This window comes from Adiantum capillus-veneris, chromosome 6 (assembly GCF_014529385.1).
Source record: "Adiantum capillus-veneris isolate H3 chromosome 6, ASM1452938v2, whole genome shotgun sequence".
Classification (NCBI taxonomy): Eukaryota; Viridiplantae; Streptophyta; class Polypodiopsida; order Polypodiales; family Pteridaceae; genus Adiantum; species Adiantum capillus-veneris.
Genome location: NC_140936.1, coordinates 72,866,168 through 72,938,256, shown reverse-complemented (window position 1 = coordinate 72,938,256; position 72,089 = coordinate 72,866,168). Strand labels below are relative to the sequence as shown.

The 72,089-nt window shown below is 41.2% G+C and overlaps 1 non-coding gene and 1 pseudogene across 1 annotated transcript; one reads left to right on the top strand and one right to left on the bottom strand.

The window, feature by feature from the left end:
* The first annotated feature begins 51,848 nt into the window (after positions 1 to 51,848).
* LOC147455687 (U5 spliceosomal RNA) lies at positions 51,849 to 51,964 on the top strand (annotated as a pseudogene).
* A 1,675-nt stretch (positions 51,965 to 53,639) lies between these two features.
* On the bottom strand, positions 53,640 to 53,801 carry LOC147455686 (U1 spliceosomal RNA). Its single transcript, XR_015188524.1, has one exon. It is a non-coding gene; the product is annotated as a U1 spliceosomal RNA (small nuclear RNA).
* Positions 53,802 to 72,089: the final 18,288 nt, after the last annotated feature.

The window sequence follows — 72,089 nt, the reverse complement described above, 5'->3', positions numbered from 1 at the left end:
ACGCTTCAAAGGGGTCCAATGATAAATTACATGAATTATCTAATTGTTTTAGCATTTATCAAGTCCTCTCTCTCAAAGGGGAAAGGGGGACACTTGTCCCAAGGCTACCCATGTTGCTTGTAATGGCTCTTGCTTGTGATTGGCTAGGCCTGGAGGGGTCCAATGAGCTTCAGGCATGAGCTACAAGGGGGGGTCGACCCAAGCAAGCTAGGGGGGTGCCTAGGGGGTATTCTCACCCACACACACTCACAAGCACTCTCATTGTGTGATATGCAAAGTGCAAGAGCTCCCTCTCCAAGCAAGTAGAGGTTGAGAGCCTACACCAACACTCTTGGCTATGGAGTGCAAATCCAACCAAGAGCCATGCTTCAATGCTTAAGCTTGCCATATCCTTCTTCTTCATTACTATGCTATTATGTATGCTAGCAACAAGAGTATGATAAGTGAGGAACTAATTCTTTCTCCTACGAAATGTTTCTTCTTCCTCTTCCCTACCCTCATTCCCTGCTAGCTCTCTCCACCTTCGAAGGTGTTTGAGGTCTTGGGACTGAGGCTTGGGATAGTTAAAGCTTTCTTCAAGTTTATGTTATGTTTGTGGTGCATGAAGCCTTCCATCTTCATGGCATCACCAAGGTCACAAGGAACACAAAGACTGTATTGTAACAAGTCTCTCTTTATGGGAGAAATCATAATACAAATGCCTATTAGAGGGGGGACCGGCTCCACATAAATCCGGTCCTCAATTGTTGTCATGTTCTCTAAACTCTCTCTCTTGCAAAAGTATTGTCTATGCCAAGTTAACTAATTGCTATGATTATGTTGCTATCTTCAATTATGTCTACCCGCTTTGCTCACAAAATCATTTCTTGAAAGTACTCTCATTAAATTCCGCTATTCTCAAATTGAATAGGCAAATTCCATTACAACTCTCATTGGAACCCTTTGCCTCGTGGCCAATAGGAATCAGGCAAGCCATTGGGCTGTTGAATGCTCATTGGACCCCTTGGGAGACTGTCGAATAGTCTTTTAGAGGACTTAATTCTCATTGGTTCTTTTATTAAGTGTTTTTAAAATTAATTAAACTAGATTTACTCTAGCCTAATTCTCATTGGTCCACCTCCAAGGCCATCCAATAGGAATTGGGTACACCTTGTGGGCATCTGGCCTAGGGAGCTGACATGTGTCCCTTATTCCCTTTGTGTAAAGGGAGCTTGTGTGTGTGTGTGTGTGTGTGGCTTTCTCTCTCATCCCCTACATGCAAGGCTCGCCCCCTCCTAAGTAGGGATTGCAAAAGACTTTTTTGTACACACACGAAGCATCCAATTCCCAAAGGGTTGACCTTTGGACACAACCTTTGAATTTTGGAACCTTAGCGTTTTGGAAGTCTTAATGGGCTGAACCTTAGGGTCTTTTTAGCCCATTGTTGCACATGGATCTTTTGCAGATGGCCCCCCCTTTGGATCCCTATTTTCCCTCCTTTGGATCCCTACTGTGGCCGGTCTGCTAGCTTAACCAATATTCTAGCTTTTTCTCCCCTGGCACTTCCCCATATTAAATGATCAGTTTAACATGAGAAAATCATTTAGGAGAACTAGATATTGATTATTATGACATTACCTCTCTCTTGAAATCATAGTCGTCCTCGACTATGGTGTAGAGAAGATAAAGCAGATTCATGCGTCCTTTTCTTAGCGGGTAGAGGATCCCTATGTTACCCTACGACATCATTCCACAATGGATGACTAGTCCATTTGGCGCTTGAGAGCCTGAGGCTGCCGCAAGCATGTCTGCACATTAGTCCTATTAGTCTTCCATAGTAGAGTGACATGCTCTACTTGATCTAAGCATGCATACTACTTCATTTTTGTGCACAACAAAGAAAAAGAGAGTCTTATAAGACAAAAACTTTGTTCATTTTTTACATTTTGTACATTTGCTTACTCTTGGGAAGCATTGTAAGCATTGACAAGGTTTAGGTTATCCTTTAATTGTATGCCTTGCATCCATCTAGCATCTTCAAAAGGATAATTCTTAAACTTAATAAGATATCATCGGATAGTCTTACCACCTCTTAGTACCTTGTCTTCATGTCGGAGAATGGACTCGGGCTGCAACACCTCCTCTTGGTCTTCGATCTCCGGTGGGTCTTCAATATTTGGTTCTTGAGGTGGCTCTCCTTTGTAAGGCTTTAATAGGCTCACATGGAAAGCATTGTGTATGAGCCAATGATTGGGCAACTTGAGTTGATAGGCCATCTCATTGATTGGCCTAAGAATCTGGAAGGGACCATAGTACCTTGTTGCTAGTTTAGCATAGTACTTTTGGTGGCCCGTAGGATTCTTGCCCGTCATGTGCCTTAATCGAGCCTTGGGAAACTTTAATAAGACCCAATCGTTTTCTTTAAAGGTTTAGGCTCTTCTGTGCTTGTCAGCAGCAACCTTTTGCCTTTGCTGTGAGATAGAGATAGCATCCTTCATCTTTTGAAAAGATTCTTGTAGGTCTCGGCTATACTCATCTGCAGCGAAGATCTTCCCATGTACCTTAAGTAGCAAGGTTCACTTTCATGGTAGGCCAATAGAAATATGTTTCAATTCCCTTTAAGGTAGATTGAATCCCTCTATGCCCCGCATAAGGTGGAACATGAGATTCATACATTACTATCTCACGTAGTGAGTTAGTAACACATAGTCTATTGCCATAGAGAAGATAACCATCTTGTAAAGTAAATGGTTCTTCTTTCTTCCCTAATGCAAGGGCTAAAATCACATCTCTAAAATCGGGATCAATAGCGTACCCATCTATCATTGAAGATAGATCATTGTGAGTGGCTATGGAAACCACATTCACTCTCGGTCGTCTTGAGAGTGCATCAGCTACTTGATTATGCTTGCCAGCAATGTGAGCAATATGAAAATGAAATTGCGAAAGAAAATTTGCCCACCTCATTTGTTTGTCAGAGAGCTTGGTCTGCGTCATGAAGTACTTAAGACTTTGGTGATCCGTTCGCAGAATGAAAGGAGTCCCCAATAAATAGTGCTTCCATGAGTCTAAGGCATGTAGAACTGCAAGGAGTTCCTTTTCATATATGCCTAAAGCTTGCTCAACAGGGTCGAGCCTTCGACTCTCATAGCCTATGCCGTGCCCTTCTTGGAGCAAAACAGCTCCAAGGCAATCACCACAAGCATCACATTGGACCTCAAATGGTTTTGAGAGATCCGGTAGTGTAAGCACAGGTTGAGAGATAAGCTTTTCTTTAAGCTTTTCGAAAGCATTGTTCTCCTTAGCAGACCATGTATACCTAACGCTTTTCTTTGTTAGGTCATGTAATGGTCCCGCAATTTGTGAGAACTTTTCTATGAAGCGTCTATAGTATGCACACATACCTATAAAGCTTCTTAGTTCATGAGGATTCCTTGGTTTAGGCCATCCTTTTATTACCTCCAACTTTGATGGATCCATTTGGATGCCATCTTGAGAGATAATGTGACCTAAATACTGAATCTCTTGCAAGAAAAATTCACTTTTCTTTCGATTAACATAAAGTTTATTCTCTCTTAAAACTTGAAATATTACCTGGAGGTGTTGCTTGTGTTCGTCTAATGAATTAGAGTAGATGATAATATCATCAAAGAACACTCTGGTGAAGGTTCGATGAGGCATGAACAGCTTCTCCATCAAGCGGTTGAATGTGGTTGGTGCATTGGTCAAGCCAAAAGGCATGACAATGTATTCGTAAAGACCAAATGTGGTGCGAAATGCGGTCTTTACAATGTCTTGATCAACTATCCTTATTCGATGATAGCCACTCTTTAGGTCAATCCTACTGAAGTAGGTCGATCCTTGTAGCTTATCAAATAGGTCTTCTACCCGTGGAATTGGAAACCTATTCTTGATAGTGATCTTGTTTAGTGCTCTTTGTCCACATAGCCTTGGACATGAAGCCTCAATTTCCCGATTAAGGGAGTGACTGAAGCTTCTTGCCCCTTGAAGGCACTGTCTGCGGGTAGGACATCTCCCATCTCGTAAGATTGTATGACTAGCTTGGTGGCCAACTCTATAGATATAAAATTGTGAGTAGAACCAGTGTCAAAGAGAATAAAAGCATCATGTTCTCTTACCTTTCCCCAAGCATGGCATAGAGGAGATCCTTTGTGGGGGTGAGTTTGGTGAGTCTCCTCCTCTTGGATTTCAACCAAGGAAGCTCTAGGAGGATCTTGGCGGTTGTTCTTTTGGGGACAAGCGCGGTATGCATGCCCTTGTTCGCCGCACTTGAAACACCGGTTATCCTTGCGATAACGCTCAAGCTCTTCAGGAAAGAGTTTGTTTTTACCTTTGTAAAATCCCTTCTCTTTAGCTTTGTTGGAGTTTCCCTTAGGAGACTTTTGGACATTGTCCTTCCCCTTAGGCTCGTTGAAACCCTTGTTTTCCGTGGGCTTATTATTTCTTTTAGCCCCCGTTTGGAAATTGATTCGAGAGGCCACCATAGTATAGTGTATTACCGTCGATATGGTACGTGGCTTTTGGGAGTGGACATACTCCGCCATTTCTTCGGTTAAGCCCACACAAAATTGTTGCTTTTGCTCTCCAAAATCCAGCTTTTTGAAGACAGTGTCTTTGAGTTGTAGGTCCCAAAACTTGTCTACATATTTGTGGATGGATTCATAGGGAGAGAGCTTTAAGCTTCGCCATTCGGTGAGTACTTTGTCTTTGGCATCGGTGGCCAAAAACTGCTTCATAATGGAAGCTCTTAAAGCTTTCCATGTTCGTGGAGCTTCACCGTTGGCTCGTAGGCTAGACCACCATTGCCTGGAGGACTTTTGAAAGTGCATAGCTACATGGCGTAGCTTAGAGGACTCCGTGAAGCCCTCATCTCCAAACGCCGCATCAAACTGTTGGATAAAGGCCAAGACTTTGTCCGTGGCACCAAAGGTGCCATCATAGGTAAGGAAAGAGATGCTCTTCCCTCCCTCTTTGAACTTCTTCAGCTTGGATGACCTCTTCCATGCGGCATAGGATTTCCTATGGCCTCTTCTTTTTGATGGTTCAAAGGTTGCACCATCACTTTCTTCAGAAGGTGAAGAATTTGAAGAAGGTGGAGAAGAGGGTGACCTCTTTCTCGCCTTTCTTGTCTTGATCTTCGTCGTCTTCCCCATCACTTTCATAAGAGGAAGAGGATGAAGAAGATGGAGAAGAGAGTGTCCTCTTTCTTGCCTTTTTCTTCTCTTGCTTTTTATCATCCCTCTTTGAATTATGGTGTGGAGAAGAGTGTGATGGTCTTCTCCGCTTTGGTGGTGATGGAGAGCGTTTAGCCCGCCGTCTTCGTGGAGCCATCTCCGCCGAGGTGGCGGGAGACTCACTTCTTTCTCGTTCCTTCGGTGGAGGCTCTTGAGTTCTCCTTTGGGAAGGAGATGCATCATCAAGAAGTAAATTCTTGAGCCCTTCGTATGGATTCTCTTCTTCTTCCCGAATCGGAGAGAGACCTCTTTTGGGAGTCTCACAAGGAGGCTTCCTAGGTGTTCGCTCTCATGGTGATGAGCTTGGAGAATCCTGTGAGCACGGAGCTGCCATTGCACTTCACTTTGGAGATATGGATTGCCCATGGCTTGTTGAAGCCTAGAAACAAGATAGTTAACAAGCATCGGAGCATCATTAGTAGCTTGATCATTAGCAAAATCAAAGTTATCAACAAACATAATTTCACTCTCTTTACTATTGTCAGCCATTCTAACAACTTTTAGGTGTACTTTGGCACTTCAAGCCCTAGTTGCTACTCCTCTTTACCCCTTTAGAAAAAGCACTCAAGCTACTATACTCGTGGCTCGAATACCATTAATTGCAAGGAATAGAAGAGAGGGTCTTTCAACACCAAAACAACACCGACTCCTGTCAAGCTTCTAATAGCTCAATAGTGGTTAAGCCGTAGGCAAGCCCCGTAGGATTCCACTATTAAGACCATAGCTCTCGATGGTGATGCTCCGTTAACTGCACGAAGGCAGGCGCACTGCAAGGCTGAAAAATCCTTATTCTACTTACTCACACATGCAATTAATAATATTAACCATTTATAGCTAGCTTGAGGACCTCCCTTCTTGAGCAAGAAAAGAGAAACCTTGTGCTCTGATACCAATGTAACATTTAATGGCCTAAAAACTTGTGTGTAGTGGAAATTAGCATGAACATAGTGGGCATTTCATTAGAATAGATTCCTAATCAGAATTACAAGAGTGCTTGGGTGGAGAGAGCAACAAAAAAACATAACACCTAGTTAGATAGCATGAACAATACTTTCAAAAGAGAGAGAAATTAAGCTATTGACAACAATTGAGGACCGGATTTGCATAAAGCCGGTCCCCCCTCCAAAAGGCTTTGTATTATGGTTTCTCCCATCAAGAGAGACATTGTATAATACAATTCTTTGTGTTCCTTCAAGACTAGCTAGTGCAATGAAGATGAAAGCTTCATGCATTAAGCAAAACACTTAACAAACACAACATTAATTATCCGCGTTCTTAGACCCAAGACCTCACACACCTTCAAAGATGGTGAGAGCTAGCAGGGTATGAGAGTAGATTGAGAGGAATAAGGAGTATCTTACGAGAAAGATGTACATCTCCTCACATAATCACTCATATTAGCATAGCTTAGCTTAGTAATTAGCATGGTATAGGAGATTAGCATGCATTGAAGCTTGGCTCTTGGTTGGATTTGCATCCACATGCCAAGAGTGTGTCGATGTAGGCTTCTATCTCACAAGCTTGGAGTAGGTGATGAGCTCTCCATTAAAGCTTGGGAAGAGATAGTCTTCTTTACTTCACACATGAGATTGTGTGAGTGTGTGTGTGATAATGCCTTGCAAAAATCAGCCCCCTCTCTCTCTTGGGCGAGCCCCCTTGCTATTTGCTCTTGCTGACCTCCCATTGGACCTCCCTACAGCTAGCCAATGACAATTAAGTAGCATAAGTGATAGCCTTCAGACATGTGTCCCCCTTTCCCCTTTTGTGAGAGCTTAAGGTAATTTAATAATTCAACTAAACTCTCATTGGACCCCTTTGCCTCCTGGCCAATAGGAAGGCAAGCCATTGGGCTGTTGAATGCTCATTGGACCCCTTGGGAGACTGTCCAATAGTCTTTTAGAGGACTTAATTCTCATTGGTTCTTTTATTAAGTGTTTTTAAAATTAATTAAACTAGATTTACTCTAGCCTAATTCTCATTGGTCCACCTCCAAGGCCATCCAATAGGAATTGTGTACACCTTGTGGGCATCTGGCCTAGGGAGCTGACATGTTTCGCTCATTCCCTTTGTGTAAAGGGAGCTTGTGTGTGTGTGTGTGTGTGGCTTTCTCTCTCATCCTCTACATGCAAGGCTCGCCCCCTCCTAAGTAGGGATTGCAAAAGACTTTTTTGTACACACACAAAGCATCCAATTCCCCTAGGGTTTACCTTTGGACACAACCTTTGAATTTTGGAACCTTAGCATTTTGGAAGTCTTAATGGGCTAAACCTTAGGGTCTTTTTAGCCCATTGTTGCACATGGCTCTTTTGCAGATGGCCCCCCCTTTGGATCCCTATTTTCCCTCCTTTGGATCCCTACTGTGGCCGGCGGTCTGCTAGCTTAACCAATATTCTAGCTTTTTCTCCCTTGGCACTTCCCCATATTAAATGATCAGTTTAACATGAGAAAATCATTTAGGAGAATTAGATATTGATTATTATGACAGAACGAGTTAGGAAAGCAAAAGATGGAAGTTTGACACTGAAATTGCCTGCAATTGAAGAAGTGTGGCCAGATAGACCACCCATGGAATTAGATGAAAAATCCTTGTATGGAGATTGCGGATCAAAGCTGTTAGGCTTGAGAAAAGTGGGAACGTTGCGGACACTACCTTCATACCTAGGAGAAATTGGTCTACAAAATGTTGAAACTAAATAAACCCCAACAAACCTTGGATGTGGTGAATTTGCAATCCATTATGTCAACTTCAATCCAATGCTCACGCACATTGGGTGAGCTATTAAAGTTATGACCATACCTATGGGGAGATTTGCACTCCATTCTGGAAAGATGTGCATAAAGGGAGTATCCCGAACAAACTTAAAGGAATTGCAAAACGAGGAGATGCGGGCTAACTTGTCAACTTTGTACCCATGAACAAAGTAGGGGACTAGTGTGAGGGGAATGAATGAGATACGAACCTTCCATTATGATACAATGACGTAACGACCATGGCTGTTTTGGATAGTGGAGCAAGCATAGCCATAGCAATGAAAGCTATCTGGGAAGCCTAGGGGGAAGCAACCATTAGACAAACGTGCATGAAACTGCAATTAGTAGACGGACACGTTGAGAAGCCAATGGGCTTACTAGAAAACGTGATAGTCAGTTGCTATGGAATTGACTACTAGCAACCTTTTGCCATTGTAGACTTTGGAAAGAAACTCAACTATGAAATCATCCTGGGAAGACCATTCATCATTTGGGGCTAATATTTGACAAGTACATCCCTGATAGCATTTGAAACAACTTTGCCAAAAGGCACCATGTCAAAAAATTGAAAAAAGTTGGTCAAAATAGCCAAATAGAGAAACTAGTTAAAAACCGCAGGGCAGACTGAAAAACTCACTTGTGACTAGAGTGGAACATGGATCAGCGATCCATGTACCCTTGAGAAATTTTTGAACAGAAATTTTTCCAACCTATAGCAGAGACCATCGTGAACAAAAGTCCCGAAAGAATTTTTGTCAAAAAAGTTCAAAAAGTCATCAAAAGTGCCAAAAACTGCTCAAGGTGAAAAACCTAAAACAGACTTGTGAACTGACTTTTGCTTGACCTAAAGTGATCCAAATCACATAAAAACCATATAGCAAGGATCAGTGGACCAAGGGCAAGCTATGGGCCAAGTTTCATTATCATCTGACACATAGGTACATGGATTGCGGTCCAGGTTCCGTTGATACCAAACTTGCACCATAGCTAGAGCACATCACAGGGAGTCTAGTGATCTTTTCAAAACTGAATTTGGATACCAGAAACCAGACCAAAATCCCAGAACTATCAAGTACTGTGAGCAAGTGCCAGAATTGACCTAATTTTCAATCCAGAGGTCCATTTTCAAAAAAATTGATACCATCATAGGACCTCCTAATCATGCTGATTTTGATGGTACCAAGAGAAGTCAATTTGGGCTCCAAACACGGATTGTGATCCATGTACCCATAGTAACAACTTGACCTAAAATTTTCCAGATTAGTAGTGCACACATAAGGGAATATATGTCCAAGTCCAATTTTGGAAAAAATTGAGCAAATTTTGGGTCAAAAGGGAGCAAAACAGGTGCCATACTAAAAACCGTTGTGCAGACCTAATGTTGGCTGTTTGACCTATCAAACCAAGTCCAAATCCAAAAATATTTGAGATTTAGCTTGTGGACATAGTCAAGAACAAGCTGCCAAGAGATCAAGTCCAGATGTGGTGGAACATGGATCGCGATCCACGTGCCTCAACCTCAAAATTTGATGAAAATTGGTATATAGCGTGCATATGACCTTGTCTACACACAGTAAAAATCTGGGAAAATTTGGAGAGAAATTTTTTGACAAAGGAACATGGATCGCGATCCATGCACCGAAGCATAGTGGGGGTATTTCACTTGGTGATCTTGTAGACATACTTGAGAACATCCCAAATCTCAAGTTTGAGCTAAAAATATTTTCTAGAGACCAAGTTACAATCCAAAGTTCCTGTGTTCTAGTCCTGAAACTAATTTGAGTGTTGTTTCAAGTGCAGTTCACCAAAATTTTCCTAGCTTTTGATAATAACTCAAATAGAGTCAGGTATAGCTAGGAAGAAAGCTTTGGTTTTAGAGCTGAATTTTCTAGGTTTCTTAAATCCAACTTTTAGGGTACCCCAAGACCAGTTTCCACGACCAAAAAGTCACAAATTCCCAAATTTTGAGAGATCTTACTAGGGGCAAAGGGGGATAAGTTACACTAAGCCAAAGTGGGCTTGTAAGAGACTATATTGAGAGTTTTGAGTGAGCCTCAAACATAACAAATCACCCACTACCAGGATTCTCTACTCCACTCAGAGACATGAAAAACGCAAGAAATGTTGCAATGCTGACAACAATGGGATTGGGAGAATACATAGAGGAGAGGCATCCTCTGATCAACAAACCAAACGTAAGATTCATAAAAGCCAATGAATCCATGAGAGTGCTTACAGATTATGCTCATGAGGGCTTATACAAATTCACAAACGGGGAGCCATACATCTTCTACAAGTGTGTAGAACCCAATGATGGAGAGTTGACATTCCACAAGAATCTCTATGGCTTCACATATACAGATGCCAACGGAGTGCAAGTTTTGATGGTAGATAAGTATGGATGTGAGTAAAACTTTGTTGACCCAATTGACCTAGAGAGATATACGTACAAGGGTACTCCGATCTCTACCTACTTTCAGTCAAAATTGATGTCAGACGATATATCAGAGAGGATTCCCCTGGGATTCTCTCCAAGATGAGAGGAGAGAGCGAGAGACATCTTTCCAAGAGACCACAAATTGGTTAGATTAGTGACTGAACCACAATGATTAACACCATATCAAGTGGCTCAATGTGTCAAGACAAAATACGATGGGTCGAAGGATCCAAACGCTCATGTCTCTCTCTTCAAACAAGTTTTGAGAGCTAAAAAGATTGTAGATTTCAGTATGAGGGATTTGGATTGACATCAGAAGGGACGGCCTTGAGTTGGTTCCAGCCACTTAATAGAGATGAATTTCCAAACACAGTAGAACTCTTACAAGAGTTTTAGAGGAGTTTTTGAAAAGGGGAATCAAGCACAACACGCTGTCACAAATCTACACTTTCAAGCAAAAAGCAAACGAGAGGGTGAAGGAAGCTTTGCTTCACTTCAAACAATACATCAAGAGATGTCCTGTAAGAGAGCTACCGCAAGATGAGAGATTATATGTTCTCTTCATAGAGGGCTTGAGGAATGAAACTCTCAAAAAGGACCTACATTTGAAAGGATGCATGACATTTGAGCAAGTCACTAGAGAAGCTCTATGTCTAGTTGACAATTGCAAGGCCTACGGAGAGGTGAGTGGTGAAGATAGAAACAACACAAATAGTAGTGCCTCATCTCTAAAGAGAAAATCAACAACAAAGATAGATGTTCAAACTCCTTGGGAACCAATCATTGATCAAATGGTTGAGGGGGTAGTTTGAAGAATAAACCAAGGCTACATCCAGAACCTGAATGTACGATAACCACAATTGAGGAGATGTAATACTTGTGGAGGGGACCATCCCACTCCATGGTGTAGCACTCAACCGAAGCCACAACAAATGCTAGGGCAACAAGCACATGTTCTAAACGATGGGAGAGTGGTAGTCAGATCTTCAACTCAGCCAATGCACGTGCCACAACCCATTAAAAACCAGTACTCCATGGATGCGAATACGCTCATGTTCATAGCCAATCAGGAGTATGGTTCAAAGAACATCCTCAAAGGGCAAGAACAACCATTGGTGGCTGGATCACCAGCAGTGAAACAAGAAGGTCCATGCTATGAATGTGGAGGTGATCATTGGGAACAAAGTTGTCCAAACAAGGGTCCACAAATAGAATTATTTGTGTTTTGTGAACGTTGTGGGATAGACCATCTACGCCAACACTGTGCGAAAAATCCAAACTACAAGGGAAAAGCAACAATGAACGTTGTGGGCGTGATGCCTTCTTCAAGCGGATCCAAGGTAGAAACCGCCATTCCTTTAAACGTGACTCAAGCTCAAGCCCAAGAACCTACCAAAAATGCAATGATTGGGGAGAAATCCACATGTCTTGTTCAAACAAAAATAAAAAACTTATCGATGCGAACAACAAGAAAATTATTGGAAGCAAAACGAGACAAAATGCAAGCGAAGAGGTTGAAGGAGAAAACAGCTTTGGAAACTGAACTGCACCAAACCAAAGAACAGCTTAAACATGAGCAAGAAAGCAAGAAAAATGCAAAGGGACCTAAAGAGTCAAAGACTAACTCGGGAGGTTCAGTCTTGGTGGACAAAGTCTTTGAACCTTTGGATGCGATCTTGAAAGCTTATGAGGCTAGGTTAAAGACCAACCAAAACCAGGAGGATAGATGGCTGACGTACCCTCACCCGGGGTATGAAAAAGAGAGGTTGCAAATGTGCAAGGAGCTCATCCAAAAGGCCCAAGCTTTTATGGAACCAATTCCAGATGCTCCGAAACAAAGGTGCTAGTCTGCGAAAAACATCCAGAAAATGAAAAGTCGTGGTATTGTAAACAAAGAGGAAGAGCAAGGAATTGAGATACCTTTAGATATGAGGGAAGTGGCCAATACCATAGATGGGGTGGGCTCAGAAGTAGTGATGCCTATTCCAGGGGTAGAAGAACCGTGGCCACAATCCTTATGGGAATCGATTGGAAACCAAAAAGATGGTAGTGGTACTTTACAGTTAGCACCTATCCCTGAAGTAAACATGGATCACAAATTTTTTCCAGGAGGTATACGATCTCTATACGATGGCGGGTATGTCGCATCTGAAGAGCGTAAACCACGCTCACTGAAGACTTTGCCATCTTTCATAGGAGAACTCGAAACAAAATCGGAGGTTAAAATGGTACCTTCTCAATAAAAAGCCACACCAAAAAAGATGGATACCGAGAGCTTGCATAAATTGATGTCTTCTCCTATACAATGCACACTTTATCTCTCAGAGCTACTAAAGAATAGACCGCATCTATGGGGCCAAATGGTCAAAAACTTGGAAAAGATGGGGTTGAAACTCCCTTCACATGACCAACTTGCGGACAAAAACATGGATGACACCTCGCCGAAGAAGTGACAGACAAAACCAGTACCAGTAAATAAAATGGGTGACTATTGTGAAGCAGAAGAAGGAAACACCACCTTACCACTTGAGTACAAAGGTGTAAAGACGGTTGCTATATTAGGTAGTGGGGCAGGAATTGCCATTGCAACCAAAGACATATGGAAAAAAAATGGGAAAAGCCTGCTCTTACAGAAACTCAAATGAAACTGCAATTAGCAGATGGATACGTGGAGAAATCGATAGGAATATTATAACAAATTATTGTATCCTCGTGTGGCATAGAGTATGAGCACACCTTTGCCATAATGAATTTTGACAAGAGCAGCAACTTTGGCATCATATTGGGCAAACCATTCATGCGTCACCTTAAAATGGTAACACTCAAATATGGTTACCAAAAATTATAGCTCAATCTGGAACAACCAAGAAAAATCATGCGACACAAGCTTCTACCCCAAAGCAAGCAAAGACAACCAACATCCAAAAGAAGCCAATTGCAACCAAGGCTATTGCAACTTCTAGATGGATACCTCGTCATCAACTCCAAAATCAAGGCTTCTACAATGAAAATCATCAAATTTGGATACCAAAGGCTAGTGTCAATCAAGCCAAAGCAGAAAATAAAATGCCAAAGACGGTCGCACAAGGACCAAACACAAGGTGGGTTCAAAAATTGCTCGTGGAGACTCAATCACAGAGAAGCCACACATCTTGACAACTGCTTCTCATGCAAGATAAAGCAAATACTACATCAATCCCTATAAGAGTTGAAGGACTTGTTTCACAAACCAGTATGAACATACGAAGAGCAAGTCAAGAGGAGCCAATATATGCCAACCTACTCAACAAAATGGTGGCATCCAAAGACCAACACAATGAAAAAGGTCTAAATTTCCAGAACTTATGGAATTGGGTTTCTGGCCTTGAATAGGTAAGTCCAAGTCGCCATTAAACATACATGGCATAAAAGTCAGAGTCGGACAGCTAAGCCACTAAATGAGCGAGGCGTTAGTCCCAAAGCTTCATGTAATATTCTCTGCAGTCTAAGCGTCTTAGTTATTCTAGGTACTTCTCAAGATGGAAGAGTTGAGTATAATTATGTTGTGTCGTTCATGCTGGTATAGGTGAGCATAAGAGTCGAAGTCATTGTAGTATAGTGGTAAGTGAAGGAGGAAGTCCAAAAGACACTCACGCACTCAGCACAATCAGATATAAGTGGAAAAGCTTCTACATAAAAAACCCTTCTTAGAAATGTGGAAGCTATTGAGACGTCCTTTGATGTCACATGTGCTACATTTGTTCCTTGAAGCACCCATCATCTCCATCTCTTATGCTGCATGCTTTTGTTCGACAAGTTTTCATATGCATATAGAGTGTCCCATAATTGGCACTTGCATTAGGCACTCTTCCTTTGTTTCTCCCAAGCACTCACCTTGCATGACAGGTACTTCAATCCCAAATGCTCAACTCCAATAAGAGCGTATACCAAAGGCACTTTTTTCCCACCGGGTTTTTCCCTTTGGTCATCCAGGTTTTAAGACCCTAATCTAGAATCACATCGACTTCTTGTATATATTTCTTCTACATCAACAATAAGGAAATGTCTACCCAAATCAATCGACAACCACTTGGAGGAAAAATTGCATGTCTCCATATGCTTATCAAGAAAACCTTTTATCTCCAAGGTCTACAACAATGCTCCATCAAACAATGGCAAGTCAAAGACTGGCCTACAATGACAAGCAATGAAAAATTCAGCAAGCGAGCTATCCACAACAATCAAAAGTAGCTCAAACAGTGCTTTAACATTGGTGACCTATTGCAGAAAACTCAAATTGCAGTGGACATGGAAAACAAACCCAACATAAAGTCCACGCCACTAAGGAATCCGTTCTACAAACTCAAAAACATGAAAATCCCTCTTCACGACGACGAAGACTGGCAACAAAGAGGAGAAGGCGCTACAAGAAGATAAGTTGCCTGAACAATCAAGCTCCAATCACGTATCAACAACACGGCAGATGTGAATCATTCAAGGAAGGGGGGAGCATCATCAACGGAAAATCAACTCCCCAAGCTAAAGTCCAACCTTGAAGACAAAGCTGAAGACAAACCCTATGACAAGACTGCACAAGGTCGTGTCAAGGGACAACACAAATTAGGAAGGGGGCAATGTTTGAGGATAGATCAAACGGGCGTCCACCTAGTCAAACACGTAGCCGGACACCACATTTGTACTCTATTAATTATCTGAGCTGGTGTAGTGATACTCTATGTAAATCCTAATTCTAGAGTAGCAGGTCAATTCCATGAGTTGTAATGTTGTCATGACATTTGTAAAAGTCCATGTGAGCCAGCCACTGGCCATTTAGAATGCCCTAGGTATAAAGGTCAATAACCTTAATGTGAAAAGAGGCTTATCGTTAGAGAAGAAGAAAGAGCTCAGGAAATGTACGCTCAATCTATGAGCTGCTCCAACCTTGTAATCAACTTTTCTAATGATTGGATAATCTGTTTTCAAATCCGAAACTTGCATTGTGTTCCTCTCTCTTTGCTCTTCAATTCAAGCCTAAGCATTGTCAGTTTTGTTGTGGTTTGCGACTATGTGTCTGTGAGCTGTAATTGCAGATTTGAGTGCTTAAATCACTGTTTACAATCGTTTTGACCATAGGAGAGTGTTCCTAGACCATAGGACGATCTTTCTGGACTGATTTGTTGCAGTTTTCAGGACCTTTTTTATGATGGATCTTGATTTTGGTACCTTGTCGGATTGCGACCAAAGTTGATAGGATAGTGCCCCTAGGTGTCCTAGACCTCCTCCTAAAGTTTCATTGCATTTCGAGTGCGTTCCAGTGCCGAAATGGCGTGATGACGTAAGGCTGTGAGAAAGGACATAGGCATTTATTGAGTGATTGTTTTGCTTGCAGAGCTAGTGTGTTTGCTTATTAAGGTTCACTTCATGAGATTGAAGATCTCATAGAGTCTATGTGCCCCATCCGAATCACTTCCCTGAGTATTGACATTATGTTAGTACCAAAAAGCTATGTTGTAGACGTTCGTCGCGGAGACCGGCTAACAAGTTCGTACCTCTTACGTCTTTCTTTCCTGGAATTTTTAGAGGATTTATTGGATTTGTTAAATCCACTTGTGTTGTTTTGCTTGTTCTCCTTGTCTTGGGCTCTAGCCATCACTTGAACATGAACTGCTAGCTCCCCTTCTGATGAATTACTTGACATGATTTGAATTATGTTTTTAGCAGTTCTTCCTTTGTTGGTTGGATTCCTAGGACAATCTTCACAAAAGTGTCCTCCCTTTTGTCCACATGCCCCACAATAAGCCTCTATAGATTGTGCATTCTTTTTTTATTTGGGACAGTCATTCTTCCAATGATCATCCGCTCCAATAAAGTTAAGAGGTGTTGTCTCAGTAGGTGCTTGAAACATCGGCTCTATAGGGACTAGAGCAGGTTGGACATACCACTCTTCTTCTATCCCCATTGTTATGGAGCTTGTTTTAGGGTATGGAGTAACGAGTACTAGAGCTTGCTCATCCATTTGTCCCTTGGGGAGCATATACTTGATCATTACACCATTACTCCATGGGAGTGGAGGTTGTTGGCCTTATACTGGTTGTGGTCTCTCTATATTCATTGGCGATCTTTGCATGGGTACCACATTTGGCAGTAGCGATACATGTGTTGTCCTTGTGCCTCATTGGCACATACTAAACATTCCCATCGTATTTAGACTTGTAGTAACACTGTTTGTCTCGTGATTTCTCCATTTCCCTTCAATGGTGCACCATTATAATTGCCTTTGCGGTTGTCCTTGATTTGGTCCCTACATTGGGCCTCTCAAGGTCATCCTTTGCATGTTGATCATCATATCGTTCATGCTCTTCAGCATGTCCTCTATAGAAGTGGTAGAAGCCGCCAACTTGTGCTGGCATAGTGGTTGTTGTTCGTTCACTTTGTACGTCTTTAGCTTTACTTTTCTCATTATAAATCTCGCAATTATCACACAGATCGATCGCATCTAGGCTACATACTTCCCAAGTCATATGTTTTTTGTTGTACAAGATAGCATGCAGCTCCTTGTTTAATAGTCCTTTCAAAAATAACGAGATGAGTCTTTCCTCGATTGGAATTTCCAACTCCGAACATCTGTCTATATATTGCCTCATTCAACTTACGCTATCCCTTAGAGTCTCTCCCTGTTTCTGCATGAAACTATAGATTTGTTTCATTGTACTGTGCTTTATCCCCATTTTGGAACAAGTAGAAACAAATCTCATTGACAAAGTTGGCAAGTTGGTTATCGATCTATGCGGTATGTTTTGAAACCAAGTCAAAGGTCATCCCGGACCCCTCAAACTGCATATGGTCATATGGATCCCCCAATTCGTTGTATTTTTTTAACCCACTTTTGGAAATCTTCTGGTCCGACTCTACGATTGTGTTCTACACCCACTCTTTTGCTTCTAACCGGTGTCTCTCCCTTTAATCCCTCAAACCAATTGTTTGGTGAGTGTGACTCATGTGGGGCCCTTCTTGTCCTTGTGTCACTCATTCCTCCCCTATCATAGGTGGTTTCAGCATTTCTTTCTCTATTGATACCATTGAGGTGACTATCCCTTGCCGTGCTTCCTTGTTGGTTGACCATGCTGTCATAAGATCTAGCATTTGGATCCACACCTTGATCAATTTCCTATGCAATTCTCATAATTACTTCACGGATTGAGTTTCCTTGGTACTTGGTTTGTTCAATCTCTTTTGGGGTCATCATAACAAAGTTATTGTTATAACAATCTCTGAAGAGATGAGTGGGAAGTTCTACTAACCCTTTTTCCCTGATTTTGAAGATGTTCACAATTTTCAAGGGAGTTAGTTCTCCTAATCTGGCATGGGTAGTCCATACCAAATCCTTAATATTTTTTCCTTCCCAACAATAAACTCCAAGTATTAGGTTATCAATGGGGATGTGTTTTAATGGTTTAGCATTTATTAACTCATACCCTTCTAATTCTAACACTAGAGGTCCCTCTTTTACCATCTTATCTGGTTGAGTATCGGCCTCTGATCCCCATTTATTCATTGAATCAAGATCTTGTATCTTGTGATAATGTATTCCATTTTTATCTACATATAGGTCATGCTATTTATTTGCTCTCACCTCCTCTTCAAAACCGATGGTATGGTTGTCTATCCTCACTGCAAACTCCTCATTTGGGTCCAAGTAAATCTGCGCTTTGTTTTTGTTGGTCTTGAAGAAAGTCAAGATATGCTTGAATTTGAGTGAGGTCCTTGTTCTTGATGAGTCAAAAAGGAAGACATGTCTGTGCTTGAATCAGAGTAAGTGCCTGGTACTTCTTCCGCAATAGTTTCTAATCGTCTCCCTTGGTTTACGCTCTCTTCTATGGACGCTCGGCTCCTATTCTCTCCTAAATCAATTGAGTTTCCCAAAACTCTACCAGATCTTAGGTTCATATATGGACTTATTCAGTCAATTGAATAGATACTTCAAACCTGGAAATGTGGCCTTGATTTCAACGGCAATACTTTTGCTTTTGCTCTTGATTCGTCACCAAGTTGTGAGTCCCTACACACCAGCACTTAAAATTGTATGTGATACCACAATTTAACGTCAATTTGGTCAATAAGGAGTCAAAAAAGATACAAATTTTTTGCCTAAGATAAATTTTGCATATTTTTGTCATTTATTAGGTTGTGGCCCTGGTTCTGTATCTTGCACTTGGTGTTCACCCCAATGAAGTTGCTTGTCTCCTCCTGAGTAGAGCTTGCTTTGGGGTCACTAGCTTGTGGTTGTGGGCCCCTTGAAGGTTTTTAGGAGTCACGCTCAGTGTCTAGAGTTCCCTTCTTGACTTTGAACTCAAATTGATCAATATTTTGCATTGAAGTGCAAAATGTCACTTTGTAGTGGGGATATGGTCATTTTGCTCTAACTTGATGAGATGGACTATGATGCACCTCCAAACCTCTACGTGTCTTTTTTTTTGTGTCAATTTTTCACTTTGGAGCCCACCTTTGTGTTCTCTTACTTGAGATGAGCCTATGGTTCAAGTTTAGTGTGATTTGGATGCCCGATGTGGCCGGTACACACGTTGTTGTTCCCAAAAAATCCCAGATAGCCCTGTGTTGTTGTGCCCCCTATGACCTCAGTGGTGGACAAAGTCATAAACAAAATGCTTCTTGCTAAGTTAGGAACTTACCCCTCATGGTGGCTGAGTGAGTAAGGAGCATTAGATGGTGCATAGAGACTCACAGAAGATCACCAAAAACCACTAGCTGGAGCTCTCTCTCAAAGGACTAGAATGCAAATGAGAGTAGAAATGGCCTAAAGGACTATACATACCTCGACTTGTCTAGTTCCCCCATCTTATACCTACCCATTGAAGCAAGTAACCCTTACATTGGACCCTTAGATAAAAAAGAATTGAAAACTAACATCTGAGGACCTTTCTACCAGAAGTTGTCAGAAGTGGTTAGTGAGTCGGAGTGGCCGTCGAACATTTTGATCGGAGTTGTCCCAAAAAGAAATTGGTTGTTCCATTTAGCTTCAAGATTTGTCATTTGAGTTTGAATTCAAATTTTGACATTCTTGCTTATTTATATATTTATTTAGAACTTTTATTAGTTTTTATTAACAATAATTGAATGAAATTATTCAGACCACTTAGAAAAATTTCATTCCTCGCTCAAAAATACAAAACACTTCAAACTTTAATATTTGGCCATGTTTTCTGTGGACCCTTTTTGGTCATAAAACAGGCAAAAAAGGTTAAAACTGTAATATTATTGTCTTTTTTGACATGTATTTACAATATATACATACACCTAGGGGTCATCATATCACTTCCTCCCCTTTCACTTAGTCTCATTAGGGCATTCTCATCTAATTTTTCCAAAAAAAAATCACACGTTAACACGCAATTACTTCAAACATTGGCCTTTTCTCTATCAAACATATGCTTGGGTCCGCATTCAGAATGCCTCCCCCCTCCTCGCTTGAGTCCTCCGAGATGATAGAGTACATCCCTAGTCGTGTAGTGCATGGGTGATAAAATCGTGCCTATGCATGGCCGAGATTGGGCCTATCATGTTATTGATGTCAATGCATGTAAAACATTATGCAGTGCAAGAAGTGGATCTTGAGTAGCGTAATTAAGGGTTGTTGCTGGCGAACCAGTCTGTGTGTTAAACACTAGGTTGGTAATGGGACACTTTTATGTCCTAACACAATTTTTAGTCCTATTAAGTGACCATTTTTCTTGAATTATTTGAAGAATTTGAGGCAGAATTTATAGGTTCTATATATCCACAAAGTTGCCTTATGATCTGGAAAAAACTTGCAATTATTTTGGAATATTGATCTCATCATTAACCTTACTCTTGCACAACATTTTGAATCTATACTGTATGAAAACATAGGTCCTGTTTTTGGCTTTTTTAATTTTACAACTATACCACTCTAAAATACATGCTTATGAGGTTTAGATTGCTAGAGGATTAGCCTTAATAGTTTTGAACATTTTCTTATGCTTCTAGAAATGTTTAAGTGTTAAAGTAGAAAGTTATTACCAAATTACAAGATTTGCCTAATCCTATTTTTTTGGCAAATTTAGCACCTTTTTTTTTTGGTGGCTTTCTTGATATCCAAATGCAATTTTGATTGTGTAAGTGGCATGTGTAACATAAAACTAAACTTCCTTGAGTTTTGGGGCACCTAATATGCTATATAGAATAGTGTACAACAATGGTTGAGTTTTTCAATTGCAGAAGAATACGAGACATTCTAGTGAAGCGAGTATAGCTTTCTAAATATTGCTATTTTCTTAGGCCAATTGTGTGCATTTTGTGGGTAGTAACCATATCTAATCATAAACTTCAACTTTGGATAGATATTGAGTAGTTTTCATGGGATTCTATAGGTCATAATGCTACCCAATTTTTTCATGTTTGTTGTATTTAGCACTTCATCATTATCTGCAAGGTTCCACTTGGTAAGAGGCCTATTATTCTTTTGACATGCTCCATGGCTCCTTTTGCATCCAGAGGCCAAAAGGAAACTAAGAATATATGTATATAGTATTTGTAATGAGTGTGACTATAGAAACTTTGAGGATAGGTCAGCAGAATGGCAAAAACACAACTTTTTTGTAGCCATTTTTTTTTACCAAAAAGAAAAATAGTGAGGCAAAAGCAACCACATGATTTGATCACCAACCCATTGAAGTTAACGGGGAATTTTATCTCATGCCCTACAAAAATCCTTAGTCTCATTTATATGCAATCAATCGTAAGAAATGGTTGTTTTAGGCAAAATGGACTGGCTCATCAACTTTGGAGGCTTGTTGTGACCAAGAGATGAGAAATTTTACAAGTTTCTCACTTTTTCCAAATGTAATAGTCCTTGAACTATAAGCTCAGGAAAGGATTTTCTGAAATGCATGGATCTAATATGGTTTTGGAAGTTTTTTTCAAAACCCTGAAATGACATTTTTATGTCTTGTTAGGTTATCAACCTAGTATTAACTCTCTTGAAGAGTAAATCATGTAGCAGTTAGAGCGCGTTCTTTGATGGTGTTGTACGTACTAGTGCATGGATCTAGTATGGTTTTGGAAGTTTTTTTCAAAACCCTAAAATGACATTTTTATGTCTCGTTAGGTTACCAACCTAGTATTAACTCTCTTGAAGAGTTAATACTAGAGCGCGTTCTTTGATGGTGTTGTACATACTAGTGAGAATCATTATGTCAGAGTCGATGGGCACGATTCTAGATTGTGTGGTTGAAGATGGTCGAACCTTTGGTACCCATTTGTATCGGGTTGTGTCTGGCTTTGCCTCGAAGACCTTTCTGCAACCAATCTTCAGCTCTGACCTTACTAATTTTTTTGCTTAGGTTTTCAAACCCATTTTGGTGTCAGCAATTGCGGTTTCCATTGTGCTTCTTCTTAGTGTGTAGTAGCAATTTGGGTTTTGGGTACCCAAAATTGCTTAGTTCCTTGCATGTTGGTTGTGTGTGGATGAATTTGGTGTTGAAGAGTAGACACTGGGCTTGAGTTTGGAACCTTTGAAGGGTTGAGGAGAGCTTTCCATTCTGCATGGCTAGAAGGAAAAGGCACTCATAATTTGCCACCCTTAAGTGCGCAACCATGGAACTCCGAGCACCATATCTTCATTCATATGTTCATCAAGAATGCAAATGAAGGTATGTGGGCACAAAAATCCATGCACAAAGAAGTTGAGATTGATTACTCCCAGTGTTGGGTTTAGCTCTTGATGGTAGCCTTTGACTTATGCTCTACAATGTTCAAGTGGTTGGATTGTTGCTTTTTTGTACGCTGTATAGTTGATCGCATTAAGCCGTGCACGTGTATTAGCTAGTGCCTTAACTTAAAACCCATGTCCAATCCAACATGCTGTTCATCATCGATTTCTACCTCATCATGTAATAGGGGTTAAACGTGGAGTATATTGAGGGATAAAACTTGAGGAATCAATTGCCTTTCTACTTTCCTCTTGAGAACATGAATGTGTGGTTCCTCTTGGGCTTCCTCCATCACCTACTATTGTTCATTCTTGCACTCCTTAGTTGCATGCATTCTTTGCAAAAGGTTAGCAGTCAAAGGTAGATGGTATTTACGAAGTCGACATCCACTGATCCAATTTTCCATGATTTCTCCATCTAACATAGCTAGTTGACGGCCCCACTTGGTGAAACATTTTCACTGAAAAAAGGACCGTGTCTTTTTTTCTTGAACTTGGCTATATGTTGTTTCATGGAGTAAACTAAAACCAATTCCCCTTGTTTGAAAATTTTTGTTAGCAAATGTAAGTCAAAATACTGGTATTGTTTACATTTCTGTGCATATATATGGGCAATGGCCGCTAATCTCTATTCATCAAGCCGTTCCAAGTCCTTGAGTCATTCTGACAACTCGTGCCCTTTTCGTTTCAGCTCGTGTGCAACTCTGAGAGTGGATAATAAGAATTCCATTGGCAGTATGGCATCTAATCCATATACCAAATTAAAAAAACTTGTGTTCAAGGCTGTCTTGAATGAAACTTGATATGTCTAGAAGGCTGAATGTATTCAATTAGAACTAACAATCTTGGTAAGCATTGAGCTTAAGGTCTTGTTTGAATGTTGTGCTTGACCATTAGCTTGAGGATGTAGGGTGCAGATTTGTTATGTATCACCATGAACTCTCTTAGCAAGTGCTCAATCACTTCATTGAGAAAATGTGAATCTCTTCATTTACCAGCTTAATAGGAAGTCCATACCTAGTGAATATGAATTTATACAAGAATGTTGCAGTGGCTCTACCATCATTCCTCCTAGTGGCTCGTGCCTCAACCCAGTTGGTTAGGTAATCCGTGGCCACGATGATATATTGTGGTTGTGTTCTGTATGCCGATGGTTATATTGGACCAACAAAGTTGATACTCCACTTAGAAAATGCACGTGCTCCCATCATAGGTCGCAACAACATACTATCAATTCGTGTTGGCATCTTTGCCCAGTGACATGAATCACATCGTTGAGCAAAATCTTTGGCATCAACAAACAATGTTGGCCACCAAATGCTTGCTATCAATATAGACTTGGTCATGGTTTCACGAGAGAAATAGCCTCTCGCAAGACCCGTGTGTGCTTGTTCCAAGATAGGAAGATAATCATCCTCATTGACACACAGTCTAAGTTGTTGGTCCTTTCCTCTTCAATAGAGCTGATTTCCAATCATTGTATAGTTGGATGCTTTAGTCTCTATTGCTCTTTGTTGTCATTTACTCACATCTTCTGGGAATGTTTTTTTAGTAAGGTATTCCACGAGATATCTACTCCATTGTGGTGTTACCAATGGTGGCTTTTTCTTCACATTGAGAGCAATTTTTCATGTAATCATGAACGTCTTTCTTCATGGTAGTCCAATAAACCCCTAGCCAAGTCAACCATTGTAAGGTTTGGTCTTTTGCAAAATGAAATTTCACTACCATGGTATGATCTTGACTCAAGTACCTTTCTTGTTCCTCTGGGTTAATGCACAAAAGCTGAATTCCATCTTTGTTTTTTTTATACAACCTTCTAGCCACCAATTGATATAGGGCGGATTGCTCTATCAATCATGGTGTGATAGGAAGTGGCATTTGGGAATCTACTTGCACTATGGTCATTAGGGATACAACCATCTTGGAATCATTTTCGAAGAGAACAGATAACCATCGGGTAAGTCATCGTCTACCCGCTTTTGTGCTTCTCCTAAGGTAATCCTTGGCAGATGATCAACTCTTTGGGCATGGTGCCCTTTTTGACTACCACTGTGAAATCAAATTCAAGTGGAATCATTTTCGAAGAGAACAGATAACCATCGAGTAAGTCATCATCTACCCGCTTTTGTGCTTCTCCTAAGGTAATCCTTGGCAGATGATCAACTCTTTGGGCATGGTGCCCTTTTTGACTACCACTGTGAAATCAAATTCAAGTAGAATGATAAGCCACCTTACAATTCTTCCTGTATATGTATGGCTTGCTGTTAGCAATGTCTAACACAGTCTACACCAAATATGCATCAAGCGGGAGATATCTATGGATTCATATTATTTTCCACTCACTTTGTATAAGTATTGGGCTCACTTGGAGTTCCAAAGTTGTATATTGTAGCTAGAGGGCTCAAGCTTAAACCCATAGTAGAAGGGATTGTGGTGAAAGCCCTTAAAATGAAGACTTTATGCAAGGAGGCTTCATTCTTGAGTATCCACTCTTGAGGATCCACATTTGAGAGCTCCCTCTCTCTTGAGTGTTCACTCTTTGGCCTAGCCTTGAGCTTAATGTCCATGCTTAAGAGGCTAGTGCTAACCATTGTAATTAGAGTAAGTTCTTCTTGATTAATCTAATTCTTATTTTCTCATTAGTCTACTTCTTCTCTACATTTCATCTTGTCATGAAGTAGTATTACACTTTCACTATTCTAGATTTGAGAGATGTATGTACTTCTTGCTATTAACCACTCCTATTCTTCCATAAGCATTTGATTCGTGATATTTAACATCACTAATTAGGTTGATTAAGTTGGGTCTTAATGTTGTAATTAGTGTGTGCCCTATTGTTTGCTTGTGTGTAGATAGGTGTTATGAAGCTCTAACACCATTCACTTCGTGTGTGTAGCTATTGATGAAGTGCCGTGATTGCATATGGTAATTAGTGTGTGCTTATCATTAGTGTGCTTGGGGTTTCTAGTCTATGGTAAGTCAGACTTTGGTGGGCTTGATGTGTGTAGGAGTTGTTTGATTAGTGATTAGAGTAGGGTTAGAGTTAGTCTTGCCATGGCTAATCTCTACTTGCAATGGAGAGGTGATCTCTTGAATCCCCTTTTCCATTCATCCGATGCTCGTGCTTCCATGCCCTAGCCGGGTTGCCGATCCAGGGATTTGATAATTTTGTGTGGGTTGCAATTAAGTTGTGCTACAACGCCTCCCAACATTTGCCGGGGATCGATAACCTAAGCTAGTGAGTTTAGGTTGTGTAGAATAGAGTAATTTCATTACTAATTTCTCGATTTTTGAGTGTGTGTAACTCAGTTTTTGGTTTGATTTGATGATGTTTGTGCAATAAATTGATGCTAATGTTGAGTTATGAATATCCCAAATCCCCAATTTCACTAATTTCATACTAAGCCTTGCTAATTTTGCTTCGTTTCCATGCTAATCTTACTAATTTCATGCTAATTTCTACTAATTTTGAGTAACTTTGCTAACCTAACCACTAACATTTATAGTATAAAGTATGTTAAATCCCCTTACAAGAGGTGGAATCACTACTCTAATTAAGTTAATTGTGCTAATTTATGCATAATTTGATGATTTGAGTGTTTGATTGTTGACCTACATTGGTCAATTTTGGAACCGATTTGATGGTGCACACACTTGTGTGTGCAATGATGCGTCTTTGCGTGGAGCAAAGGAATAGCTTGGAGTGTAATTACGATGTACGTGCACTCACTTGTATGTCCATTCTTAATTGATTCATGAGGTTCAATGTTGCTAATTATTTGCTAAAATTAGGTGTGTAACAAAGACTGACCTACACTTTGCACTTAATTTGATACACTTGGAATGAAATTGATGGTCAAATCTTGACTAATGAACTTTGTGTGTGTCAAAATAATGCTTAATTCTCATTAAGAATTCATGTGTGTGCATAAAAATCATTGTGTGTGTACATACACCAAAGAGGGAAAAAATTTATCAAAAATTTCAAGTGTGTGTGCACCTAATCTTGAATGTTTGCATACATCAAAATTAATGGAATTGATGATACATGCAGTATGCAATCATGTAATTGATGTGTATGCTAGACTAATTCAATCATTGGATAAACCTAAATGCCAAAAAATTGGGCAAAGATTGAGCATGTGTGCCTATCCAAGACCACTTGATTTTCTATGATTGATGGTCAATTGGGACACCTAAATGATTTTTGAATGTGAAATGATCATAAAAAGTGTGTGCAATCATTAGATGAAAGCCTAAATGCATTGCCAATTGAGAAAAAATTGATCATTTGTGCTTAATTTTTGAGTGTGTGCATTGCTTGATTGGGTAAAAATAGTGTAATTTTTTAAAAAGTGAGTATGCATGCATTCACTTATGCTTGATTGAGTTTGCAATTTGAGCATTGCAATGTGGAATTGATGTAAATTTTTGCATCTAATTTCGGTCTAAATTTGGGTGTGTGTGCCTACTCAATGGCATTCGGTATTCAAATAAGGATGAATAATTGGTCTTGGTTTCCAAATATGATGATTGAAAGACCTAAAAGGTTAGTGTGTATGATCAAATGACTTGGTATGACTCAATTTTATACAATTGAAGATGATTTTATTACCATTGATGTGTATGCCAATTGGAGATGGTAAAAATTTGAATGATTTGTGCAATTTCTAGTGTCATAATCAAAAGTGAGTAGCCATTCAAAACAAAAATAACAAACCTAAATTGGTTTGGATGATTTGAGCTATCGAAGATGAGCAATTGATTTTACTATGATTGAAATTGGTTTGGGAATTGGCTATGATTGCCTATTTGATGTGAACTTGTATTTGTTTTGAGTGTGGGTATGCAAGACTACTGACAAGCCTACTACTTAGGCTTGATGAATTTGAATAAGCAACTTATGTTGCAATGATTATAAAGTGGGATGAATTAGAGAGGAAATTATGCATTAGTGAAGCATGAATGCATCACCCGATTAATTGAGATTGATTCAATTTTTTCAAAGTTGGGAAGTTAAATTTTTGCATGAATAATCTCTCACAAATGCCATGATTTTAATGTGTCCAATCCGATTTTTCGTCACAAGAAGATATGGTGTTTCGATTGTTCAAACAAGTTGGAATTTTCAATTATGAAAGGATTTGTGCATTGTGTGTATGGAATTCAATGTTTTGATTCATCACTAATAAATTGTTGTAGAAGCTTGAGTCAGCCCTTTTTTGAAAGATAGGGATGGATGAGAGGATTTCTCTCATCTTGAGAGAGTGTTTGAACTCCATCTCCATGCTATCTTCACTCTCCATGGGCACATCCCTTAAGAGGAGGATTTTTATAAAAATGTTTTTTTTTTTTGAATCCTGCCACTTGCAGCCCGCTCCCTTTTGCCTGCAAGTAGCTCACTCATGTATTCACCTCGCCATGGGACCCCACACTCACACACACATGCAAACAAACTGGCTTGTAGCCTTCCAACCCTGCATTCATGCAACACATACATTTGCATGACCCCACTTGCAAGTCTAGTCATTTCCTCCTCACTCTATTCACTGCTAGCTATTGCCATTTTTGGCACTACCAATTATGGAAAATGAACACATGAACACACACGCTCGCCCTGTTTGTCGCAACTCATTAGTACTTGAACCACTACTAAGGGGTACATTCCCCGGACCTTGACCCTCCTGTGGATTGCTCTCACTCGCGAGCCGCATGTAGCCATGGTTGCCATGAGCCCCACACCGGCCACTATTTTCGGCTTTAGCTACAAACCTTCACTGGATTCGCGCATAACACCCCCTCGCAGCTCATCTGCATTTATTGCTAGCAGCTTACACATAAAGCCAAGTGGTAGGATAGCTTGTTCTCAACCCCTGCCAGCCTTGACCGTCTCGCGTCCCACAGGTGCATGCGAGCAGCGCTGCAGTAGCCCGCCGTGAGAAGCATTAGAAAAAGAAAAATATATATATTTTTTTAAAAAGGTTTCTTTATTTTAATCAAAGAGAAGGAGATTTTCTCACCCTCCTCCTTTTCGAAACAGCAAAAAAAAAAAAAAAAAAAAAAGTTCCCCTTGACTTGTATGAGCTTGGGCCCGCCGGCCGGTGAAATTCGAAAAAAATTAATGAATAAAATCAAAGAAGCGCAAAAGACAAACGGCCAATCTCGTGGCCAGTGAAGAAGATATTTGCATTGTTCAGCTTGTGGTTTATGTCAATAACAGAATGTTTTAATGCAGTTGTTATTGTATGATAATTAGCCAATGTTACAAATTGGGTCTTGGATTACTGATAGAAACATATGAAAATTGTACTTCATCGTACACTTTCTCTCTCATTGCTATGTATGTCAAATGTGCTTAATACAAGCATCAACTTTGTTCCTATTGTGATAATTCATTAAACTATTTCATTAGTGGCATTAAAAAAATTCGAGATATGATGGATCATGAGCTTTTTCATGCACTAAAAGTTGACTTTTTGCAATTGAGTACTCACTTTTTCTTGATTTGTTTGAAATTTTGCTAATTAAGAGCATGGGACATTGGATTTGTGGACTCGTTGTTGATTGAATTAAACTTCTATGAATGGATCTCACTGGAATATGAAATAGTTCATGGATTTTTAGTGTTTGATGTGCATATATGCAACTTCTCATTACAGTAAGGAATTGATCTTTTTTGAAGGAAATCGGCCAATGGCACGATTCTCTTATGCAATGTATGGCAATTTACTTGCTACCTGAGAGCAAGGGAATGGGCTTCGATCGAGTGTGTGCTAGGCTTGAGTAGTCATTTTCATGCATAAATGAACTCTCATTCCACATATTTTTTGGCTTGTGCATAGTTTGATGCTCGAGTGCATTGGAATTTTCATTACACTACATGAACAAATATTTTTGGCAAGTATACGAGCTTCATGTGAGAGCTACATTGATGATGCATTCATGCTTGACAGAAAGGGTGCATTAAAGTTTGGGTTTGACATTGCTTGTACATTCTAGTGCTTGATTTTAATGTAAAATCATTGCATAGCACTAAATTGGGCTTCCTGAATGGCCATGAGATAGTATTGAACATGATTTTTAGTGCTTGTATTGTGTTGACCATATGAATGTATAGCACTAATGATTTGAGTTATTTTGAAGGGATGTGGGTGAAGTGTGCTTTCAATTGATCCAAGAAGTGGTCATCATTGCAATGTATTGCAAAATTTGGCTAATTAGAGCCATTCCAATTGTTTGGATTAAAGTTGTATACATGCTAGCTTATTGCTTGGTCTAAAGTGAAGATTTTATCATTTGAGCTAATGTTTACTCAACCTTTTTGAGAGCTTTCAAGTACAAATTTTGGCTATTGAGAGCCATTCATTTTCATTTCATCAAGTTGAAGTCATCTCTAGCTCATAGATTACTCTTAAAATTGAAAATTTCATGTGAGCTAGTTGTTAGCCAACTTTTTGAAAAGCTTTAAAAATGTAAAATTTGGCTTTGCAGAGCCACTTTATTTCATCAAAGTTGTATTATTTTTTAGCTCTTGGCTTGTTTTAAATTCCATACTTCAAGTGAGCTAGAAACTAATCAACTTTTGAATCATGCATGAGAGATGGTAAAAATTGAAAAATTTGCTTATGTAGAAGCTCATTTTATCTCTCATGGTTGTTATGTAGGCTTAAATTTACTATCAAAGAGCATCATGTGCATAACCAAAGGCATTTTTTTCCCTTGGGTTTTTTTCCTTTGGAAAATTCGGGTATGCAAGACCTAGCTTTAGGTTTCCATTAATGTTTTTTGTGCATTTGGCTTTCAATAATTGGCTTTTGTAGCTTGTGTTTACACTTAGCTTCAAAAAGCTTCTTTTGCAAATAAAAAGGATCAAGAAGATTCTCTACACAAAGGGGATGTTTGCTCAAGGATGCTCAAAAGAGAATGAATAGGTGTAATTCTTCCATGATTTTACTCTTTTATTCATCTCTTCATTCTCTATGCTTGGCTTAAGTAATTTTTGCTTCTAAGCTATGGATCTTTCATGTTCAAAAGCTAGGTATACTAAAGTTTCAACACTTTGCTTTGTGAATATTAACTCATCACAAAATTAGGTTTTATGTGAGCTAATCAAAGGTAATTGGCCTTGACCTTAGGTTAATGTAGTTTCATTTCTCATTAGTCTTAGACTCTTAGTGATAATCTTAATACTCCATTCATTTTTTATATGACCTAGGGATATGATTAGGCTTTAGTCCTTTAGTCCATTTGCCATTAGCATCTCATATTGGAAGAAACAAAAAGTGCTAAAAAATGAAACAATGAAGCAAAAAAGTGTCAAGAAAAAGTAGCAAAAATGCTACTAGACACATGCAAAGAAAATTTCTATGTTATGTTGTGTCCATGTGAGGCCTAACACCTTATTGGCACTTGGCAGGCGAGGGGAATCACTTTGGCTCGCTTGGTCAAGGCCCTAAACCAATGACCTAGGCTGATAGGGATTAGCCGTCGCCTTGGTAGGCTAGTAGCCTTTTGGAACACCTTCTTGAGGGTTCAGGGAGCTGAGAGTCGCACCTAGACTTGCCTTGGGGTGGTAGCCTTGTATTGTGATTTATGTTTTTCAATGAATGACAAAAAAAAAACTTCCATGAGCTTCAAGAAGCTGTGACAATGTACTAATAGATTAGGAGCTTTTTATAGCCCATACACATGATAGACTTGAATGATTTATTAATATTGGTCAAATAGTTTTTAAGCTAATAGGTTTATGAACTTACATTAGCCTAGGGTCATGATTGATTGCTTGTGTTTCATGCATAAAACTGAAATTTCAAGCGGTTTAATCTTCACAATAGTTTGAGTGTTTTTTTTGCTTTATGTTGTTTAGTTTTTTACTATGACTCACCCATCTTTTAGAAGCAAAAAAAAATCACTTTGCATGATTGTTCATTGTACTTCATGTTTTGTATCCTTGTTGGCCTTTGATGCTCATTACTTGTTCTTATGTTTTGCAGCTCAACATTTCATCCATGGACTTGCTTACTACCATGTCATCGTGTCTTGCTTCACCGACACACGAGGACGTGTGCCAAATTAAGAAGGGGGGATTGTTAGCAGCGGCTAACACATGCTACACCAAATATGCATCAAGCGAGAGATATCTATGAATGTCACAATATTTCCCACTCACTTTGTATAAGTCTTGGGCTCACTTCGAGTTCCAAAGTTGTATATTGTAGCTAGAGGGTAATTAGGTTGATTAAGTTGGGTCTTAATCTTGTAATTAGTGTGTGTGCCCTATTGTTTGCTTGTGTGTAGATAGGTTTTATGAAGCTCTAGCACCATTCACTTCGTGTGTGTAGCTATTGATGAAGTGCCGTGATTGACAAGTGATAATTAGTGTGTGCTCATCATTAGTGTGCTTGGGGTTTCTAGTCTACGGTAAGTTGGACTTCGGTGGGCTTGATGTGTGTAGGAGTTGTTTGATTAGTGATTAGAGTAGGTTTAGAGTTGCCATGGCTAATCTCTACTTGCAATGGAGAGGTGATCTCTTGAATCCTCTATTCCATTCATCCGACGCTTGTGTTGCCATGCCCTAGCCAGGTTGCCGATCCATGGATTTGATAATTTTGTGTGGGTTGCAATTAGGTCGTGCTACAATGCCTCCCTACACTTGTTTACCAATAGAGCAAGGCTTGATGGTCTATGAAAAAAACAAACTTGTTAGCTAACAACTAATGTCGAAATTTCTTGACCGCGTATACAATTCCAAGACCTTCCCTTTAGTAGTTGTGTAATTCTTATCTGCTAGGTGTTGTTGTCTGCTAGCATATGAGATAGGGAGATACATAGTCTCCTCTCCTTTGACTGAGCTAATATGAAACCCATAACAAAATTTGAAGCATCTACATGCACATGGAAAACTTTGTTTCAGTCTAGAGTCTTCATTGGTGTGGTGGTCAAAGCTTGTTCAAGCTTTTGGAAGGATTCCTCGCATTCATCTATCCACTCAAAATGAGTCATAAGGCTATAAATAGGTTTAGCTATGACAGCATACATGTAGATGAATCTACAGTCATAGCCACAATGTCCCATAAATGTCTAAACTTCTTCGGTCTAGCCATTTCAACAATCACTACCACCTTTTCCATGTCTGTGGCAATACCATTTTTGATACATGTAGATGAATCTACAGTCATAGCCACAATGTCCCATAAATGTCTAAACTTCTTCGGTCTAGCCATTTCAACAATCACTACCACCTTTTCCATGTCTGTGGCAAGAATTTTTCCCTATCTAACCATAAATACGTATTTTTCAGGATTTAAACAAATTTTATATAGGTGCCATTTCTCAAAGACACACCATAAGTGTTTGACACGACTCTCTTTTTTTGTGGAGTGCACATAAAGACCATCAATGTATACTTCTAGGAAATTCTATAGATATTCCTTAAAAGCATGGCTCGTCAGTCTCTGGAATGTTGCTGGTGCACTGATCAAGCCGAAAGGCATGACCCTATACGTAAAAAAATTCCATTTGGTAGCAAAAGCCGTTTTATGTTGATCTTTGGTATCTATGGTCAATTGGTGGTAACGAGAGAATATGTCAAGGAAACTATAAGCTTCCTTGTTAGCTACTCGTTCTAGTACATGGTCTCGTATGTGGTTGTGTTCACCTTCTTAAGGTTAACACACACTCTGAGTTTGCCATTCTTTTTTGGCACCACCACGATAGGTGATACCCAATCAGTGTGTTCTATTTCATAGATGAACTCCGCCTCTTTGGGATTCTAGATCTTTTCCTTGATCTTTTTGGCAAAGGTCTCATTGTACATGTATGTTTATTGTCTGCTCGCCTTAACATCATCCCTCATAGGGATAGTGTGCTGTGACAAACTGTAGGATCCACCCCCTTGAGGTCTTTATAGGACCAAGCAAAAACATTCATGTACTCCCTTAATGTTCAAATGAGAATCTCTTCCTCTTCTTGCGATAGATCCATAGCTATGTATATGGGCATTGACGCGTCTCCAGGCTCTGCAAGGTCTATTTGTTTGGCGTTTGTAGGTCCCTCATAAGATTTCCTTGGATCTTTTGGTTGCCACAAGGGTTGTTCTACAAAAATTTGTCGATCCTGTAATGTGTATTTTTTGTAATGAGATGGAACACTAATCGCTCCTGGTTCATTATTTTCAGATTCCATTTCCGTGGTCCAGACTTCTTTCAAGGTCAGTTTCAGCTCCTTATATTTTGCCTTGTGTTCATTTTTTGTCATTGGGGTTTCATTTCCTTTAGTTCTATCAGGCTTGCCCAATTTTTGTTTTGTTTTAATTCATTGTTTTGATTTTTTCATGTCTAGATAACGTCTCGTTATCTTGTCTTTTAGGAAGTTCATTGCATCCACTTTCAACAAGAATTGAGTTTTTCTTTTCATTGCAAGTTTTGATGTTTTCCTTTTCATGTTGTTTTCTTGTTCTCTTTGATATCTTCATTGGTGTCTACGATGATGGTTTAGAAATTCAAAAAACTTTTCTTCTCCTCCCCTGAGAAGAAGTTTTGCATGTATGTGTTCTTTTTCAGAGTCTGACTCCTCCGTTGTAATTGTTTCTTCTTCCAACTCATCTGTGTCATCATAGTAGTGATCAGAGAAGACATCTTACTCCTCAATCATTTTAATAAATACCATCTAGAAAGGAATTATGTCACAACCATCCTCATCACAAAAGTGCATGGGTGTAGATTGATTAACACACACATCCATGATGGCCAAAGAAGTCCGTTCAAAGGGTCCAAACAAATGTTTAGGGAATGATTCAGGTATGTATTTTGCATCAATCATTCCTCTGTTTAAGACACAATATTCTTGTCATAAACTTTTTGATTCAAAAGCCCTACACATCCAAATTGAAGTGTGTTTGTGTATCCATGACGATAATTTAGTTTCAAAGGTTTCAGAGTCCAATTCTTGTATAGGTGTCCTCAGAACATCCTTGTAAGAATGGTCCTTTAGATTTACTTGAGTAACTACTTCCACTTGTTTCAAATAAAGATAGTCATTTACCTAATCTTGGATCAACTGTATTTGTCTCATGAATGGTCTTCCCAGGATGATTTCATAGTTGAGTTTCTTTCCAAAGACTACAATGGCAAAAGTTCGCTAGTAGTCAATTCCATAGCAGCTGACTATCACGTTTTCTAGTAAGCCCATTGGCTTCTCAACGTGTCCGTCTACTAATTGCAGTTTCATGCACGTTTGTCTAATGGTTGCTTCCCCTTAGGCTTCTTAGATAGCTTTCATTGCTATGGCTATGCTTGCTCCACCGTCCAAAACAGCCATGGTTGTTACGTCATTGTATCGTAATGGAAGGTTCGTATTGCCTTCATTCCCCTCACAGTAGTCCCCTACTTTGTTCATGGGTACAAAGTTGACAAGTTAGCCCACATCTCCTTGTTTTTCAATTCCGTTAAGTTTGTTCAGGATACTCCCTTTATGCCCATCTTTCCATAGTAGAGTGCAAATCTCCCCATAGGTATGTCGTAACTTTAATAGCTCACCCAATGTGCGTGTGCATTGGATTGAATTTGACATAATGGATTGCAAATTCACCACATTCAAGGTTTGTTGGGGTTTATTTAGTTTCATCATTTTGCAGACCAATTTCTCCTAGGTATCAAGGTAGTGTACGCAACGTTCCCGCTTTTCTCAAGCCTAACAGCTTTGATCCCCAATCTCCATACAAGGATTTTTCATGTAATTTCATGGGTGGTCTATCTGGACACACTTCTTCAATTGCAACCAATTTCAGTGTCAAACTTCCATCTTTGGCTTCCCTAACTCGTTCCCATAGGTGGTTTGGCCAATTTCAGTGTCAAACTTCCATCTTTTGCTTCCCTAACTCGTTCCCATAGGTGGTTTGGCCAATCTTCCTCGACTATTGGCACTCCATCCCATCCCTCCTCACTATCAGGGGCTGTGAGTTTAGGTGAATGTGCATCGCTATCTGGCACTAACATAATGTCAATACTCAACAAAGTGAGAGAGAGAGAGAAGGGGGGGGGGGGGGGGGGGGGGGTAGTAAAACCATATAGATAAAGGCGATAATAGATGTAGAAATAGATAGACATAAGATAGATAGATAAATAGAGAGCGAGAGAGAGGGAGAGAGAGAGAGAGAGAGGGAGGGGGGGGGGGGGATATACATATAGATATATGCTAGTAGAAATATAGAGATAAAGAGTGGCAAGGAGATGTGGAAATAGATAGACATAGAGATGGATAGCAAACGCAGTATAAAGATATCGAGAGTCATATAGGGATATGCAATCCGATCAATTTATGCAAGTAGCTTCTTTTCCAATTGAATGGTGCATTGATGGTGATGCTGAAGAGTTGATCCAAAAGGCAATAGGCGCAATAGAACCATAGATGGATTGTAAGATCACGTCCAAACAAAACAAGAAAAAGATTGAGCCAAAGAAAACCCTAAGAAATTTTGTGAAACTCCTATGAAGAAAGCATAGCGAGGGATTCATTAGATTCAGTCTTTGTGCTTGTTTATTGTAAATGCTAGCCTTAAGGTATACAACATTTGACCACTATGTGCATGTATTTTCCAAGGTGCTAACTTGGGGCTTTTGGAGCTCCATCTCCACTATCTCTCTTCCCAAGACCTTAATATTGTGATTATTTATGCATCTTCTAAGCTTCTCTTACTACAAAATGCCCCTAGAATTTATAGCCTATGCTCGATCTAAAAGGCTTCACAAGTGCCTCCCCATGAAGTCCCCTAACATATCTTCCAGTAGCTATGGAGGTGGGTAGGATGATTCTTTCGAAGAGAGGCCCACGCAACATGCTCAACCATATTGGATGCACTATTGGCATGAAAAGTCCTAGCAACTTTACCTGTGCTCAAAGAGCATTTCGATGGATGAAGCTGTCAAGATAAGCAAGACTAGTGTGAACCTCGCTCCTATCCTTGATGGGCTAAAGTATGTGTGGGTGCATATCGTCCCCTGTGGCATTTTTGAGACAGCTAATGATGTCGTGGAGCTCCACTCCCATGCTAAGAAATATGCCAAGAAGATGTCATGCTTATTGAAGGCCTACTTGATTAATGGTTAGTGATGAGGGCTTGTTAACAGGACAAGTGTAATGATTAATGTATGCCAGATGCGGCTTAAAAGGGCCAACAAATGTCTTGGTAATGCTAAACAGTGAGTATGCTTATTATGGTCATAGCTAGGATTTTATTAATCCAAGTTGAAGTACTCAAAAAGCTCTACATGCATGTCTTTATGGCTCGTCAATCGGAGCTACGGGTAAGAAGTTATGACAGTTTTAAGTTGAGTCAGTAGCAGATCCGTACCGTATTGGGCAAGTGCAGTTGAGGGGACAAAAAAGAAATGAATGCGTCAGGCTGAAGTGCTCACTTTGTGGAGCACGTCGGTCTTTTCAGATCAGAGATCGAAGTTCCGGTTACCAAGATATTGGCCGGTAAATATTCATCGGGGGCCAGTTCCGTACCACTCCGGTCCGCTCGGTCAATGAGCTGCAGCCGGGATTTTGGAATGCAAAAGAGTAAGTGCTCAAGGAGAATTTGTCCGAAATGTTATCTTATGCAGTGCATTGATAGCAGGGTATATTGCCAACAGTGGTACTTGTATGCCAAATGTGGTGTACTTCTCGTAAAGTACAAAAAGTGCTTGAAGAGATTCGTGTTCGGAATATGATCTCTTGGAATGCAATGATTACGGGATAAACCCAACAGAGACAGGTGGGACAATAGGTGCCATCGCTCAGATGGCTATTTACCCAATGGATTTGGTGAAAACACGGTTGGATGAAGGACTTTATGGTAGAAGCCCGATGGCCGCCCAAGGCAAAGGGGCCGCCCACCCAATTGAATTAAAGTGGCCGCCCAGTGGGGAAAAAAGGAGGCAAGTGAAAAAGCAAAGGAGGAGATCGATGGCGTGCAGGTAAAGAAGGAGACGACGAGCAGCAGGGGAGGAGGCTCGCGCTGGGAGCGTTGTTGCTCAGACGGCGGCGCCCAAGAGAGAAAATTGGCTCAGATTGTCAGGGCACTCAGATTCGGCCCTAGTTCCGTTAACTTCGGCGCTCCTCCCCGGACGGACTACCACGTCACCAAGAAGACATTCCCATTAGCAACATTGCTAATGGGATGGAAAACTTTGAGAAAAAGGAGGGCATGAAGTCAAGGGGTTGTTGAAGAGGGTAACGGGGAAAGAAAGCCAACGAGGGCAAGAGGGGAAGGAAGCTCTCTATCCTCTCTCTCGACCTCGTCTAACGGAGGCAAAGCTCCTTGGCTAACGGGAGAACGAGAAGAGGGGAGAAGCTTGAAGGCAGGAAGAGGTGAGGGTAAGCAAGAGAGGGTTCTCTCTCTCTCTCCCTCTCCCTCTCCCTCTCGACTGTGGAGAGCAAGCTCGAGGCTTAAATCCCGTGAAGCACTTGGTAAGGGAAAGGATGCTTGGCAAGAGCAGGTAAGGCAGATCTCGATAAGGGAAAGGATGCTTGGCAAGAGCAGGTAAGGCAGATCTCAGCAAGGGAAAAGGTGCTTGGCAAGAGCAGATAAGCAGATCCCGGCAAGCGAAAGATAAGGCAAGAGAACTTTGGCAAGAACAGATATCGGAGCTCGGTAAGCATTGAGGGAGTCTGGGGTTAAGTAGCCAAGCTCAACAAATTGACCAAGGAAGGGGTAAAATATGAGATACTAACAAAATTGAAACACACGGTCAAAATTTTCTTCAAGAAGTAGCGATGCTCCCATGATAAAACCAAATGCCCATTTACCCCCCACCCCTCGTGTATTCAAGTACTGGAAAGTCTGCACGAGGCAAAGGAAATGGGACGAGGATCCAAGTGGACACCCACTACTTGTACTAGTTGGCTAGGGAGGAGGTGCACTTTATTAAAACTTGTGTAGAAAAACTCATAGATAATCCCACACTAGTGTATGCCATAGCACCGTTAATCGAATCTCTACCCAGGTTCTATCTAGTGCTATACCCAAGGATGACGGAGCTAGCAAATTCTGAAGAATATGTGGTGGTGGAGAAATTTATTGAGTGAGGTGAGAAAATGGAGGAAAACCACAATGTCATAAAGCAAATACTTCAAGAAAACGTAGAGGGAGCACATTCAAAGATATGTTCGCAGAATGGGCTCGGCATCTAAACAAACTCATCAATCTGTGCAATACTGCGCTGCAACATCATATTTTAGCACAAAAGATGCCACAGAGAAACAATCAGTATGGACCTAGATGTGTAGTGGCTACCAGAGAGGCTACTAAAAGGGAGGGTGAAAACCGATCGTTCGTCCTTTGGTAACAACGACTTACGTGTACACTCAAGTGGAAAGAGCAAGGATAAGATCTGATCTGGCATTGGTAGAATACACAAAGGGAGAGAGATGCAAGTGATGGAAGCTTCACTTGTTTGAAAGGGTCATGGCCCCAGACAAAGGCAAATCCATTTGACACAGGTCACAAACCATAGAGCTCCTACAAAGTACGGAAATTGAAAGAGGGAGAACCTTATGACAAGCAAGAAAAAGAGGGTGTCCACAGTGACCATGAAGAAGATCTCATGCGGGTCATAGCCACAGATTGGGAAAATTTGGACATGATTGCCAGGAAAAAAAGGGCCTAAACTCTAGCTAAATGGGGAGAGTTGGGGCCCAAAATGAAATAGTTGGATCTCATGCCAGAATCTGATAGTGATTGAGATTAACCACCAGTTAATTCAGGAACTTCTAGCTCTGAACCTGGGGCTCGCCACCCACGTCAACATGGTCTAAGGAGTTAATTCAAAAAAAGGGAGGACATTGTTAGCAATGATGAGAATTCGAAAAGGGCAACCAACAGCCATGGACAGTTAGAATGAGGAAGCAAGATTCAAGAAGTACAACAGCTATTGGGAGTAAAAATGAAAGGAAACTAATACCCAAATGCGGGGCATGGCTGTGTGAATGCATGGTTGCCTTGAGCACCATGGCAATAGATAACTGAGCGCTTAACCCTTGTATGGAGCAGGTCTACATCTTATACCCAATCATTTGTTATAATTATGAACGAGCAAGTGATGTGTTGGTTTCCAGTTGTACATTTAGGGAGAGCTCTGTCACCTGGTACTCGCATCATCGTGGACTATAGCCAAAGCTGACTAACCCTCTTATGTAGAAGTCTTTAAGAGTGATGTATGTTTTAGGAACAAAATAGTATAAAGATATGAGAGCCATACAGGGATATGAGATCCGATTAATTTATCCAAGTAGCTTCTTTCCCGATTGGATGATGCATTGATGGTGATGCTGAAGAGTTGATTCAGAAGGAAATAGATGCTAAAACAACCCACAAGCATTCTTTAAAGAACAAGGAGAATGTGCTAGATCCTTTCCTAGAGGACGAGATAATGTATGTACTTGCAACCATAGACATTTGTGCCATCCATTTGCAATGTGTCTTTCAAGATGAAGATGGATTAAGCATAATGTGTCTTTCAAGATGAAGATGGATTAGGCATAATGCAGAATCTGATAGTGATTGAGATTAGCCACCAGCTAATTCAGGAGCTTCTAGCTCTGAACCTCGGGCTCGCCACACACGTCAACATGGTCTAAGGAGTTAATTCAAAGAAAGGGAGGACAATGTTAGCAATGATGAGAATTCGAAAAGGGAAACCAACAACCATGGACAATTAGAATGAGGAAGCAAGATTCAAGAAGTACAACAGCTATTGGGAGTAAGAAAGAAAGGAAGCCAATACCCAAATGCGGGGCATGGCTGTGTGAATGCATGGTTGCCTTGAGCACCATGGCAATAGATAACTGAGCGCTTAACCCTTGTATGGAGCAGGTCTACATATTATACCCAATCATTTGTTATAATTATGAATGAGCAAGTGATGTGTTGGTTTCCAGTTGTACATTTAGGGAGGGCTCTGTCACCTGGTACTCGCATCATCGTGGACTATAGCCAAAGCTGACTAACCCTCTTATTTAGAAGTCTTTAAGAGTGACGTATCTTTTAGGAACAAAATAGTATAAAGATATGAGAGTCATACAGGGATATGCGATCTGATTAATTTATCCAAGTAGCTTCTTTCCCAATTGAATGATGCATTGATGGTGATGCTGAAGAGTTGATTCGGAAGGAACTAGATGCTAAAACAGCCCACAAGCATTCTTCAAAGAACAAGGAGAATGTGCTAGATCCTTTCCTAGAGGACGAGATAATGTATGTACTTGCAACCATAGACATTTTGCGCCATCCATTTGCAATGTGTATTTCAAGATGAAGATGGATTAGGCATAATGCATAAAAGAGTGTAAACTAGAGTCGGCATACACATCCTCCTAATTTTGGGCATGAAAACAAGGTGTGTTGGCTTAAGAAGTTTTGCATGGTTTGAAACTAGATCTACATGCTTGATGTGAAAAAAATCATGCTTACTTGGTTGCACATGGTTTTAATAATGGTCCAGCTGAGAGCATTTTGTTTGTCAAGTGTGTAAATGATCCATTTGTGATCATTGTTCTCTATGTTGATGGCATGTTGCACACTAGACCAAATGAGGGACATATTGCTGATTTGAATGGCTCTTTTAAAACGTCAAATATGGGGTTGCCACATCGTTATTTAGGCAAACAATTTAAGTAAGTTCATGAAGATATTGTATTGTGTCTGACAATGTGTGCAGAGGGGGGGGGGGGGGAGAGAGAGAGAGAGAGAGAGAGAGAGAGAGAGAGAGAGTAGAACCATACAGATAAAAGCAATAAGAGATATAGAAATAGATAGACATATAGATAGAGAGCGAAAGATATACAGATAGAACGAGATGGCATACATAGATAGAGAGAGAGGGAAGATATAGATATAGATATATGCTAGTAGAAATATAGAGATAGAGATAGAGAGAGGTCTAAAGAGATTTGGTGGGATGGGGCAAGGAGAAAGAGAGAGGGGTAGAAATAGATGGAGATAGACAGTAGTAGAAATATAGAGATATAGAGTAAAAACGAGATGTGGAAATAGATAGACATAGAGATAGACAACAAAAGGAGTATAAAGATATGGAGAGTCATATAGGAATATGTAATCTGACTAATTTATCCAAGTAGCTTCTTTTCCAGTTGAATGGTGCCAAAAGAGATTAAAAAAAGGGAAAATTGAAGAGCAGATAAAGAGGAATTAAGCTAACACCTAGTATGAAAAGAAACCTTTCATCATCAAATTAATTAACAGACTTGCAGAGGAACACAAGGAGCTAAAAAGATTCAGAAGGGATGCCAAGCTCAACAAATTGACCAGGGAAGGGGTAAAATATGAGATACTAACAAATTTGAAACACACGGTCAAAATTTTCTTCAAGACGTAGGGAAGCTCCCATGATAAAACCAAATGCCCATTTAACCCCCACCCCTCATGTATTCAAGTACTGGAAAGTCCGCACGAGGCAAAGGAAATTGGACCAGGATCACTTGGACCAGGATCCAAGTGGACACCCACTACTGGTACTAGTTGTCCAGGGAGGAGGTGCACTCTATGAAAACTTGTGTAGAAAAACTCATAGATAATCCCACACTAGTGTACGCCATAGCACCGTTAGTCAATTCTCTGGCCAGGTTCTATCTAGTGCTATACCCAGGGATAACGGAGCTAGCAAATGCTGAAGAATATGTGGTGGTGGAGAAAAATACATGAAGGGAGAGAGATGCAAGCGATGGAGGCATACAATTTAAGTAAGTTCATAGAGATATTGTTTTGTGTCTGACAATGTGTGCATTGAAACATTGTTGAGTAGAGAGAGAGAGAGAGAGAGAGAGAGAGAGAGAGAGAGAGAGAGAGAGAGAGATAGATAGATAGATAGATAGTTCTATTATCGTCCTGGGAGGTCAAATATGACCTATGGGACCAAATGAACATGTCACGTGGTGTGAGTGGAAATGAGCGTAGCAATAGAGATTCCACATCGTGGTTGGGAGAGGAAGGTATGTAGGGAGAGCTCATGGCTGAATATATGGGGAAAAGAGGACCTAATGTGGTCAAAAGCTGAGCACTCAAGTAGTGTGTGGTACTCACTCTCTCGCACTTGACGAGGGCATAAGGTGCAAAGTCGATGACACTCCTCGCCAGTGCCCCAACGTCCTGTCTCGCAGCGTAGAGAATGGGAGCTAAGACGAATGGAGGCAATGGTGCGGATCGCACTCAACGGGATGGGCTCAAGGATGTAGGAATGGGTTCGGTTACCTCGTTCCGAGAAGAAGAGAGATTTGTAGTTTGGGGCAACGTGTGTGGTGTAATGGCTGAAGCGAGAACCTCCGGATTTCTCCCAAGCCATGATACATTGACGTTGTAAGAAGGCCTCATTAACTTGGGAGTCGATCGACGCATCCTTGACCAAGTGACATGCATCCCATCTTCCAAACCATTTCTTGATATCAAGCATCCACCCCGAACTTAGTATTTTGCTCTTGCATGTCTTTTGAACCTTTTGACTTGCTTCATATGCGATTCTAGGAAGTCGATGCAAAGGGCTACGTTGTGTCTTACGCATGTACTCCACAACCCTTTCCATGCCCAAGACCTCAATGGGAAGCGATCCGGACTCAAGAAGTAAGAGCATGTAGGGTGTTTGTGTCTTGACTTGGAGAAAGTTGGTGAGAAAACGCTTTTGGACATTCTCAAACTCTTTCCAAGTAGACTTCCCGATGCTTCCACCCCACACCTCCACTCCATAAAGAAGCACCGGTGTCACCAATGTGTCAAAGAGGTACTTTTTGAGAGCCCAACACTTGATCTCTCCTGCATTGCACATGTTCTCAAATGCATAATAAGCCCTCTTTCCGGCTTCCAAGCGACGCATTGCACAATCCTTCCATTTATGATTGGATGGAACCTCAAGGCCAAGGTACTTGAAGTGATCTACCACTTCAAGTTTCTCATTGTTGTATACAATGCATGGATTTTCGTCATTGAGGGTCTTTACAAGCATAACCTTGGTTTTGGATCCATTCATGATCAGCCCGCTATGTAGGCAAAAGCGTTCCAAGACACTCATAAGCTTTTGTGCATCTTCTAAGGTATGTGCCAAGAGCACTACATCATCGGCATAAAGCAAAAGCATGATCACCGCATTTCCAATCTTAACCTCTTCTATGCCTTCTTGCTGCATAAAATCAAGAACCATGTATTCCAATTCATCAATGAGTAGCCCAAAGAGGGTTGGGGAAAGTGGGCATCCTTGTTTGACACCAATAGTGCTTGCAAAAAATTCTGAAATTCCATCTCCCATACGTAATCGACATATCACTTTTTGGTAGATGCGAAAGACTGCATGCATAAATTCTCTCGGCACTTGAAGGCTTTGCATACGTCTCCAAAGATTTCCTCGCGGTACCATGTCAAAAGCTTTCTTGAAATCCACAAAGCAACAATACAACTTTTTTCCTTTCAATCGAGACGCTTCCATAAGAACTCGAAGAGTGACAAGGTGATCAATAGTGCTATGATGCTTTCGAAAACCTGCTTGGCCAAGCGCACGTTTGCCATTCTTTTCAGCCCATTCACTTATCTTCATCTCCATGATACATCCAAATAACTTTGCCATCAAAGAACCAACCATTATAGTGCGATAGTTGTTCACATTGTTTACATCTCCTCCTTTGTGCAAAGGTTTGATCCAATTTGCACTCCAATCATGAGGCATGCCATACTGAAGTGCAAGGTTAAACATATCGCATATCCAAGATCGTGTTTTCTTGCTTGTCCATTTAATCATTTCAGCCTTGACACCTTGAAGGTCACCTGCCTTGCGAGTAGCAAGTTTCTCAAGCGCGCGGCATACATCTTCAATGGTAAAGAAGGGAGACATAAATGGAAGGGAGCTACAACCCTCCATCTTATCAACATTGGGTTGCTCATAGAGGTTCTTACAATGCATATACATATCCTCAAGAGTCAAGTCACCAAAGCTCTCAACGCGCTTGCCTTTTAGATTTTGCCAAAACTTGCCACATGCATGTGCTTTCTCTTGTGCTAAAAGAAGTTGTTTTTCGACTTCCCACCTTCTCCTCTTCTTTTGAACAAGTGCTTTGTATGTGTGTGAACATTCCAAGTAAACTTCCTTGTCTTTGATTGCATCCAATCTTAGCAAGTGTTTTCGGGCTTGACTACATTCCATGTCAAACCATTTCTTCTTGGTGCTACCCTTCTTAGACCTTTTGCAAGACATGTGTTTCACCGAAAAGCATTCCTTCGCACAAGAGAAAATTACTTCTTTGAAAACTTTCCACTTGCATTCTAATGTTGGGCTCCCTTGATGCTCTATCATGCTTAACATTTGGTCCACCATATCAGCATATATAAGTGCTCGTTTGAAGTCTAGACGTAGGTACAAATGATTCACATCATGATTGGAGGCTACATGCTCGGGCCGTTTACCACACTTGAGGTCAATACATAACATCCTATGATCCGATTCCGGATTCCATTCACCAAGTGTAAAGCTTTGTATGCATTCTAGAGTGGCTTCTGAGAACAACATATAGTCAATCACGCTAGCACCATTGTGCTTTCTACATGTAAAGTCATTGGTGCCTTGCCATAGAGATACACCATTTGCAATGAGCATTCCGGTACTATTGCACATATGTAGAAGTGACTTTCCATAGTGATCCACTTCTTTTGCATCATTAGAACTTCGATTATATATGTATGAGTCATCCACTCTTCTTGATACATGCGGCATGTCGACTTGTTGTGTGTCGTGTTGTAACATATTTGTGCGAGCATTCATGTCTCCAAAAACAATGACTTCACCTTGATCCTTGTAATGAGCAATGTCTTCCTCTAGTTCAACAAAGGGCTGATCTCTATCCATATTCAAGCAAGCATAAAAGTTGGAGTCATAGTGAGGAATGTAGCAGCCGGCCACAAACATGACTTGACCATTTGGTGGGCTGATTTTCAGCCATAAGTAGCGTTTATACTTATCTTCTTTGACAATGGAAACATCTTTCAAACCCTTTTTGGTCATACATGCTACGCCTCCTTGGCCTCTTCGTTGCTTTGCATTTTTGGCCCACATCAAAGAATGTACATCGTATTTGTCAAATCCAAGAATTCGTTGCGCATCATGCTCCCATGTTTCGACAAGAAGTATCACATCGGAGTCATTGGTAAGCTCATCAATGCCAATTCCCGCATTCCATGGATACCCGTTACAATTCCAAAAGCTTATTCGCAAGCGTGAGTTGGTCTCATAGATCATGTGTCCCTATTTGTTGGGTGGACTTGCATCCTCCTCAAGTGACTTTTCTTCTTGAGATGATACCTTAACCTTCTTGCTTCTTTCCTCGTATGCTTTGCGACGTACATTTTGTTGCATAAGAGTGCGATCCTCATATACATTACAACCCGTTCCTTTGAGGTAGATCCAACCATTGTCAAGGATGATCTTTCTCTTTACCTCATCAGCCATGGTACATACAATAGGTCTTTCTCCCGAGCGAGGGACTCCTTGTTTTCCAACTCGATGTGCACCATAAGCCATGATTCCTGACATGCCAAAGTGTGTAGCAAAAAATTCTTCAATAGCAACCGCAAGAGATTGGGGTGTTTCCATGCTTTCCTCCTTGATTCCACGAATGATGATGTTCTTTGAGCGTTTTTGTCGTTCTTGTAATTCTTGAGTGTCCACATTCTCTACATTCTTTGCTTGGACAATGGCCTACGTGATAGGAGATGTAGAAACCACATTATCCTTACATATATCAGCCCATGATTTGGATGCATTTCTCATCTCACATACATCATGTCGTATTGTATCTATCGTTTCCTCTTTCAATACATGATCACTCTCAACTTTGCTCAAGCGCTCTTTCACTACATTCATGTCCACAAGAGAGCGTTTACATTCTTGAACTTCATTCTCAAGATGCATCAAGCGTGTTGTTTGCATTTCAAGAACCTTCTTGAGGTGCTCATTCTCCACAATGAGAACTCTTAAAGTACCATTCTCCATTGCAAGTGCGCGCAACTCTTCACCTTGCTTGTTGACGGTTTCTTGTAACGAGATCAAGTAAGCCATGATCATTGCTTCCGTTGTTGTAGACGATGTGGTTGGATTAGCATCCAAATTCCTTGGAGATTTTGCATCATTCTCCATGGCGAGTGTGGCTTTTCCACCCTTGCGAGTTTTGTCTGACATTGCCTTCAAGTCGGCAACAAAAACGCAAAGTTTTGACAGTTTTTTCAGTTCTGAGATGCTGTTACAGCAAAGCCTTTCATTACACAGATAAATTCTGTCTTTACATCAATGCGTAGAGGGCTTCGTGCTCTTCGATTGAGGCTATAGATCACCTAAATCGGAGTTCGGATGAGCAAGTTATGGTCAAAAGAGTGAACTGCTGCCTACTAGGTCAAAAAACGGCTGTGTGTGTGTGAGAGAGAGAGAGAGAGAGAGGGGGGGGGGGGGGGGGGGGTAGTAGAACCATATAGATAAAGGCGATAAGAGATGTAGAAATAGATAGACATAAGATAGATAGATAAATAGAGAGAGAGAGAGAGAGAGAGAGAGAGAGAGAGAGAGAGAGAGAGAGAGAGAGAGAGAGAGAGAGAGAGAGAGAGAGAGAGAGAGACGCATTGGACCCTGCAAAGCTTAGCCAATGATAATTAAGAAGCATAAGTGATAGCCTTTTGACATGTGTCCCCCTTTTCCCTTTTGTGAGAGCTTTAGGTATTTAATTAATACAATTAAACTCTCATTGGACCCCTTAGTCTTCTGGCCAATAGGAATCAGGCAAGCCTTTGGGCTGTTGAATGCTCATTGGACCCCTTGGGAGACTGTCCAATGGTCTTCTAGAGAGCTTAATTTCTATTGGTTCTTTTATCAAGTGTTTTTAAATGAATCAAACTAAATTTACTCTAGCTTAATTCTCATTGGTCCACCTCTATGGCCATCCAATAGGAATTGAATGCTTCTTGGGGACAACTGGACTAGGAACCTGAGATGTGTCCATTATTCCCTTTATGTAAAGGGAACCCTTTGTGTGTGTGTATTCTCTCACCTCACTCTGTCACTTCCCCTACCTTTAGGGCTCGCTCCCTCCTCTTTAGGAGTCTTTGAAGACTTTGTGTACACTACCAAGCATCCAATTTTCCTAAGCAATGACCATTGGACTTAACCTTTGAATTTTGGAGCCTTAGCATTTTGGAAGTCTTAATGGGCTGAACCTTAGGTCTTTGAATCCCATTGCTCTTCTGTAGATGGTCCCCCTTTGGATCCCTATTTTCCCTCCTTTGGATCCCTACTGTGACCAGTCTGCTAGCCTTACCAATAATCTAGCTTTTTCTCCCCTGGTACTTCCCCATATTAAATGATCAGTTTAACATGGGAAAATCATTTAGGAGAATTAGACATTAGTTATTATGACATTATCTCTCTCTTCAAATCATAGTCTTCCTCAACAATGGGATAGAGAAGATAAAGCCTATTCATTAGTCCTTTTTCTAGGGGGTAGAGGATCCGTATCTTACCCTACAACATCGTCCCAGAATGGATGACTAATCCATTTGGTGCTTGAGAGCCTAAGCTACCGCAAGCATGTCTGCACATTAGTCCTATCAATCTTCCATAGTAGAGTGACAAGCTCTACTTGGTGTTTGGAAGACGTCGTCTTTCGCAAACTTGATCCTAAGCATGCACACTACTTAACATTTGTGCACAATAAAGGAAAAGAGAGTCTTATAAGAAAAAAACTTTGTTTATTTTAAACATTTGTACATTTGCTTACTCTGACAAGGTTTAGGTTATCATTTGATTATTGTATACCTTGCATCCATCTAGCATCTTCAAAAGGATAGTTCTTAAACTTAATAAGATACCGTCGGATAATCTTACCGCCTCTCAATACCTTGTCCTCATGTCGGAGAATGGACTTGGACACTGCAGCACCTCTTCTTGGTCCTCGATCTCCGATGGGTCTTCAATAGTTGGTTCTTGGGGTGGCTCTCCTTTGTAAGGCTTTGATAGGCTCACATGGAAAGCATTGTGTATGAGCCAATGACTGGGCAACTTGAGTTGATAGGCCATGTCATTGATTGGTCTAAGAATCTAGAAGGGACCATAGTACCTTTTTGCTAACTTCCAGGATTCTTGCCCGTCGTGTGCCTTAATCGAGTCATGGGAAATTTAAGCAAGACCCAATCATTTTCTTTAAAGGCTTGGGCTCTTCTATGCTTATCAACAACAACCTTTTGCCTTTGCTGTGAGATAAGATAGCATCCTTAATCTTTTGGAAAGATTCTTGTAGGTCTCACCTATACACTCCAATAAAGGTTCGATGAGGCCTGAATAGCTTCTCCATCAAGGGGTTCAATGTGACTGGTGCATTGGTCAAGCCAAAAGGCATGACAATGTATTCGTAAAGACCAAACATAGTGCGAAATGCGGTCTTTACAATGTCTTGATCAACTATCCTTATTTGATGGTAGCCACTTTTTAGGTCAATCACACTGAAGTAGGTCGACCTTGTAGCTTATCAAATAGGTCTTCTACCCGCAGAACGGGAAACCTATTCTTGATAGTGATCCTATTCAGTGCTCTATAGTCGACACACATATGATATGTGCCGCTTTCTTTTGCACTAATAACACGGGTGAACAAAATGGAGATGAGCTAGGCCTAACCATGCCCTTTTCAACTAACTCATGCACTTGCCGTATAATCTCCTCTTGTTGAGCTTGAGAAACTCTATAAGGAAGTTTATTACGCAGTGAACTTCCTGGAAGAAGTTCAATTGCATGGTCATCAATGCCTCGTTTAGGAGGTAGTTCACAAGGGATTTCGTCAATAAAAACATCTTGAAATTCCTTGAGAAAATTGGAAAACTCTAACTCCTTGTGACTATTTATATTTTCTTTTGCGAAAGATTAGGTTCATTTTGAGAATCTTTCACAAAACTCATGTACACGGAAATATGGCTCTTTATTGACTTATTGAAAGCGAGCGATGTGTTGGTTTCCAGTTGTACATTTAGGGAGGGCTCTGTCACCTGGTACTCGCATCATTGTGGACTATAGCCAAAGCTGACTATCCTCTTATGTAGAAGTCTTTAAGAGTGATGTATGTTTTAGGAACAAAATAGCATAAAGATATGAGAGCCATACAGGGATATGCGATCCGATTAATTTATCCAAGTAGCTTCATTTCCAATTGAATGATGCATTGATGGTGATGCTGAAGAGTTGATTCAGAAGGAAATAGATGCTAAAACAACCCACAAGCATTCTTTAAAGAACAAGGAGAATGTGCTAGATCCTTTCCTAGAGGACGAGATAATGTATGTACTTGCTACCATAGACATTTGTGCCATCCATTTGCAATGTGTCTTTCAAGAAGAAGATGGATTAGACATAATGCAGAATCTGATAGTGATTGAGATTAGCCACCAGCTAATTCAGGAGCTTCTAGCTCTGAACCTGGGGCTCGCCACCCACGTCAACATGGTCTAAGGAGTTAATTCAAAGAAAGGGAGGACAATGTTAGCAATGATGAGAATTCGAAAAGGGCAACCAACAGCCATGGACAGTTAGAATGAGGAAGCAAGATTCAAGAAGTACAACAGCTATTGGGAGTAAGAAAGAAAGGAAGCCAATACCCAAATGCGGGGCATGGCTATGTGAATGCATGGTTGCCTTGAGCACCATGGCAATAGATAACTGAGCGCTTAACCCTTGTATGGAGCAGGTCTACATCTTATACCCAATCATTTGTTATAATTATGAATGAGCAAGTGATGTGTTGATTTCCAGTTGTACATTTAGGGAGGGCTCTGTCACCTGGTACTCGCATCATCGTGGACTATAGCCAAAGCTGACTAACCCTCTTATTTAGAAGTCTTTAAGAGTGACGTATGTTTTAGGAACACAATAGTATAAAGATATGAGAGTCATACAGGGATATGCGATCCGATTAATTTATCCAAGTAGCTTCTTTCCCAATTGAATGATGCATTGATGGTGATGCTGAAGAGTTGATTCAGAAGGAACTAGATGCTAAGACAGCCCACAAGCATTCTTCAAAGAACAAGGAGAATGTGCTAGATCCTTTCCTAGAGGACGAGATAATGTATGTACTTGCAACCATAGACATTTTGCGCCATCCATTTGCAATGTGTCTTTCAAGATGAAGATGGATTAGGCATAATGCATAAAAGAGTGTAAACTTGAGTTGGCATACACTACTTCAAAATTCCAACTTGTCTAGAGTGATGTTTGTGGCCGATGCATACTCCATAATTTGGGTGTCATTAGTACTTCATGACTTTTATTAATGATTACTCTAGGCATGCATGGGTGTATCCACTTGAGGCAAAGTCTATTACTGGTGGGAATACAAATGTAAGTCCTAAATGAGGAAAATGTGTAGCCCGATGCAGGTTTCAAATGATGTTAGAGATCATCTATTTTTTGAGGTAGAATTACAAGATGTTATTGACGAGGATAGGGTTGAAGTGGAGTAGGGTAGAGGTATACCAACGTGGTTGGTGCAAACCTTGTGAGAGGAAAAATCTTTGTCATTTGATGAAGCACAAAATTTAGAATATGGGTTTGCGACGATAAGAGATGTAGAAATAGATAAGACATATAGATAGAGAGTGAAAGATATACATACAGAACGAGATAACATGGAGAGAGAGAGGGGGGGGGGGGATATAGATATAGGTGTATGCTAGTAAAAATATAGAGATAGAGATAGAGAGTAGTAGAATAAAGTGGTGCCAAGGAGATATGGAAATAGATAGACATAGAGATAGATAGAAAAAGGAGTATTAAGGTATGGAGAGTCATATAGGGATATGTAATCCGATGAATTTATCCAAGTAGCTTCTTTTCCAATCGAATGGTGCATTGATGGTGATGTTGAAGAGCTGATTCATAAGGCAACAGGCGCAATAGAAGCAAGGTGGATTGTAAGACCACGACTAAACAAGACAAGAAAAAGATTGAGCCAAAGGGAGAGTTTGTGAAACTCCTGTGAAGAAAGCATGGGGGGGTGATAATTAAGATGGACTCATAATCTCAGATTCAGTCTTTGTGCTTGTTTACTACAAAGGCCAGCCTTAAGGTATAAAATGTTTTGACCGCTGTGTGCATTTATTCTCAAAGAAGTCAATGTGCTAACTTGGAGGCAAGGAATAGGCTGTTGGAGCTCCATCTCCACTATCCCTCTTCCCAAGACCTTAATATTGTGATTATTTATGCATCTTTTAAGCTTCTCTTACTACATAATGCTAGCCGAATTCGCAGCCTATGCTCGATAAAGAAAGGCGTCACAATTGTCTCCCCATGAAGTCCCTAACATATCTTCCAGCAGCTACGGAGGTGGGTAAGATGATTCTTTCCAAGAGAGGCCCACGCAACAGGCTCAACCATATTGGGTGCACTACTGGCACGTGGCGACTTTACCCGCACTTAGAGAGCATTTTGATAGATGAAGCTGTCAAGGTAAGCGTGAACCTCGCTCCTATCCTCGGTGGGCCAAAGTATGCGGGGGTGCATATTGTCGCCCGTGGCATTTTCGAGACAGATGACTGGACGGGAGTAAGAGAGCACGGGCGGGATGATATCCCACATGCGAGGGCGCAAGGGCCATGGAGCAGGTAGCAGGAGGCCACGAAGGCGTGAAGTAAGGTGTGGGTTGAGGACAGAGCGAACTATTCTTTCGCCTTTTACTAAAGAATACCGTGTCCACGGCCCAGTTGAAGCACCATACTCTGAATTTTTGGCAAGGGGCTGCCTCCTTGTGATGGGGCCCCTCTCAATCATATTCCAGAACGACTGATGAAGACGATGCCATAGAGCAGCCTGAGCTTGTACTCACGGGCTCCATTGAGCTTCCGATGCTCTTCTGTACAGACAAACCCTACAGAAATGGCCCGGGCCCCTTTCCATTGCTTGCCACAGGAGCAAAGCTCTGCCGCAGATTTAGTACAGTTCTTTGGATCTAAACGGCGAGACCTTCGTCCTACACTAGTTGGCCAGCAGTTTATGCAAACAAAGGGGGGTGAGAGTTTACCTCCAATGCTTTTTGTGAAGTATTATTGTGTGGACAACTGCGGAGTTGTGGTACAAAAGAAGAGGATTTTTGTTGAGACGTGCTCGAGCATATGCATCGAGAGCTATTGTGGACAAAAGAGTAACCATGAGTGTGTTTGCATACTTCTCCTAAGACTTTCGAGTGAGTGCGTCCTCGACAGACCCTAGTTGAAGCGCAATTTGATAGAAAGCCTGAGTCACGTCTCCCATTGTTGGCATAAATCCATGTTGGCGCACTGAAGGTACTGCAAGGCAGTCTGATGATGCGGTTTCACCCATCGCACGAGATTTGGTCCGCTTGTTCTTTCCACATTGTATGATGTCTGATGCAGATAAATTTCACCTAAACCCATGACACTTGTTCTCTACTCCAAACGATGTTTAGGCCATGTGCAGTGTGCTCGCCCGCAAGCTCACTCAGAAAAGAACCACAGACGCCATAGCAAAGCTATGGAACAAAGAGCACCCACAACAGATAACAGCAAGTGCAAGCGCGGTGTATCATCTACAGACACTGGCTGGCACCAAGGACTATCAAGATACAAAGGGGGTGTAGAGGTTTTACTGTGCAATGGAGACCAAAGCAACGAACGATATCTTCCACACGACATTTGCTGACCTCTCTCTCAACTGTATCACTATAATGTGGACTTACAGGTTGTCCGCCACAAAACCACTCACTGTCTCGATGTGAGAGCGGAAAGATGCCACAAAACCTACAGCCATAGATATCATCCTAGTGGACAGCTGGATATAGGAAGCATGTATTGGCGCCTGGTCATGGAAATATAATGCATGACACTGGTGAGCTCGATCCAAGGCCTGCTATTTGCCGAGCTGCAGCAAAATAGTTGGTACGCATACATATCCATGGCGATGAGGCCTTGTGTATGGAATAGAGTGAGCCGCCTGCACATGATGCTGCTGAGAGCAAAACTGCACCGTGCGGTGAACGCGTATCCATGGGAGGAGGTTGAGGTTGAGCCAAATCGATCACGACTAATGGCGAGGAGGTCCTGCGCTCAGCTGAAATCAACTAAACACCAATGATTCTCTAGAGAGTGCCGTCTGTAGATGTGAGGAAGAAATCAAGCGTCCTGCCCTCAAAGCACAAGACTAAACACCAATGATTCTCTAGAGAGTGCCGTCTGTAGATGTGAGAAAAAAGAATCAAGCGTCCTGCCCGCAAAGCACACACAAGATCCAAGCCCCGCCCCTGGACTGTGTCTCTGTTACTGCTGATTCCTTTCTAACCAGCATTCACGAGACAACCAAAACCACGTGCAGCTGTCTCTCATAGGCATGCGTTCAGGCAGACGACGTCAGCACGGTCGTTGACGCTGATACACCACACGTAAGGCTATCTTGAAATCGGAAATTGGAATGGGGGCCGCGCGAACGCGAGCCCCCGCTGCCACAAATTATGACGTGCACTCTCCCGCAGAGGGGAGATGCTAGGGTGCGGCCCGTCCTCAGTGCAATGGAGGGGCCGACCCTAGGCCATTGGCCTTCCTGATCACCGATTGACCCCGCCCAGGTAAGTATGCTACGCTCCGGCACCCACGCCGCCTCTTATACCTGCACCGCGCGCCGGCAGCTCTTATGGGTTAAATCTCCCCTTGTGCACGAACATCCTAAACTTTTTTTCTTTTACCACTTGAGCACCGCGAAGGTACTGGTAGCGAGAAACTTTACATTGCTGTAACCTCTCAAGGTTGAGGGTTCGAGGTTCACGTGCTCCGCTTCTCCTGGGTGTCACTCTCCTCCCCATTGGGTAAGTTGTTCCCATGCCTGCCCATCCTAAACCTTTTGAGCAACGATTTGGCGATTGTGCCTGTAATATCACAACCAAAGAAAGGAAGCACCACGCCTTCCATTACTCTCATCCAAAACTAGACCTACACTGCGCAAGAGGCTATCCCCCTACGCGGGGGGGGCAAGAGATCATTCTGACAATGTCACCTCCCAAAGGCTTGGAAGATGGCCAATCCCATCCCTCAAGCCTCCTAGATGAGAGTTTGGCCCCAAGAGTTGCGACATACAAGAGACGTGGAGCAAAATAGGCCAAAAAAAAAACGTGCACCTTCTTTCCAAATAGCACATGCTATGTTCTTCCGAGGCATGCGCCATCTCTATCCAGCTGAGGTAAGACCGGGCAGGCGGCCAAGGGCTAGGACGAACATGCGATCAAGGGGTGCTTATATATTAGCAGTCTATGAGTCTATATATAGCGAGGCTGGGTGGAGAGTTGCATGGTCCAGTCCTCTCTGGTCCTTGATTGGGTATCAGAGCTCAGGGAGCAGGGTAGCCATGGAGGCATGGAGGGATTGGAAGTTTGCCTTCGGGTTCTCTCTCTCTCTCTCTCTCTCTCTCTCTCTCTCTCTCTCTCTCTCTCTCTCTCTCTCTCTCGTTGAAGAGCAGAGGAGCATCTATGCTACGAACCCACTAGGAGTGGTCATGCATATGCCAAAAACCCATGAGGAGTGGCCAAGCGATCGTGATTAGCTACTGCTGATGACAATCATAGTTAATGCAGGTTGGCAAGGTTGCATAGCAGTAAAGGCCAGTCAACCTGTGACTTGTACTACAAAGGTAGCAAGGCTCCGTACAAGGGTACTCATGAGCAAAGCTTGTGTAGCCAGAGTCGAGCAGTAAAGGCTTCAACACTTTGACATTTGTGCTTGGATTAGCAATTGGAGGGCAAAGCTTAAATTAATAAGAAGCATGCATAGAAGCTCGATTCTTTGTTGATCATCGGCGACAAGGTTGTTTTAAATTTTTCTCGACCAAGGTGACGTAATAATTACTTGCATACAATATACCTTTTAGGTTGGCCTACAAGGTCATGGCTTATTCTGCCCTTTGACATGCAAAGTTGAATATAGGCAAGGCATGTGACTTGTAAGGTCAAGCTATTTGGCAAGGCTGACTAGTGATGGCGATTCAAGAAGCCGACATGCATTTTTCTCACTAATTTGGAGTTTTGAATATGCTAGGGCATGGCTCCTAGGCAAATTTTTTGAACTCGATGCACTAAAAAATGATTATGTTATTCCATTTGTAAGGGTTTCTTCATCCGTGTATGAATTCAACCTACAACATTCTACAGATAGATTTTAGCAAGTAACAACAAGATCTGCTGCCAGTTTCAGTCATACAAGAAAGAGGAGCAAGGCTCCATAGATTTAGTTGGCCATAGATTTCATTGGCTAGTATGTCTTTCATATTTCCTCTTGTCCTATCGAGCAGAGGAAAACAACAAGGCTTCTAGGAGCACGGCTCCATATCTATAGGCATTGAGTGCATGGTCATGTCAAGGCATATATGGCTTGCCAGAGTGCATGCAAAATAAATACGTGAAGCACATTGAAAGCATGTCGGCATCCACAGCTATGAGTTGAATCCAACGTCGACAATCATGTTACAACATGCTACGACTTCCGATGCCAAGGGCGGGGATTCAAGAAAATTGATAAGTACGTTAAATTTAAATTTCAAATTTTGAACTTCTTTACTCTCGCAGAATCTTCTACAATGCCAACTTGACAAGCAAATGTTGCTTTGGTCAAGCACATTTTGGCAATTCGATGATATTTGATAGCTAAGTTTCAACAGCTATATCTTGTACTATTTGACCAAAGCAAATGTTGCTTTGGTCAAGCACATTTTGGCAACTTGATGATATTTGATAGCCAAGGCGGCCTATTAACAACACCATCACTTGGATCATCTGCTTACTAGTAGTAACCCACTTGTTCTTAGCATAATCTCGACCCCGATAGTGCCGAGCACGGATCCATCAGCATACCCCTCTTTCAATGCACTGCAAGTGATGACATTCTGGACAAGATTCTCCTCGAGCACTTATCCTCGAACCCTGCCGAGGCTGTAAAATTCCCGGATGGCACACCAATCGAGCAGACCAGACTGGAATGGAATCGACCCCTGGTGAATCTTTAACGGTCAATATCTTGGAAATCGTAAATACGATCACTGATCTGAAAAGACTGACGCGCTCCTGCAATTGAGCACTTCATCCTGGTGCATTCATTTCATTTTTGTCACCTCAGCTTTGCAGTTGCCCAATCCGATACGGATCTGCAACCGACTTAAACTTCAAAGTGCCATAACTTCTTCACGGTAGCTCCAATCGACGAGCCGTAAAGACAGGCTGGCAGAGCACTTCAAGCACTGCAGTTCTAGATCATAATCTGTCATATGTGCTCACTTCAAGCATACTCATTTTTGGCATCATTAAGGCATATGTTGGCCCTTTTAAGCCGCATATGGCATACATTAATTATTAAACTTGGCCTGTTAACAAGCCCTGATCATTGACCATTAGTCAAGTAGGTTTCAAAGACGCTTGATGTGCAGTTTTCTGAGTTTTCTGGCATCTCTCTTAGTATGGGAGCGAAGCTGCACGACATCCACCCGCTCTGAACCTGCACAGCCTCCAGTCTGTGCCAACATCATTTCAATCTGCATCTGCTATGGGTACCTTAAACTCTTTGCCATCATCAGACTCACGTAACTAGTAAAGATATGAAGAATATGAAATAAGGCTTATACCCTATCATCAATGTTCTAGCTTAATCATTAGGTAGCTGCCCATCAAAAATCTATGAATTGTATCTGCCGTATCTTCAAAGCATCCAATTATATGTGAAGATACTTCATCAATTGTCCAAAGAAGTCAACCGGAAGCCAACCATGTAATCTTATTGAACGCATAACCAAAAACTCTTCTGACTTAGCATAAATCTAGAAAACAAAACCTTGTACCATGCAACCTGCTACAATAGATAGATGGTACTCTTCAAATCTGCAACTTTGCACTTTAGTAGCCCCCGAGATCAAACGGGAAACTAATCATCTATCCCACTGTGAGCATTCCTTTAAAAAAATTGCACCATCCTCCAGGATCATAGGGGAAATACAAGAATTTCCAATCATTATAGCATAAACATAAATTAACCCACAAAATCTTCATACAAATCGCCTGGATCATATGGCATATAAGTCCATTGCCCTGGACCATGCATATATCTGTCACCTCGTAGTCAGATACTGCCATATCCCCTGTGCAACTGGCTCATTCAATTGTTGATCATCAATCACAGGTAAAAGCATTGGCAGCACACCTTCACCCTCACCCGTATTGGAATCCCAATCCTACATATCTCGTAGAGGCTCAAAATCAAGTAATGGATCATCTAACGACTGCATCAGATGATTATCGACTGCATCTGAACAAACTTTCTCATGCATGGATATAGATTGATTGTGGTATCCTTAGCATCTATATTTGAGAACCCTTCCAAAGCTTCGTCCAATAAGCACCTAAGGTCTAGGTCCAGCGCTAGAGAAGGTTCCTCCATCTTGCACATCTCAGGTTGCTGCAAACTAAGATTTTCACATACACATCTGCTGTAGACTGCTCCTCAAGTCTTTTACCCTCATCCAGATATCTTTGCACTTCTGTAGCACAAAGTTCAGCATGCACATTGAAAATTTCATCTACTGCTCTGTTTGTATCATCGGCACAATGAACCAATCATATTCAACATCAAGAGATTGCACTTCACTATGCCCCCTCTGAATCAGCATCATCAATTTCATGATCATTCTTGCCATAGTGAGAGCCCTGTGTCACAAATTCTCGATAGAGAATAAGTAGACCGGACTGGAACGAAACTGACCCCTGGTGAATCTTTAACGGTCAATATCTTGGAAATCGTAAACACGATCATTGATCTGAAAAGACTGACGCACTCCAGCAATTGAGCACTTCAGCTTGGTGCATTCATTTCATTTTTGTCACCTCAACTGCAGTTGCCCAATCCGGTACGGATCTGCAACCGACTTAAACTTCAAAGTGCCATAACTTCTTTACGGTATCTCCAATCGACGAGCTGTAAAGACAGGCCGGTAGAGCACTTCAAGCACTGCAATTCTAGATCATAATATGTCATCTATGCTCACTTATTTTTGGCATAATTAAGGCATAAGTTGGCCCTTTTAAGACGCATATGGCATACATTAATCATTAAACTTGGCATGTTAACAAGCCCCGATAATTGACCATTAATTAAGTAGGTTTCAAAGAAGCTTGATGTGCAGTTTTCTGGCATCTTTCTTAGTATGGGAGCGGAGCTGCACGACATTGAGCACCTGTTAGCTAAAAGCAATCACACTCAGTTCTGTCTCATCTCCTTGATGAACTTATGTGAAGCAAGGCTTCACTTTGGGATATCTTGCGTAGAAGCTTTCAAAGTTTGGAATATGGTAGTAGCATACAAACTTGGGAAAACTTGGCAACACTCTACCTATTTTTCATTGGAGGTCGGTATGAACCAAGCCCTGAAGGCATACAGGGTACATCCGAAAGCTCTAAATTTTTCAGCATACATGGCTATGAGCCACATTCAAGTGAAGGTAACCGCTCTCAGAGGAGCGACAAAGTTAGACAATTTCAAGTTCTACTTGTATTTTTGTCTTTAACATTTCATTTGAAAAAGATTTCTCTGTTGTGCAAAGCAAAGTGCTTTGATAGACCTACTGCAAAGCAAGGCTTCTATTCAATGCCACAATACTATCCATTGAATTAGGATCAAGGATAATGGCACACATGTTTGGCAATAAAAGAACATAAGCTCACAATTATGGTATGCAATGACCAAATGTGATGTATGCGTGCAGTACACATCGTGCAAGGCATGTATAACATATGCTCACATTGTGGAGACCGTCATTGAAGCCAAGGGCTTATTTCACTATTTTTTTGATATGCATGCATGGCATGCCAATATGATGGACTCATTCCACTAAAGCATTGTTTACGCTTTTGCCATAACATCAACTACTTCGTTCATGGAGAGTTGAGGTTGGTATATTTGCTTGTGATCATTGTATATGACTACAACGATGGGTAATTTTTGTGCACAAGGTGTTGGCAATATAAATGAATCTTTATATGGATAGCAAGTAGGCATGGCCTTGTTCTCAAGTAAATAACTCGTGGGGCAACATGAACAGACTAAGGGCCTCAAAGTAGGTGATCTCTTATTTGAACACCCAAGAAACTTTAGTATGACTCCCTTGTTTCAAGGTGTTGATAATTTTCCTCTTTTGTTCATGGAGAGATATGATTTCTTCAAGATCCAATTCTAAATAAGATTCCAACTTTGAGATGATCTATGCTTAGTTGTAGCATTGATTGTGTCTCTAGGAGTGGTAATTTTAAGGGTATGACCCAAATAATTATACAATTACTCCATTGGTGTTGAGGGTCACAATTTGATCTCATCATAGTTGTACGTTCAAGAAAAAAGTTCACAATCTGCCAAAGGGTAGTGAAAAAGTTCAACTTCCAAGTTGATTCCATATGGTAGACTGTGTTGGTCATTGTTGGCTGCTAGTTTGAGCAGTATTTATACAGAGTCTAACCAAAGGGTTTACATTCCATATTTTAACCAAGGGATTTGGATTGCAAGGGCAAGGCAACACCTGTAATGGAAATGGCCTATGATCTTTGAGAATAGAGGAATTAAGAGAATTAGAGGAGCATTTTTGTGAGACTACTTTGAGAACATAGAGGGTGAACTTAATTAGCGGTAGCAACATAACCATAATACTTAATTAACTTGGCATGAACAATAATTTTTCAAGCAAGAGAGCTGGAGAACTTGATAATAGTTGAGGACCAGATTTATGTGGAGCCGGCTGTCCCCCCTCCAATAGGCTTTTGTATTATAGATTCTCCCATCAAGAGAGTCTTGGTATATAATCTTTGTGTTCCTTGTGACCTAGGTGATGCAATGAAGATGGAAAGCTTTCATGCATCACGAGCATAACATAATCTTTGCAAAAAGCATCGACCATCCCCTGCCTCAGTCCCAAGGCCTCACACACCTTCGAAGGTGGAGAGAGCTAGCGGGGAATGAGGGTAGGAAGAGGAAGAAGAAACATTCATAGGAGAAAGAAATAGTTCCTCACTTATCATCACTCTTCTTGCTTAGCATACATAATAGCATAGTAATGAAGATGGAGAAGATGGCAAGCTTAAGAATTGGAGCATGGCTCTTGGTTGGAATTGCATTCCATATCCAAGAGTGTTGGTGTAGGCTCTCAACTTGTCAAAAATCTTGGAGAAGGAGAAAGAGATGGAGCTCTTGCACTTTACACCTCACACAATAAGAGTGTGTGTGTGTGGGAGAGTATACCTTGCAAGCAAGCCCCTAGCTTCCTTGGTCGACCCCCTCTTCTAGCTCATGATGGAAGCTCATTGGACTCCTTCAAGCCTGGTCACTCACATGCGGAGTGCATATCAAGCAAGCATGCTAGCCTTTGGGACAAGTGTCCCCCTTTTCCCTTTGAGAGAGAGGACTTGATAAATGCATACACAATTAATTAAATTAGCTAAATTATCATTGGACCCCTTGAGAGACCAACCAATAGGCTTTAGGCACCTTATAAGGGCAACATGGAGAGGAACTGGACATGTGTCCCTGTTGCTTCATTAGGCAAGGCTTGAATTGTGTGAGGGTGTGTGTGTTCTCTCTCTAGCTCCTACAATGAGGACTCGCCCCCCCTTGTGTAGGGATGTTGTGCATTAGGTGTCTAACCTCACTCCTATCTTATTGCAAATATAGCGAGAACCACAAATATAATTGTCAATCCATGGGATGAAGCTGACTCGACTAGTGCATAGAGGCTACAAGAGGTTGTCAATCTCTTGTAAAACAACAAAGAACTCTCATCTAACTCAAGCTGCACTCAAATGACTAAAATCACCAAAACCTAATCGCTCATTGACAAACAAAAGCATTAAAAGATATCCAAACGTTATGAAACTTCTAGGACATGTTTATAGGACCTAAGCACACATGCTTATGGTCTCAAATCTCACTTTAGGCCAAGTGCAAAAATCGTGATTATTAACAGCAGTGAGTTTTTTACCTAGTCATTTTTGACCGAGAATGCATCTAAATGCTTAGCAATGATGTCCCAATATCCCTAGTTTTTTATTTTAAAGCTTAAATTTTTACTTATGATAAAATTAGGCCGCAGGTCGACGATGCCAAAAGCTCTGAAATACCATGAAATGCTTACATCAATGCGTAGAGCTCTTACCTGCGGTTGCAACACAACAAATACTCTTCCATGGTGAATTAGGGATTGGCAATGGTTGGAGTAATCCAGGTTGCTTCCCTCTATCATACTTAGTCGTTTGGCATACCACACATTTTAAAACATACTCTTGTATGTCCACTTTCATGGTAGGCCAATAGAAGTACGTCTCTACTCCTCGAAGAGTAGGTTGAATGCCTCTATGCACCACATAGGGAGGAGCATGGGATCCATACATAACTTTCTCACGAAGGGAGCCAATAACGCATAGCCTATTACCATGGAGAAGATAACCATCCTGAAAGGTGAATAGTTCTTATTTCTTCTCCAATGCAGGGCTCACATTATGTCTTTAAAGTCATGGTCAATAGCATACTCATCTATCATAGAAGATAGATCATTGTGAGTCGCTATAGACACCGCATTAACTTTTGATCGTCGTGAAAATGCATCGGCCACTTGATTGTGCTTACGAGCAAATGTGAGCAATATGAAAATAAAATTGCGAAAGAAAATTTGCCCACCTCATTTGTTTGTCGGAAATCTTGGTTTGGGTCATGAAGTACTTGAGACTTTGGTGGTCTGTTCACAAAATAAATGGAGTCCCCAATAGATAGTGCTTCCATGTGTCTAGGACATGTAGAACAACTAAAAGCTCTTTTCCGTATATGCCCAAGACTCGTTTATCGGCATTGAGCCTTGGGCTCTCATATGCTATGGCATGCCCTTCTTGGAGCAAAACTGCTCCAAGGCAATCACCACAAGCATCACATTGGAACTTAAATGGCTTTGAGAGATCTGGAAGCATAAGGACTGGTTGGGAGGTAAGCTTCTCTTTGATGCTTAACGTTCTTTTTTGTTAAGTCATGTAATGGTCTTGCTATTTGAGAGAATTTTTCTATGAAGCGTCTATAGTATGCACATATACCAATAAAGCTTCTTAGCTCATGTAGATTCCTTGGGTTAGGCCATGCTTTTATTACCTCTAACTTTGATGGATCCATACGGATACCATCTTGAGAGATAATATGACGTAAGTATTGAATCTCTTGAAGGAAAAATTTGCTCTTGTTTTTATTGATAAAAAGCTTGTTCTCCCTCAAAGCTTGAAAAATCACTTGGAGATGTTTCTTGTGTTCCTCCAAGGACTTGAAGTAGATGATGATATCATCAAAGAATACTCCAGTGAATTTGCAATAGGGTCTACAAATTTTCTCCATTAAACGATTGAATGTGGTTGGTGCATTAGTCAAGCAAAAAGACATGACTAGATATTCATAAAGACCAAACGTTGTACAGAACGTGGTCTTTTGAATATCTTCATTCACTATCGTTATTTGATGATAGCCACTTTTAAGGTCAATCCTATTGAAGTAGGTAGAGCTTTATAGCTTATCAAATAGATCTTCTACCCGCGGTATGGGAAATTTGTTTTTGATAGTGATATGGTTTGAGTGTGGATTAGTGCTCGATAGTCCACACACATGCGGTATGTACCATCTTTCTTTTGCACTAAAAGGACTGGTGAACAAAAGGGAGATGATCTAGGCCTCACCATCCCTTTGTCTACCAATTCTTGTACTTGCCTCATGATCTCCTCTTGTTGAGCTTGGGAAACTCGATAAGGACGCTTGTTAGGCAGTGAGCTTCCTAGTAGGAGCTCAATTCGATGGTGATCATCCCCTTGTTTTGGAGGTAAGTCCATAGGGATATCATCGATGAACACATCTTGGAATCCATTTAGAAAATTATGTTAAGTATGGAGCTTGATGCATTAATTTTCTGTATTAAAAACGCACATTTGTAAGGCCCTTGTTATAAGGAGAAGCTATCGTGCGTGAATAAAATTCACTCACCAAAAATCAAAATTTTCACTCATCAAAATATTCTTTTTCATCGAAATATTATCGTTGGACAGTGGCCAAAAAGTGATCGAAAAACGGTGGCCGAAAAGTGGTCGAAAAACGACCGGTTGGTTGGCCGATTGGTCGGTGGCCGATGGTCGGAAGTCAATGGCCGATGGCCAAATTCAAATCAGACTTGTCTTCTCAAGGGCGGCCACACATGGACTCATGGAAGAATCCAACTCAGACTTGTCTACACAAGGGCGGCTACACACGGCTGTCTCTCATGAGAGAGGGCAACCCTTTTGGCCTTTAAGAGGAGGCCTTTTCTACACACATTTTGGAGTGTGAAGTCGATGCAACAAGGTGGGTGTGAGGTGGTGAGAGTGAAGCAAGGTAGAGCTCTATTAAGGTATGATCTCTTTGTAATCTGCTTCTTCTTTGAAGTACTAAAGCCATTGAGTGGTTGCTTTCTTGTGGATGTAGCCCAATTTGGGTGAACCATGTATATCATGTGCTCTCTCTCTCTCTATCTCTCTCTATAATCTCTCGTGTGTGTGAAAATTTGTCTCTCTCCATTAAGTAAGCTACTTAAATATCTATTTAGCTATGTCTTATTTCCTAACAACTGGTATCAAAGCAAGGTTTTCTTGTAGCTAAAGTATCTCAAGGAAAGGATTCCTTGAATTGAGTGGGAGTAATGGCAGAGGAAGGGAAGCTCAAGATCGAGGAGTTCAATGGAAAAAACTACCAACATTGGAAGATGCAAGACTATCTCTACCAGAAGGACCTTTATCTGCCTTTAGGCGGTCTTGCAAAGAAGCCCACAACAATGGAAAATGAAGCATGGATTGTCCTGGACCCAAAGGCATTAGGAACAATCCAGCTAAGCTTGGCGTCAATAGTGGCTTTTAGTGTTTTGAAGATGAAGACCCTGGAGGACTTGATGAAGTCACTTGCAACCTCTATGAGAAACCATCGGCGTCCAAAAAGTATTTCTCATGAAAAAGCACTTGTTCAATCTAAACATGGCAAAGAATGGTTCAGTTGCAGAACACCTAAATGACTTTAACACCAACATAAGTCAACTTCGATCTGTGAAAATCAATTTTGATGTCAAAGTACGAGCTCTCCTTATACTATCGTCTCTACTGGATAGTTGGGACAGCTTTGTGATGGCTGTAAGTAACTCCATCTCTGGCACAAATACTCTTAAGTTTGATGATGTTGTGGGTGTTTTTTTAAGCAAGATCAAGTGTCGCACTATCAGTGGAAACAAGAGGAAGGCCTAAAGAGAGGTTCAAAAACCAAAAGGGTCGCGATCGCTCAAGGCGGACCCACTAGGAGTGGTCATGCATATGCCAAAAACCCATGAGGAGTGGCCAAGCGATCGTGATTAGCTACTGCTTATGACAATCATAGTTAATGCAGGTTGGCAAGGTTGCATAGCAGTAAAGGCCAGTCAACCTGTGACTTGTACTACAAAGGTAGCAAGGCTCCGTACAAGGGTACTCATGAGCAAAGCTTGTGTAGCCAGAGTCGAGCAGTAAAGACTTCAACACTTTGACATTTGTGCTTGGATTAGCAATTGGAGGGCAAAGCTTAAATTAATAAGAAGCATGCATAGAAGCTCGATTCTTTGTTGATCATCGGCGACAAGGTTGTTTTAAATTTTTCTCGACCAAGGTGACGTAATAATTACTTGCATACAATATACCTTTTAGGTTGGCCTACAAGGTCATGGCTTATTCTGCCCTTTGACATGCAAAGTTGAATATAGGCAAGGCATGTGACTTGTAAGGTCAAGCTATTTGGCAAGGCTGACTAGTGATGGCGATTCAAGAAGCCGACATGCATTTTTCTCACTAATTTGGAGTTTTGAATATGCTAGGGCATGGCTCCTAGGCAAATTTTTTGAACTCGATGCACTAAAAAATGATTATGTTATTCCATTTGTAAGGGTTTCTTCATCCGTATATAAATTCAACCTACAACATTCTACAGATAGATTTTAGCAAGTAACAACAAGATCTGATGCCAGTTTCAGTCATACAAGAAAGACGAGCAAGGCTCCATAGATTTAGTTGGCCATAGATTTCATTGGCTAGTATGTCTTTCATATTTCCTCTTGTCCTATCGAGCAGAGGAAAACAACAAGGCTTCTAGGAGCACGGCTCCATATCTATAGGCATTGAGTGCATGGTCATGTCAAGGCATATATGGCTTGCCAGAGTGCATGCAAAATAAATACATGAAGCACATTGAAAGCATGTCGGCATCCACAGCTATGAGTTGAATCCAACGCCGACAATCATGTTACAACATGCTACGACTTCCGATGCCAAGGGCGGGGATTCAAGAAAATTGATAAGTAGGTTAAATTTAAATTTCAAATTTTGAACTTCTTTACTCTCGCAGAATCTTCTACAATGCCAACTTGACAAGCAAATGTTGCTTTGGTCAAGCACATTTTGGCAATTCGATGATATTTGATAGCTAAGTTTCAACAGCTATATCTTGTACTATTGAGAGAAATCTCATGATTCTCCATAAGGTGCATGATTTGGCAGAGTGATTCCTCTATGAAAGATTGACAATGTCGATTCTCTTTTGCTTTGACATTTGTGTGTCAACCCGATGTCGGGGGATATGTGTTCACTACGTGAGAATGGCATGCGCCGGGCCTCTGGCTGTGGGAGGTGTGAAAGAGAGAGAACAAGAGACACTGATAGCTCTGGCAATCACCGCAATCATCAATTAATTGAATATTACCTGAGTACAACTTAGTCCTTAGCCAAGGCGGCCTATTAACAGCACCATCACTTGGATCATCTGCTTACTAGGAGTTTAAGCTCCCTTTTACAGGATTAACCGGGCCGTTAACGACACCGGACTTAACAAAATGATTAATCAAACATTAGCTGATGATGGTGATGGAAACTCCCTCATGTCGCTTCATCTGCTTTGATTGCCCGTGGATTCTGCAGTCTTCAATTCAGTTCACTGCCTTGATCATCAATGCTTTGGACCGGCTTAATTGCCATTCTCTAATTGTAACTTCCTCTTGCTTCCTACCTTGCTTTGTTTACCGTGCATGCGTTCTCCTGCTTTCTTCTCTTGCTTTGGTTCAAGACCAAGCTTGCCTCTCCTGCTTCGATCGAGCTCGCCTTCTCAAGATTATTTGCTTTAATCCTTGACAAGCTTCTTCTCAAGCTTCGACCTCCATCTTCCTTGCTTGCATGCCTCGACAAGCTTATCCCTTGGTTGCTTCGACCAAGCTTCAAGCTCCTTCCCCTTCTTGCTTGCTCATGACCTCTCAAGCTTCACAAGAACCGAGAGAGAGAAAGCGCTTTGTCTTGTCCAAGCTCGGAAGAGAGAGAAAGAGCTTTGACTGCTTCGAGCATGAGAGCGAGAGAGATGGAGCTTTGCTCCTTGCTGCGACCCCTCCCCACCTTCATAACCTTTGCCAAGCTTGCCCTCGTTCAACTCCTCTTTCCTTCTTCTTTGTTTGCTCACCTTCCTTCTATTGTTGATGCCCTCCTATAATAGCTCCCCAGGTTTTTGCCCCCACCACGCAATCACGGCGCCGTGACTGACGTGGCGTGGGAAAGAGTTCGAGGACGTGGCAGGGTCGGGGTTCGAGCGTCACCAAATCAGGCAGTACTGACACCGAGACCGAGCACGCTGGCGAGTTACGCATTTTCTCCTTCCTGGCCGTGCTCAACCGAGCTCTCTACAGCCCAACGCGATCTCCTTTCTCCGCCTTGCGCTCTTCTCCCGCTGCTCGCATGCTCATGGCCACGTTTTCCTTCCCCCTTTACACACAATGGGTGGCCATTGTTTTTAATGGCTTTTGTTTTTAAATTGGGCGGCCACACCCCCTTACTTTGGGCGGCCTTTTCTCTCATTGGGCGGCCTTATGCCTTGTAAGGGCACCACATTCGGGCATACATGCCGACTAAAGCATCGCCAAGCACCACAGTCGGCATACATACTGAGTAAAGCATCGGCTGAATATGTGTTATTTCAAGTAACCCACTTGTTCTTAGCATAGTCTTTAAGAAACACGCGAGTGAGTTTTTCGGCACAATATATTTCTCCAATATCCATTACTTTGTATATACGTTCAATCAAAGCATTATCAAATGTATACATCTCGACCCCGATAGTGCCAAGCACGGATCCATCAGCATACCCCTCTTTCAATGCACTGCAAGTGATGACATTCTGGACAAGATTCTCCTCGAGCACTTATCTGCGAAACCTGCCGAGGCTGTAAAATTCCCAGATGGCACACCGATCGAGCAGACTAGACTGGAACGGAACCGACCCCTGGTGAATCTTTAACGGTCAATATCTTGAAATCGTAAATACGATCACTGATCTGAAAAGACTGACGCGCTCCAGCAATTGAGCACTTCAGCCTGGTGCATTCATTTCATTTTTGTCACCTCAGCTTTGCAGTTGCCCAATCCGGTATGGATCTGCAACCGACTTAAACTTCAAAGTGCCATAACTTCTTCACGGTAGCTCTAATCGATGAGCCGTAAAGACAAGCTGGTAGAGCACTTCAAGCACTGCAGTTCTAGATCATAATCTGTTATATGTGATCACTTCAAGCATACTCATTTTTCGCATCATTAAGGCATATGTTGGCCCTTTTAAGCCGCATATGGCATACATTAATCATTAAACTTGGCATGCTAACAAGCCCTGATCATTGACCATTAATCAAGTAGGTTTCAAAGAAGCTTGATGTGCAATTTTCTGGCATCTTTCTTAGTATGGGAGCGGAGCTGCACGACATCCACCCGCTCTGAACCTACACAGCCTCTAGTCTGTGCCAACATCATTTCAATCTGCATCTGCTACGGGTACCTGAAACTCTTTGCCATCATCAGACTCACGTAACTAGTAAAGATATGAAGAATATGAAATAAGGCTTATACCCTATCATCAATGTTCTAGCTTAATCATTAGGTAGCTACCTATCAAAAATCTATAAACTGTATCTGCCGTATCTTCAAAGCATCCAATTATGAAAAACATGTTTAGTGAACCCTGCCAGACTCAAGTGCTCCAGTTAATGATGCACACGGCTTGACCATTAAGCTCGCTTTAAGGAACCCTGTCAAGCTCAAGTATGCCTTACTCTGTCTGCACATGGAATGGCCATCAAGTCCTTTACTTCAAGTTCTGGTAGCAGAACCAACTTAAAAGATGTGAAGATACTTCATCAATTGTCCAAAGAAGTCAACCGGAAGCCAGCCATGTAATCTTATTGAACGCATAACCAAAAACTCTTCTGACTTAGCATAAATCTAGAAAACAAAACCTTGTACCATGCAACCTGCTACAATAGATAGCTGGTACTCTTCAAATCTGCAACTTTGCACTTTAGTAGCCCCCGAGATCAAACGGGAAACTAATCATCTATCCCACCATGAGCATTCCTTTAGAAATTTTGCACCATCCTCCAGGATCATAGGGAAAATACAAGAATTTTCAATCATTATAGCATAAACATAAATTAACCCACAAAATCTTCATACAAACCGCCTGGATCATATGGCATATAAGTCCATTGCCCTGGACCATGCATATATCTGTCACCTCGTAGTCAGATACTGCCATATCCCCTGTGCCACTGGCTCATTCAATTGTTGATCATCAATCACAGGTAAAAGCATTGGCAGCGCACCTTCACCCTCACCCGTATTGGAATCCCGATCCCGCATATCTCGTAGAGGCTCAAAATCAAGTAATGCATCATCTAACAACTGCATCAGATGATCATCGACTGCATCTGAACAAACTTTCTCATGCATGGATATAGATTGATTGGTATCCTTAGCATCTGTATTTGAGAACCCTTCCAAAGCTTCGTCCAATAAGCACATAAGGTCTAGGTCCAACGCTAGAGAAGGTTCCTCCATCTTGCACATCTTAGGTTGCTGCAAACTAAGATTTTCACATATAACATGCATACTAAACACATCAGCTGTAGACTGCTCCTCAAGTCTTTTACCCTCATCCAGATATCTTTGCACTTCTGTAGCACAAAGTTCAGCATGCACATTGAAAATTTCATCTACTGCCCTGTCTGTATCATCGGCACAATGAACCAATCATATTCAACATCAAGAGATTCCACTTCACTATGCACCCCCTCTGAATCAGCATCATCAATTTCATGATCATTCTGCCATAGTGAGAGCCCTGTGTCACAAATTCTCGATAGAGAAGAAGTAGACCGGACTGGAACGAAACCGACCCTCGGTGAATCTTTAACGGTCAATATCTTGGAAATCGTAAATACGATCACTGATTTGAAAAGACCGACGCGCTCCAGTAATTGAGCACTTTAGCCTGGTGCATTCATTTCATTTTTGTCACCTCAACTGCAATTGCCCAATCTGGTACGGATCTGCAACCGACTTAAACTTCAAAGTGCCATAACTTCTTCACGGTAGCTCCAATCGATGAGTTGTAAAGACACGCCAGTAGAGCACTTCAAGCACTGCAGTTCTAGATCATAATATGTCATCTATGCTCACTCATTTTTGGCATCATTAAGGCATAAGTTGGCCCTTTTAAGCCGCATATGGCATACATTAATCATTAAACTTGGCCTGTTAACAAGCCCTGATCATTGACCATTAATTAAGTAGGTTTCAAAGAAGCTTACTGTGCAGTTTTCTGGCATCTTTCTTAGTATGGGAGCGGAGCTGCACGACATTGAGCACCTGTTAGCTAAAAGCAATCACACTCAGTTCTGTCTCATCTCCTCGATGAACTTATGCGAAGCAAGGCTTCACTTTGGGATATCTTGTGTATAAGCTTTCAAAGTTTGGAATATGGTAATAGAATACAAACTTGGGAAAACTTGGCAACATTCTACCTATTTTTCATTGGAGGTCGGTATGAACCAAGCCCTGAAGGCATACAGGGTACATCCGAAAGCTCTAAATTTTTCAGCATACATGGCTATGAGCCACATTCAAGTGAAGGTAACTGCTCTCATAGGAGCGACAAAGTTAGACAATTTCAAGTTCTACTTGTATTTTTGTCTTTAACATTTCATTTGAAAAATATTTCTCTGTTGTGCAAAGCAAAGTGCTTTGATAGACTTACTGCAAAGCAAGGCTTCTATTCAATGCCACAATACTATCCATTGAATTAGGATCAAGGATAATGGCACACATGTTTGGCAATAAGAGAACATAAGCTCACAATTATGGTATGCAATGACCAAATGTGATGTATGCGTGCCAGGACACATCGTGCAAGGCATGTATAACATATGCTCACATTGTGGAGACCGTCATTGAATCCAAGGGCTTATTTCACTATTTTTTTGATATGCATGCATGGCATGCCAGTATGATGGACTCATTCCACTAAAGCATTGTTTACGCTTTTGCCATAACATCAGCTACTTCGTTCATGGAGAGTTGAGGTTGGTATATTTGCTTGTGATCATTGTATATGACTACAACGATGGGTAATTTTTGTGCACAAGGTGTTGGCAATATAAATGAATCTTTATATGGATAGCAAGTAGGCATGGCCTTGTTATCAAGTAAATAACTCATGGGGCGACATGCACAGACTAAGGGCCTCAAAGTAGGTGATCTCTTATTTGAACAGCCAAGAAACTTTAGTATGACTCCCTTGTTTCAAGGTGTTGATAATTTTCCTCTTTTGTTCATGGAGAGATATGATTTCTTCAAGATCCAATTCTAAATAAGATTCCAACTTTGAGATGATCTATGCTTAGTTGTAGCATTGATTGTGTCTCTAGGAGTGGTAATTTTAAGGGTATGACCCAAATAATTATACAATTACTCCATTGGTGTTGAGGGTCACAATTTGATCTCATCACAGTTCTACGTTCAAGAAAGAAGTTCACAATCTGCCAAAGGGTAGTGAAAAAGTTCAACTTTCCAAGTTGATTCCAATCAAGATATGGTAGACTGTGTTGGTCATTGTTGACTGCTAGTTTGAGCAGTATTTATACACAGTCTAACCAAAGGGTTTACATTCCAGATTTTAACCAAGGGATTTGGATTAGAAGGGCAAGGCAACACATGTAATGGAAATGGCCTATGATCTTTGAGAATAGAGGAATTAAGAGAATTAGAGTGAGCATTTTTGTGAGACTACTTTGAGAACATAAAGGGTGAACTTAATTAGCGGTAGCAACATAACCATAATACTTAATTAACTTGGCATGAACAATACTTTTTCAAGCAAGAGAGTTAGAGAACTTGATAACAGTTGAGGACCAGATTTATGTGGAGTCGGCGGTCCCCTCTCCAATAGGCTTTTGTATTATAGATTCTCCCATCAAGAGAGTCTTGGTACAATATAATCTTTGTGCTCCTTGTGACCTAGGTGATGCAATGAAGATGGAAAGCTTCATGCATCACGAGCATAACATAATCTTTGCAAAAAGCATTGACCATTCCCGACCTCAGTCCCAAGGCCTCAAACACCTTCAAAGGTGGAGAGAGCTAGCGGGGAATGAGAGTAGGAAGAGGAAGAAGAAACATTCATAGGAGAAAGAAATAGTTCCTCACTTATCATCACTCTTCTTGCTTAGCATACATAAAATAGCATAGTAATGAAGATGGAGAAGATGGCAAGCTTAAGAATTGGAGCATGGCTCTTGGTTGGAAATGCATTCCATATCCAAGAGTGTTGGTGTAGGCTCTCAACTTCTCAAAAATCTTGGAGAAGGAGAAGGAGATGGAGCTCTTGCACTTTGCACCTCACACAATAAGAATGTGTGTGTGTGGGAGAGTATACCTTGCAAGCAAGCCCCTAGCTTCCTTGGTCGACCCCCTCTTCTAGC